Here is a 70,720-nt window from a genome sequence, read left to right as displayed (position 1 = left end):
TATTTAACGGAAACTAGTCCCTTTTATTAGGTTTGGAGTGGTGCACAAGAATGTTGAATACAATTTTATTTTTTAAACATAATTACAATTATAATTACTGTTTTTGCTTTCATAACATTGTCAATAATAATAATAATAATAATAAATGTGTCCGTCTTCTAATTTTTGTATATTTGTACAGCAAAAAAATGAATTTAAAAGAACTGAAGACATACTTGCGTCAGTTGCTCTTGAATATTGTTATATTATAATGTGTACAAGCACATGTAAAAGGTGCGTGTGTGTGTGTGTGTGTGTGTGTGTGTGTGTGTGTGTGTGTGTGTGTGTGCATCTTATTTGTATATTTTTATATTATTTATATATATTTATATTCATTACAAGTAACCCTGAAATATTAAAAATAGCATTATTTTAATAATTAAAATAACATTCATATTCAAATGAATATCATGAATTATAAAATTAAAATACTTGTTTTTAAATATATTCTAATGAAAAGGTGTGTGCAGTAATTGCATAACATAATGGTAAATTAATAACAGAAAAACAAATAATTTAGGCAATTTATTTAGAGATGTAGGTTTTCTGGCATAGAATGAGTTGGTAACAGAAAATACAGAAAATAGTGAAAGGTCGATGTTTCAGACGGAAGATTAAAATAAATAAATAAATAAATACATTCAGAATAGAAATAAATCTTTCTCCTGTAGCCAGGTTGCATATTTAAAATTATATCATATTGTGTTCACCAAATGACATTATATTTATGTATTTCCACACCATTTAGAGAGGTATTATATTACTTCATTTGGGTTCTTTTATGGTGTTGAAATCCCCTGTTGATGCTCTAGTGCTCTTACACACCAGCAGTCTGTGGTGTTCAACAGTTCCTGCAGTTATTTAGTGTTCAGCATTCTCCTTGACTTTATTACCTCAGAGCAGAGCTTCCCACGCATTCACTTATGTGTCACTACAGTTTTTCACTTCTACATTCAAACACACAAAGAGTAAACAGCTGTTGTATATTTGTAATGTTAATAAGGATCACTGCGGCTTGTGATATCTAACAAAAAGTTTCGCTTTCACGCTGGAGATCATTTACGCGAAGCCTCACAATGCCGACATCTGGTTGTTAGTACTGGCACTGCAGTCATAAAACATGACGAACATTATCTTTCAGTATAATTAAAATTAAATACATATTTTTTAAAGGACATGGGGAGAAATGAAATGAAATGTGTAATGAAATTATGTCTGTCCAAACTTCATATATATTTATATTCTTCCTATTGCTACATTTTTTTTCTTTACATTTTTTCAATTTTTACTCTTCTTAGCCTGTCTGAGACTAATTTGTTTCCTAGTCCAACAGTCAATGATATTTTAAGGAAGACCTCCTCCTTTTGGTTTTCTTTTTATATGACTGTGGGGATTTGTTTTGGGGGGGTTTCTTTTTTACTTTTTTGTTTGTTTTCATGCTTACCCCATCACTGTTTTGTATTGCTATTTTTAATTTTAGATTTTAATATGTTTCTAGATGTTTATCCTGTGACAAGATGTTTCCTCTAAAAGGCTTTAAATGTTTGTTAAAATGTTCATTTTAATAATAGTAGTAGTTGTTCTTCTTCTTCAAAACAAATACTAAAAGCTGCACCTTCATTGTTTTGCCACTAGATGTGGTAATTGTATAAGTTTAGCCAAATTTTAAACGTCAGGACTTTTATAAATACTTTTTGCAGCCACCAGTTGTCGTTTTCTGATGGAACTACAGTCATTATATGGCTGTTTCCATTTTTCTTATACTCAACAGAAGAACTGTGACATAAAGATGAACAGGCTCTTTATATTATTTGTCCTTCCGCTCTCTTCCACTTATTCAATTCAGGTTCGAGGTGGGTGAAGGGTGGGTGGAGCCTATTCCGGCTGCCATAGGGAGGGAGGGTGCGTCCTTGATAGCTTGCCAGTCATTCTGTTTCTCTGTGTTAACCCTGTGACAGACTGGCAACCCATCCAGGATTCACCATGGTCTGAGTTACTGGTACAAGAGCCAAGAGAGCAGCCTCTCCCTAAAATCAGCAAGCTCTTTTAACTCCAGTCCTGCTCTTTCAGACTGGATTATGGGCTAAGAACGACAAAAATGCTTCATAGGACATGAGAGCTGGAAGGCAAGTTAATTCAAGAGAAATTGTAACGCACGTTAGTGTTCATTTTTGCCCAGCGTAACACGCACATTTCAGTGCTCACAGTCCTTTTATTTATACTATAACTTATTTGTACTGTCTGCTCCAAGCTTTCAGTTCTCCTGTAGACAACATTTTAACACATAGCTTTCTATGAATTGCCATCTTATTGCAGTGGAGGAGTTTGTGTCTCCCAGTGATCCCAGGAGCTATGTTGTTCCATGGCAGATTGATCCCAGGTGAAGGGCAAGACTGCAGTCGATTTACACTAACCTCCTGATAGAGTCTCTAGGGCGAGCATCTGGTGGGCCAAAAACACGACATGGGAACGTCTTCCTGTGAGTCCACCACCCACAGAAGTGGCCGTAAGGGGTTAAGTGCTTAGTGGATTGGGTGGCACTCAGAGGTGCAGGTCCTGATCCAGTTTACAAAACAAGCTTGTAGTACACAGAATTTAACCTCACTGGTGGGGAAGGAGCCTGAGCTGGGAATGTGCAATGTTGACTTGGAGAAGGCATTCAACCAGGTTCCTCGGGGTATCTTGTGAAAAATGCATACATTTACCTTCATCCTGAGAACCAGGGATAGAAGACTAAAGAAGAACTACTTGTACCTGTAGAATGGAAAAGCTCCTGGGTTCTTTGAAGTCTCCAATATCTGGTGCACTCTGCAGGAGAAACATGTAGCTATATAAAGAGAAAGGAAACAGTCAGAGAAACTCTCCTTTTCAAATAATAACAGGAATACAGAAGGGAACGTTATTACGTTGTGTTTACTTAGTGCAAGCCAAGTGGGAACTTCTGGAGTTGAAAAATGATGCCTGCAAAGAAATACCAGAAACTGCAGTTTCTGTAAGCGAGTCAATCTCCATACACAAGTTACTGTTACTGCCATTACTACTTATGTCCTCTAGGGCTGCCACAAACGATTATTTTGATAGTCGACTAGTCACCGATTATTTTTGCGATTAGTCGACTAATCAGATCATCATCCGTTGGACGTAAAACTACAGCTTATTGCACCAGCAGCATCTGCTCTTATATAACTATCATTAGCTTACAGCTTTAAGTGTTTAAGGTCTGTGCTAACTAAAAATAAAGAAAAGATGATAGTTTATTAAATTTTAATGAAATTTGCAGATTGTTTCGGTGAAGTTTAATAAACTCCTTGCTATCTAAAATATAACAGGACACTGGAGTATATTCTGGAGCATCTCACACTTCTGATAATCAGTTGTCTGCTTGACGTTTATTCAGCTGTGTAAAAACTATAACTTTAATCTCAGACAAACTGATTTACTCACGAACAAATAAAATACTAAAAAAAAGCCAAACAGTAACATTTTAAGTTATCTAAGTGACTCATATATATATTTAACCTGAGTAGCGAAAGACGGCGGTGGGTTTGAAAACGATTTGCGGGGAGTCCGGTGTTCTCACGGTGCTAGTGAGCCTAGCCCCCGGCTCGCTAACGAGCTAGTGGGTAACAGATGTCTCCGAAAATGTCGGAGCGCTTTTGAAAATATGTGGTGTCCTGATAAACTGAGCAGATATTTGAGGTTTACACAGCTACATTCTCGCCTGAAAATATGTTAAACGTTTATTTTGTGACCCAGAAAGAATAATAAGAGTAACATTAAAACTAACTAGCTGCCGCCATTGTTGGAAACTGCGCTGGGCCGCGCTATAAATTCTGGGACACAGCTGCTTCTTCTTCTTCTTCGGGGTTTAACGGTAGCTGACATCCTTGTACATGCAATGCTGCCATCTTCTGTTTCAGTCCGGTATTACACTCTTAAATCCTGCCACTTATTCCTGCGTCTTTTGTGATCTTACAAAGCTTCAAACGACGCGTCGACTATTAAATCAGTCGTCGACGATTTTGATAGTCGACGTAATCGTGACTAGTCGACAAATCGTGGCAGCCCTAATGTCCTCTAAATCTTTTGTTTGTGCTGTTGGTACCATTTTGCATTAGATCACTTTTTTTTTCTTTTTTTGTGAAAATAGCTTTATCCATCATCCATCCATCTTCTGCTGCTTTTCCGGGTCTGGATCGTGGGGCATACCCAAGCCACAAAGGAATGTAGTCCCTCCAGCCTGTCCTAGGTCTGCCCCAGGGCCTCACACCTGAATGACCAAACTCTTCACCCAAAACTCTTTACTAAGCTGCCAGAAATCTATTTACAGGCAGCTCATTATAACCACAAGGCTGGTCACATGGGATGTATTTAAACTCTGCATCGAATTCTAACCCAATTCTATTAGCCAGGTATCCGAGGAGATATGCATCACTGATGTAACTAGGCTTACCTTTGCATCCTTTACCATTAATGGAGGTTCTATTTAAACCTCATTGGACCATTTTACCATTATGTAACATGATATCCAGAAGCACTGCTTTTGCATTTCATCTCTGCCAAGAGCATGGCCAGGGATTGTTTGTTTTAGATAATCTCCAGAGTCAGCATCCTGAAAGAAACTGGTTTTGACCAGGGTTAACATTATGTCTTTGTCTTATGGCATCTGTCTATTATACACTGAGTAGCTGTACAAAAGAATGATAAATAATCAAAGTAGTCAACAAATAATTAATAAATATGTATGACTTATCACGTATAGGTATGGTTCTTAATGGTATGGCAAATGTTTTCCTAAAGTGAGGAGTGCTAACTAAGGGTAAATGTGCCCAGAAAAGCATCCATTGTTACCTAAAACAAAGAATTCAATTACTCTCAGCAAGCAAGGAAACACCTTCATTACAACATAGAACAGGATAAAGGACATAATAAATAAAACTGAACTGAACTGAATTAATGGTGGGACACACTACAATAAAACAGAGGAAAACCCCAACAATCAGACAACCCCCCATGAGCAAGCATTTGGTGACAGTGGGAAGGGAAAACTCCCTTTTAACAGGAGGAAACCTCCAGCAGAGCCAGGCACAGGGAGAGGCGGCCATTTGCCTCGACCGGTTGGGGGTGAGAGGAGGGAGACAGAAAAAAAGACACCAGGGTCACCTGATACAGCCCTAAGCTGTAACAAAAGGAAAAGTCTTAAGCCTAATATTCAAAGTAGAGAGGGTGTCTGTCTCCCAAATCCAAACTGCAGAAGAGCTTCCTGAAAGCTGAAAGCTCTGCCTCCCTTTATACTTTTAAACACCCAAGAAACTAAAAATAAGTCTGTAATCTGAAAGAAAAGTGCTCTGTTGGGGTCATATGGTGCGCATTAGATCTTTAAGTTAGGACAGGGCCTGATTATTCAAAATCTTGCATGTAAGAACAAGGATTTTGAATTCAATTCTTGATTTATAAGGCAGTCCTACATATTTGTTTAATATGCCAACGTGTTGAATGTGCACATTGAAGGACATAACGTGGTCAAAAAGGACTCCAGGATTTCTCACAGTGTCATAGGTGAAAATTTCTCCATATTACTGTAAGCAAAAATAATACCATTCAGCATAAGTATGTATTTAGAAAGTGTCTGTTTCCTTATTTAACATCTTGCATTTATGCACCATGCATCAATAATACCTAGTGATGACCAGATGACACCACAGGAAGTCGTGAAGTTTCCTGTGTAATTGGTTCAGAAAAAGTGTAATTTCATGAGGCTTCAGACCCCCCCGGTCATAATCTTTGCTGTCATTTCAGCTGTTTATAGTGGCCTCTTGGGTGTCTTATAACAGTAACACTTGAACCACCTTCTATAACAGCGAGGCCTCAGACATGATCAGTGACATCACTCACCCTGAAAGAAACAGGCCACGATATGTGCTTTATAAAAAACTTCCTGGATTTCTTGATACATGCTCCAAAGCTTCGGCACAGTACATCCCATCACTAATGATATCTAGTGATGGGTTAGAGGACACCTCACGGAGTGTGTGACACAGTTTCCCTTAATATTTTGACATTGTAGTGACATTGTTTTGATGTGTTTCTCGTAGCTAGATTTAAGAATCATTGTAGCAACCCAGATAAAGAGTGTGGAGAGGGTCAGAACTTCGTTCATTCATTCTGGCATCTGCACACCAAATGAGTGATGAATGATCCTGTTTACATAATCAGCTGATGATGAAGTGCTAACTGAATAAAAGAGAAAAATATTTATTTCAGATAATTTGATTATAACAAAAAAATAATAGGATTAAAAAATACAGTGTCCAATGCAAAATTTACAAAAATATGTTTTGCAAGCAAGTATAAGTGAAAAATTGAGATCAAAGTCAAAGTTTTGTTCAGGAAATGGGTGCTTGTGACAGTGGGAGTGCTTGTGTACTTGTGTGTGAGGGGAGAAAGTACGGTTTACACATTTTATTAATAATGAGAATTTTTTTGTAGCGTAATTGTCACTGAGGCAATTTCAACTCTTAAAAAAAATTAAAGCCAATTTGTAGAAGTGTAGTAAGTGTGTTTTTGATTCTGTCAGTATTCTAAGGTATCCTGCCCTGTGACGGATATCACTGGATTCAATTATCGCAGTTGTATTAGAATTCATTCTGTTTTCCAAAACTTCCATATATACCTGCTGCCATAGATTAACTAAGAAAGAAGATGTCTGAAATGGGTGCTAATGGTAAATGTTGTGATGAAGGTCCAGGTTGTGCTTTTTCCAATCTTCTCCCAATAGCAATTGATGGGGTCAGCTCAGGGCTAACACATTTTATTGCTTCATTGACTTTAGATGAACTTAGAAAGAAAAGACTCTTGTATCTGGGGTCCAGCCAGGGCTGGACTGGGACAAAAAATTGGCCCGGGCATTTTGACTAGAGACCTTCCCACCAGGTATTATAGGAAAAACCATAAAGCCTTTGAATGAAAACAAACGCTGTTATCACAGTGATGTACACTGTCTTGTTGGTACATATGTATCAATCTAATAAACTTAAACCTACACCATCCTCCCTATTCTGGTATTCTAAACAGTACCCGAAAGTAGACTGCTTGGTCGAGTTAACCTCCTGAACTATCTACAACACATGGTGAAAACCTGAAATTAAGACAGAGAAGACTAGAGGTGAGACATGATAATTACTGATTACTGATGACAGATTGAGATATATTTTGATAAACCATTCATTTGCCACATCAATAAACAGCATGGCAGGGCAAAATATTTTTTCTAACATGGCAACCTTTAAAAAGTGAAAGGAGATAGAAAGACAGCTGAGAAAGAATAAAACTTAATTGACTTTTTGATGGCATTGTACACACAGTACTGGTACAGTATCTAGAAAATGTGGGAAAATACTGGCATCATATACAGTACTTACTTCTGAAGAAATTATGATGGGACCCTAAAAAAAAATTACTATGTACAATAATGGATTTCTATATATTTTCGATCAGATGAAATCGTTTGTTGTAAGATTCAGATAATTATTTATTAAAAGTGAGACATTTCAAATGAGAATAAGAAAGAAAAGTATTTTATTTGTGCCCCCCTTTCTGTGTTAATGCCCTACCTGGGCCCCTGGCAAAACTTTGCTAGACCCGCCCCTGCACAGTTACCAGCTGTCAGCTACTTAGAAAAGGATCCTGGTGTTATTTCTCAGAAACAGTTCATAACTTCTCCATCACCTGTTCAGCTCTGATGATTCAGTAAGGACATCTCCTGGTTTCATCTTCATGTTTCCTTCTCACCAGATAACCAAACCGATATCAGGACCAGCAGCTTTTACAGCTGTGGCTCCAGCAAACATCAGCTGATACTAGAAATTAATATTAAATAAATTCTAACAACAGCTGATCAAGCTTAAACGTGTTGCTGCTGTTTAGCGCGACATCAACTGGTTTCTGGGCGATAAACAAACAAGAGAGAGAAACACTGATCAGCTGATCATTGATCAGTTTCATGATTGAAGTAGAAACAGGAGGGGGGGGGGGGGGTGAGAATGAGAGGAGAAGAGGCAGCTGTGCAACAAAGACACAGAATAACTCCAGCTTTGTGTCTTTTTCATTGTAGCTGAAGTCTGGGACAAACTGTGTTCCTTTTCACCTCAATGCGAAATGCACAATATTTTCTCTGAATACGAGACGATTCCGTTTTTTACGGGACGGTTGGCAACTCTAATAACTAACCTTATAAATAAAATAAGATAAAAACAAGTTCAACATCAATAATATCATAGCACCCGCCCAGCAGTATATAAACTCCGTCATGCTAGCTAGTACGCAGTACGAGTTATTGTAACTGACTGTAAAAAGTCAGCATAACGAAAATAAACTACACCTAAACTTGGTTTATATCTGACCCAGATAGACTGCAGGTCATAACTTCTTACCTGAAGTTCAGTTCACCGCCTCGGGTCTCTGCGCCTCCTGCCATTCCGTCATCCACCTGCCAGTGTGTTGCATCTGCTGGCCTCCACCACTTGCTAATGTTACTGAATCTGTGGAAGCTCCGCCATAGCCACTACCAAACAACTGAGTTATTTTTACACATCTCCCTTCATCTGGCCAATCCACCACCTTTCAGTGTTTATACCGTTACGGAAAAAAACGAAAGAAAAAGACCATCAGCCCATAAAAATGAAAAATCAACAAATGCCCGGTGGGCCGATGGCCAGTCCAGCTATGGGTCCAGCAGTGTTTCAAGTCCCGTCAAGCTGAATGGTTCCAGACTGCACAGTGTATCTGTGACTCTTCTATGAGTTTGTCATTGAGCTGTGTTGCAGTTTGTGTGAATACAGGTGAGGCATTTCGCTGAAATGCATTGTCCAGCATTTGTAGTATGGGAATGATCCATGAATCCTAAGGGTTTTTTTTCTTAAGAGAACTCCACTGTAGCTTGATTTATAGGAGTGAGTATGCTGAGTGTTTTCCTCTAGGCAGTTCTGCAGGATTTTTTTTTTTTTTTTTTTTTTTTTACCATAGCTGCATCTCTCACAAACCTGCTCACAAACCTGCTCAACTCTAAGGATAAATTCTAGTAGACTCGCAGGTGTCAAAAGGCCCAAAAGCAATGATGAAATTATCAAATCAATTCAACTACTCGATTATTGAGAAAGAAAGGGGAACAACTAAGCTGTAGTGCCTCTTCACCTCACTGTGCAATACCTTTTGTGCAATACTTTTGTAAATAGTCAACGGTGCAATAGACTCAATACTTGAAATGTGCAATTCACTTGTATTTTTCTTTTTATTCCTATTTATTCTATTTATCCCCTTCGTATATTTTATTTATATTGTCTCTGTATTTATATATATGTGTGTGTGTATAACTCTGTAACTTCTGTCGGTGCTGTGCTTTTTTGGAAATCGAATTTCCCAGAGGAACCCACCCGAGGGATTAATAAAGTTCTATCTTATCTTATCTTATCTTATCTTATCTTATCTTATCTTATCTTATCTTATATATATAAATTAGTGATGTGCGAATCATGAACGAATCATTCAATTTGAAAATCACTTTACTGACTCGTGAATCATGATTCACAAGCCCAACTGACTCACTGACTCATCCCTGTTGCTGTTAGCAAACTAATTTCATTAGTAGAAATATATCTAGCTGCTCTGAACTGGAAGAAAAACCCTGAGTAGAAAGCTCACATCAATACAATAGCTCCTCGGTTCACAGTAGCATCGCTCTGCAAACATGCTAACAGCACATTTGAGTTACTCACCCGCTCCCTTCCTGTGCTGAATCGTAGCCAGTGTTGGGGAGTAACGGAATACATGTACCGGCGTTACGTATTTAAAATACAAAATATGAGTAACTGTATTCTGTTACAGTTATCGTTTAAAAAGGTGATATTCAGAATACATTTACTTGTCGAATTAAAAAAGGATTACATGGCGGTCTTTTCCTGCTTCATATGTTAGGCTATGCCCTCTTTATTTTTGGTAATTCCACGCCAGTGGAAACCCAAACAAAACATGCAATAACAGGCTCTAATGCCTGGGTCTCAATCTTGCGGCCCAAGTCACCCCTACTTGTGGCCTGCATAAATGATGTGAAGAAATATTTTTTTTAATTATTATTAAAAAAATTATTTTAATGTGAAGGCAATAGGCAGAGTGTTGGCCCTAAGGAATGTAGCCTCATGGGCAGTGTAGTTTGTGGGGAGAATGGACTGCCATACCCGTTTATGTGTCTGTGAGAGTGAGGGAGGGAGAAAAAGGAGAGCCAAACAGTACGAGTTGTCACCAACCAGAAACGGGAGATGGAATCATGTAGATATAATAATAACCAGTGCAGCCAAAAAGAGTGCCTGACGAGCCCATTTGTAAGTAAGCTATTGAGACTCGACTGTACGCTGTGTTCGTGTTTTCCTCCGAAACAATAAGTTCAGTTGGAGCAGCCTTTCAATGCCTCTCTCTGTCTCTCGTTAGCAAAGTTGACCAAGACAACAAAGTAAAGCTATTTTTCGGCTACAAGCCCGACACGAACCCGGCGTATTAGCCAGAGGTCCCTTTACTACGTTTTGGAGCCGCGGACCTGTTTTATATACGCGCGCAATAGTTTTCTATATGAGATGACTGCAAAAAGTTCAATCTTTACCTAATGTCCATCCTATTGTTACTCATTTTATATTAAGATTTAAAAATCTTGTTGATATTTGTATGGCGAGTAACCTTCAATAATAGTAATAAATCACACAGCAATAGTACATCCATGTACTTGTAAAAAGCATGATAACATATTAAGTAATAAAAAGTATTCAGAATATGTTACTCTCATTGAGTAACGTAACAGAATAATTTACAAAATACATTTTGGGGCATGTAATCTGTAGTGGAATACATTTCAAAAGTAACCTTCCCAACACTGATCGTAGCATTAGCATAAGCAAATCACTCACTCACTCCCCCCCTCACAGCTTCTTCTTCTTCTTGGTTGGCAACCAATGTTAAGGAGCATTACCGCCCCCCTGGCACACAGCTCAGTGGACATTTAGATGAGAAAATATATATTTGACACATTTAAGGAAAATACTAATAAAATTAAATAAAGATAAATGAAATAAATGTTCCCTTTAGAAATTTTTTTTTGCTCTTTTATGCTCTATAAAAATAGTTGTTTTTTCTTTTTCAATCACTCATCTTAGCAGTAGGATTTACATGAAAAGAGAAATAAATTAAGTTTGAGGGAAAATGTAAATTTTTTGCACTCTCTGGTCAACTGACTCAGTAACTCAAATGACTCAAAAAAACGATTCACTTTGGTGAGTGACTCATTCAAAGTCAGTAAAAATTTACCATCACTAATATATATACAGAGATGTGAAGAAGATAGATAGATAGATAGATAGATAGATAGATAGATAGATAGATAGATAGATACTTCACATCTCTGTAATAAATAACTTTACTGTGTCACCGATTACTCTGCAAAGGAAAGTTAGTCAACATCCAACGACACGTGTTATAAACGGGGAAGCTATCCATAGAAGCCAAAACATTTTTGTATGCTCTGCAAAGTCCAAGGGCATTGGCTCATTTTCGAAGCCTGTCTGAAGCGGATATGAGAGGAAATGCAGGTTTTAGCGTCACCACATTACATTCATTTTTATCTCCTTTGGGTTGCTTGGGTTGGTTATCGATAGTTTAGGCTGCATCAAAATGTTACTTAATCCACTGTGGTACTGTTCTGAACAAACGGTTTAAAAGAAGGCCAAGCTCTTATTTCAACTCCCATGCCTTGCTTGTAACGTTACCTACTGACGTAACATCCGGTGGTGCTGTTGGCGGGCAGAAGGTGGTCGTGCGGATTGTTAGCATCGAGGCAGAGGCTATTGTGTGACTCATTAAGAAAGCACGTTGCAAATATTGTTCTCGAGCACGCTGCAAAGCCAGCTCATATTCTTGTGTTGCCACTGCCGTGCATCCAGTTTCTTTACTCGTCTGTTGGATACGGCTAAATCTCCCTCGGGCCTGCCATTAAGCCATACAACCGCCGCGAAGCTTTCTTTTCAAAGGTAAGGCTCGTGTTCGTTAGCATTTTGAGGCAAAACGTGCCCGCGATCTGCCTCCTGCCCTTCGCTTGCAGGAGGCAGATCGTCTGGCTAGTCTCCGTGCTCATGTTGTGAACTTTACATTTCTGGCGAGTTCAGTTCAAGTAAACCCAACTAGTCTGGAAATTATATTAGCATTCGTCCATTCTTAAGCTAGTGCTGCGCAAGGAGCTCACGTCATGTGCATGCATAAGGGACAAACTGCGAGCCACACTCGTTGTCTTTGGCACTTGAAAATAGATTGGAAACACTGGTATTGTTGTATGTGTGATTACAAATTCATCATTGAATTTGTGTGTACAGGTTGTCGCAGTTTGCGTTTGCAGGTGGTGGCATGCTGCAAACTGCATTCATGGTGATACAGGCAACATGGAGGCGGGCGCTTTTCTTCGCTACCAAACCACCAGACTCGAGAAATTTAAACGGCGTATCATTTAGGATTTCGCGCTAGAAATTTGCTGCCGACTGAGGCTCATCTCATATCATTAGTCTTTTAAAGAGTGAATAGGAAAAACGTATTAGTTGACACGTATGTAGGCAGTGTGGTCATCGGCGTTTTACCGCCTCGGTGCATTCATCTTTGATGCTCGAAATCGCAGGGAAAGTTTAGCCTGCAGTATAGGCGAACAACCATTTGTTGCTTCAGCTGGAACCCCTGCATTCCATTAAACAGTGATTTGGTCAAGCCATTAAGCCATCAGCACCGTCCTCTCTTCCTGGCTAGTATTTACTGTATTATCCTATTTAGTATTCTCCTATTTGCCTATGTTGATTCCACAAAATTGGCCAACTAACACTCTCCAAACTTTATACCGTTTTCATAATTTGCATAATTCTTACGATCCCCCACTTTCTGTGTGCACATTGTGGAAGCAAGAATACTGGCAAAGTTCTGAGAACCCAGTTTTTAGTTTTATTTTGTTTTGGGAGTTTTTGTTTGTTTGTTTTTGCTCCAATGCATGCATTAAGAGCAGAACAATCCTTAAATGATCATGAACTAGGGTTAGGGAAGCTATACTTTAAACAGAAACATGTCAATGCACAAACAGGGCTAAGTAACATTTGAAAAGCTGGATGGAAACCTGCAGATGCAGTTAGTAGTGTTCCAGCTTATGGTACTGTCTAAGAATGCTGTCAATGTAGAAAAAACAGACTGAGTGATTGTCTGCAGTTTGGAAATGGACCAGTTCCGAAAAGTCCTGTAGCTGGTCATGTTTTAATGACCTGGGTGCTTGGAGGAATTTGTTTCTTGAGGGGGCTGGGATGAGAAGAAAAGAGAGGGGATCACATTCCTAACAAAGACTGTTTTCACCATTTGAGTTCACCTGTGACGCAAACTGGCTGAAAGAGACCTTGACTTTTTTTTTTTTTTTTTTTTTTTTTTCTTCCTTTACCGACAGTAAGGTTTAAATGAGAATGATCTAAATGTATTTTAGATAAGACATTTAGATGCAGGTAACCCCAACCTTTTAAACAGTACATTTGAATAATGAATGAAACTAGCACCACTGACCAGCAATGGGTCATATGTTTAATTTTTATGATTGTTAATGTGTAACTTGTTTAAGGTTGGAGAAACCTGCAGAATCAACTTCTTGGGATTTCCTTGCCTGGATGATTGAGCATGCATCAAGACAGTATGCAACATATAAGTGTAATCTATTGACCTGTAGAACGAGTTGTGGGGAAAAATAATTTGGTAGTGTAGAAGCATCATGCATTTTAACTGAGAATCATCTGCATGAACATTTGTTTTACCTGGAGACGGCCCTCTCACGCAAATTCTAGATGTTCAGTTTCTGCTAAACACATAGACCCACTTTTGTCATCTACAGGCTGACCAATTGCTGCTGATCAGATATGCGCTGTCAACATTTCATAGTTTTTGATCAAGGAGATAATGCAGACCACAAAGTAATATTTTGATGTCTTTTAATTGCAATGATACTTTTAACTTTCTAACCAGTTCATTATAACCTGTGCACTTTTCCTCCTGGGACCTTCAGAGGTTATCTTATCAGACGTCAAGCTGGCGACCCAAGCAGGAAAGAAGCCCAAGAAGGCAGAGGAGGAGGAGCAGCCTGCAGCAGCTCCACCACCAGCTGCAGGAGCAACAGCAGCCCCTGTAGCAGGAGCAGCTGAGGAGGAGGAAGAAGAGGAGTATGTGGTGGAAAAGGTTTTGGACCGCCGAGTGGTGAAGGGCAAAGTGGAGTTTCTGCTCAAATGGAAGGGCTTCTCAGAGTGAGTGCAAATGTATCTTTCATATTTTAGTTAGATTCTTTATTCTGACACATCTTTATCAAATGTAGTGACTAGTTTTGTTTAACTGTGTTCAATTGAAAAGTGAACTTTACAAAACTTTAACTTTTTAAAATTAAATGTCTGAGGTTTTGTTTTTTTAGCTTAACCAAATTTCAGCTTTTTTTGTAGCTTTTATATTTGTCATGGTGACGTGCTCATTGAACAAGGCAATGGACTGAAAAATGTAAAAGAACTAGGGAATACAATTAGGAATTTTAGATTAAAGATTGATTTAATTTGAGCTAGAATATCTGCAAATCACATCTTTCCATCTGCACTCATGTTATCTAGTGAGGACAATACATGGGAGCCAGAAGAAAACTTGGACTGCCCCGACCTTATTGCTGAGTACATGCAGAAACACAAAGAGAAGGAAGAGAAAAAGAAGGAGAGCAAACGGAAAGCAGCCAGTGAAACCTCGGGAGATGGAGAAGAGCGAGGAAGCAAAAGAAAGAAGGAGGAGGTGAGAACCTCAGTAAAGAATCTGAGCAGTCAAGCTCCCCCCGCAAAAGTTGTTTGTGTTGTAAATCTCCCCACAGTTGCTTTAACCCTCCTGTTATGTCTGGGTCAAACTGACCCATTTTTAAAATCTTTAAAAAAATAGTTAAAAGGGTTTTTTGAGTATGGAACTTCTTGTACTTGGCTTAATGAGGGTAATCAACAAATAAAATAAAAATGGTTCATTTACGTATGTGCACCCCGAAGGCCCATTAGGCCCTAATGTCACAGTGGATGAAAGACTAGTGGCATTTCGAGCTCGCTGCCCATTCAGGCAATATATTCCTACCAAACCAGCCAAATATGGCATAAAAATCTGGGCAGCATGTGATGCAAACACTAGCTATGCATTGAACATGCATGCTGAAAAGCTGGGTGGAGGAGTCCCAGAGAAGAATCGGGGCACAAGGTCTCAGGGAGCACAGCATAACATGTGACAGTTTTTTCACAAGCTACAACTTGGGTCAGGAGCTTCTAAAGAGAAAGACTACAGTGCCACCTAAGGGGGGGTGGACAACTTGGACAAAGTCACAGTGTCCTACAGGACCAAGCGAATGACTGCACGCTGGCCACTGGTCATCTTTTACAACATGATTGATTGTCCGCCTATGACGCATTTGTCCTTTGGACGGAGATCTTTCCTGAGTGGTACATGTCAAAGCTGTACAAGAGGCGCATCTTTCTTGAGGAGCTGGGGAAGGCACTTGTGGTACCGCATATACAATGGAGGCAGCACATGCCAAGGACCCCACCTGCTGCAGCTACAGTGAGGGAGAGGGCTTCACCCATTACACCAGTGCTTGAGGTAAGTGTGTGTCTCTGTGAGAGTATGTTGTGTGTGTCTTGAGATCAGCAAAAAACATAGTAATCATCATCCTCTTCTTTCTAGATTGCTGCTGGTGGGAAGAAGCAGAGATGCCAGTTCTGCAAGCCATCTGATGATGTCAAGACAAGCATGACCTCTGTAAAAAGTGCAAAATTCATTTGCACAAAACATTCAGTGATGACATGTCCCTCATGTGCTGTGTAGACACATGCACCTGTTTCAGTTCCACCTATTAATTTTTGTGTATTTCTAGTTCTAAACATTGCATAGTGTTGCTGTCACAACATTGATGGTCTGTCACTAGTGTACTGTGGCGACTCAGACACACACACTGTCTTCATATTGCTAATCTCGTATTTTGATCCTTTCTGGATCTAAAACAGTGCTTAAATAAAGTTTACTTTCACTACAAATCCTTTTGAGTCATTAGTTTTGATTTTAAGTCAGCGGGTCAATTTAACCCAGAAGACATGTCACATGTTACTTTTTCTGCATCACTGCATAAAAAAGAGAAAAATAGAAATTGTAAAATAACTTTAAAATAATCAATTTCATGTAAAACTATTGATATATGTTGATCTTTCCAACATACATTAAGTTTTAAAATGTTTTTTATGAAAAACGAGTGAATTATCCTAATTGAACCGTGATCTGTGAGGGGTATACACCATTACACCAAATATTGATTGAAATGGTTAGTAATGGAGTTTATAATGAGATATAATCAATGTTTATTGGGAATTTTTTGTTTTCTGAGACTTTTGGATAAGTAAACATGCCCCAAACATCATTGGTAATCCTGAGAAACAGTTGCTTTAATGTCTATGGAGTGATGTCCCCTGCCTGCTTGTTTTCCTTACCTTTTGTCAAATGCCTTCCTGTGTCTAGGGTGAGAAAGCCAGAGGTTTTGGCAGAGGACTGCAGCCTGAGAGGATTATTGGAGCGACAGACTCGAGTGGAGAGCTGATGTTCCTTATGAAGTGGTAAGTTTTCATTGTCACAAACGTATCATAATGAATCCGTTATTTCTCCGCTCTGTCATTTGGAAGTTAGAAGTTATCCAAATTCAGCGAAAGGTCTTATAAATTCATAGATGCAAGTTATTTTTTCCTCTCACTCTGGATTCCAGAGTTTTATTGTACTGTGTAACTGAGCACTTTATTAGGGAAACTGTGAGTTTTAATCAATTTAACTCAAAGAGCTTTTGGTAAAGCTCTTTTATGGGTTTTTTGTTACTCAAGGTTATTCATTTTACATTTTTGTTAATGATTAGAAAAGTGATTATTTGTTTGGAAATTCCAGGAAGTACAAATAAGCCTGCAGACTGAGAGGGAAGTGTTGTGAGGTCTAAGATATATTGGGTCCTGATCATTCAGGGCTGTTGAATGATTTTAGATTAAGAGAAGGATTTTAAGTGACAATATCCCATCTAGGTTATCTGTGTCTGGTTGGACTGGGTTGTTCCTGAGATTTTACAGCCAAATAAAATCATTTTGTTTTGCATGGATATGGACATTTACAAGAAAAGATCTGGCATTTTTGTCAATATTTAAGAAGTGTCTGTAGTGTAACCACATCTACAGAATAATATACAATGTATTTTCAGCACAGCATGCATGTACGCACCAGCTGTCAGAATATAGCTGAACAGGTGGGCCTATTAAAAAGGCCAGTGAGTCCATTGGCTATGGCTTCAAAATAAGAAGTTTGGTTCTTGACATTAATGAGATTTCTCTCTTCAATAAAACTCAACAGGAAAAACTCAGATGAGGCTGACCTTGTCCCAGCTAAGGAAGCAAACGTCAAATGTCCACAAGTGGTCATCTCTTTCTATGAGGAACGCCTCACATGGCACTCCTACCCCACAGAAGAAGAGGAGAAGAAAGAGGAAGACAAAAAAGACTAGATTTTTTGGGGGGTGCAAAGAAAAAAGGGAGGTGCAGGGCAGGAAATCAACTGTGCCCTGGTGAGGTGTCATCCAGGTTGGTCAGCTCTAGCAGCAACTTTGGCAGCAAAAGCAATGAAAAATATCTGCCAATGTGGCTGACAGAGGGGGAATAAGAATTGTTTTCCTGCCCTGCAAGGAATTCTCAAAAGATGGTCCCACCTGTATCTTGGCCGAAAAATTTTTAATTATTTATTTTTACCATCTTTTTTTTAAACAAGTATGCTGATACTTAACTTCCTCCCTTAACCCCCACTATGTTTACCAATATTCAACTGAAAACAGTGGAAATTATGAAATTTTCTCCTACACTTAGTGAAAAGTGGCAGCCAGCTGTCAGCTTACCTCTTTGCCTTGAAGCAAGCTCAAAATTTGGCTGTGATTTGTAAGTTTTTTCTCCTCCAGTCACTGTTCCTTATTTCAGATATCTGTTTGAAGAGGGGGGAGGAGGGGAAAAAGAAGAGGGGGGGAGGTTGTAAAAGAAGATCACAAATTGTGACAGACAGGACAAAGTTTACTTCCTGCTTTGTCAGGATACAAAGGTGGGAAATTCTTTTGAATGGGGATGAAGTGAGGAGTGAAAGAATGGACAAACAATGTCCTTTCAGTGTCTGTTCTTTGTGCCACCCATTTTCTCATTATTGTTGATGTGGTCATTTTAATCTCATGCATCATTGACTGTTCATAGTGATAGGTTAGACTACATGAGGGGCCTTAATCATCCTACCAGCCAGCGTGGCAGCTACGGATGTCACAGTACAAGTGGACCAGGGAATTTCCACTATTCTGAGATGTGGATTTAATACCAGTCAATGTATTTTCACCAAAAAAAATGCAGTATAGTTGGACATTTTGACACTCAACTACTATGACAGTAGCTTCATGTTATAAGCTATGTGTTGGGATAAACAGGCTCTTGTTAGCCGCTAGTTTACAGACATTTCAAGTGGTAAAGGTTGTGTTAAATGTGAAGAGTGGAGTATGTTACCTGCTGTTAGTCGCTGGTTTTGAGTCCCAAACTGCAGCCAGTATTACCATGTTATACTTGGTTGTTTGGTTACCTAGTACTGTCTGGTGTGGTTATTATTTTAAACGAGCTGCTTGTGAACATTGTATGCAGTGTTTCCTGAAAGTTACTCTCTCCACTCTGTCTGTACTCAAAACTATTTTAGTGATACTAAAGCCCCTTTCAGATACATTCTGTCAAAGTTGTTACATTGTTACTAAAACATGGGTCACTGATACATACAGTTTCCAAGAGCCTTGTGTCTTGTATGCTAAGACTTCATGTTTTTTGACAATGTGCATAGACTTGAAGTGCTGCCAGGGTTGGAACATGTAACCTCTGCTGCGCACACTTGGTGAGTCGGATCTTTCTTCTGAATTTGTAAAAGGCGAAAGAGACTGAGACATGGGGGGACATTTTGGTCCCATCTATTCATGTGATCTTCAGACCTGTGCCCTGTTAGTCTCAGTCTGGTAATAGATAGGATTTTTTTTTTTTTTTTTCAGGAAAAAAGTGCATGTCTGGAAGGGGCCTAAGTTGAAAAAACTCACATCTTGAGCTCTCCTAAGAAGCTGTTCTGATTGGGCAAAACATTTAAGTGAACTAAGTCCACTGAAGGTCAGCTGCTTCTGTAGTCTTGGAAAGAACAGGAAAACGGCCATATGAACTGCTGAACTATAAAGGCAGCTTGTTAAGTTTGCTGCCACTTTGGCTGGTAGGTGGCGGTGTCTTCTGACTCGATAACAAACAAGTGGGTTTCACTGCTGTGGCAGATGGCTGAAAGTTTGTCAGATGATCTTTATTTCCACTAATTTGTTTTTATATCTTCACACACATTTACCTGTGTTTTGTAGGCTGTATTATTTGAGCTTGCACTGCCCGGGCAACACTTAACATACAGTATTCTTTCACATTCTTTGCTTGACACTTATTTTGGTGAATAAATTAGGATGTATCTTTAAAACTTTAGCATGCTGAGCAGAATCAGTTTAAAAATACTTGTCAAGTGTTCTGTGTTGAATGTAGCCCGGTTGTGTACATGTATGTATACTGTATTAAAGTTAGAACAGTAGCTGGCATATCTGGGTAAGCTGGTTCAAAACGGTTCATACTTCAGGTGGCGTTTTGCTGTGCCTGTTTTGTTTTTCGCTCCTTTTATTAGCCTTAGCCCTGACTGTCACATATGGAAGCCGTACAAGAGTACTTCATGCATACACAGACTGGGTAAAGGTTGCAACAGTTTCTTGCCTTTTAAATCAAACACAAGAGGCTAAACTAGTCTGGTTTAAGTTTTTACTGTGAAGTCCTGACACGTCCTGCATCCTGACTACTTCACCACTGACTGGAAGGAACTGAACTATCTGCACCCAGGTCTGCTACTTAGGTTTTCTCATCTTGTGTCAAACTTTTGTTGTTGTGTTTTTGTTTGTTTTTAGTGGATTAGCTTGTGTTGTCTTGTTGCATGTTCATTTTCCTTTGCTATGTTGGCATCATGGCTGATCTACTTTTAGCTGTTTTGAAAAAAATAAAAGGTTTTTGTTTTCTAATTATTTTGGGCTTTGGACTCTCAATTACTTTTTAAAGGTGCACACAAAGATGTATTACTCTGACCAGAAAAACTGCAAAAGCAGAATCTCCATACAGTTACCAACCAAGACACTTAAAATGTGTTCTTTTCTAGTAGCCACTTTTCTCAGTATTAGCAGATGCAGAATAAGAAAAGTAGTGGAGATGCTGAAATAAATATCCTGAGTTGTTAAGTGCAGATTAAGATTCTAGATTCTGTATAATCTAAGATAGGGATGTGTCTGTCTGCCATAACAAAACAAAAAGGTTTAAAAAAAAAAAAAAAGCCTTTCAGGCAGGGTGTAGGCCAAAGCAACAGCTTATCTGCACCTAGCCTTCAACGCCTAAATACAGAGTTTAACCAACCACATTTGTTGAACTACTTCTAATGGCCGAATACTCAGGGGTTGCCACAATAGATCTTCTACCTCCATCTCACCCTAGCCGTAGCATCCTATGTCGATGTAGCATCTGCATGTCCTTCAACACATATTAAATCTTCTGTGTGGTTTTCCTCTGTCTGGCAGCTTCATATTCAACATAATTTGTTGAATATATTCACTATTCCTTTTCTACATGTGTCCAAGCCACTCAACCCTCTGACATACTCAATTCTAATCCTGTCCATCCGGGTATCTAACAATGAAAACCCTAGCATCCACTCTCCAGCTCTGCTTCCTGTCTTTTTATTTTGACCGGCACCAAACGATACCTTATAGCAAGTTTCACAACTGTCTTGTAAAGCTTCTTTTTCACGCTTGTTGTTGAAATAATTGAGATGAATGACATTAGATCATCAGAATTTTATCATCTGTTTATAATGTCTTAGAGGTCACATGCATGGAACAAAGAGCAGACAGATTAAAATTATTCCAGACATGTACTTAATGCATTGTGACGAAAGGAACAATATTTCACTTTTGGGAAAAAAGATTCTTTAAAAATTAATTCCATCCATCCATCTTCTTCCGCTTCATCCGGGGCCGGTCGTGGGGGCAGCAGCCTAAGCAGAGAAGCCCAGACCACATCCTCCCCAGCTACCTCCTCTAGCTTATCCAGGCGTTCCCAGGCCAGTCGAGAGATATAATCTCTCCAGCGTGTCCTGGGTCTGCCCCAGGGCCTCCTCCCGGTGGGACGTGCCCGGAACACCTCACCCAGGAGGCATCCTTGTGAAATGCCTGAACCACCTCAGCTGGCTCCTTTCGATGTGGAGGAGCAGCGACTCTACTCTGAGCCCCTCCCGGATGGCTGAACTTCTCACCCTATCTCTAAGGGAGAGGCCAGTCACCCTTCGGAGGAAGCTCATTTCCGCTGCTTGTATCCGCGATCTCGTTCTTTCGGTCACTACCCACAGCTCTTGGCCATAGGTAAGGGTAGGGACGTAGCTCGACCAGTAAATTGAGAGCTTCGCTTTTACACTCAGCTCTCTCTTCACCACAACGGACCCGTGCAGCGTCGGCATCACTGCAACTCCAGCACCAATCCGTCTGTCGCTCTCCAGCTCCCTTCTCCCATCACTTGCAAACAAGACCCCGAGATACTCCCCACTTGGGGCAGGAACTCATCCCCGACCCGGAGTGGGCACTCCACCCTTTTCCGGCTGAGAACCATGGCCTCAGATTTGGAGGTGCTGATCCTCATTCCCGCTGCGAACCGTTCCAGTGAGAGCTGGAGGCCATCACCCGATGAAGCCAGCAGAACCACATCATCTGCGAAAAGCAGAGATGAGATTCTGAGGCCACCAAAGTGAAATTGAAAGCCCTTCGTCACCATTAATTCCACTATGCTTAAAGATACTTTTTTTTATTTAAATCAGAAAACAGTAACAGTACATGTACACCGATTAGCTTGAAGTTCAAGTGTTCTAAAAGTCACACTGTTTCTCTGATAAACAGTTTACATTCGCCCATTCACAGTGTCTGAGTCCAGCAATGTTAGATCCACAAGTTTCACTAAGGATTGCCACTGCTTACTGATGGAAAACATCAGGATATCATGTAGTATTTAGATTTTACACTGTGTTTCTAAGTTTGAATTTGGAATAAAACCTGTTCTATACCTTTGTGCTACTAATTGTTTAGGGTCAATACACATTTCTTACAAACTCTATCCTTATTGTTACATATCATTGTGAATATACTATTAATATACCGGTACTAGAACCAAAAAGGATACATCTGGCAAAGGCTATATTTTCAGCATAACCAATAAATCAGTCCACTTCCTATATATTCATTTGGCGCAATTTGTGTAAATTTAGCAGTAGCCAGCTGTCTGCCTTTTCAAATTATGACTGCTCTAACACTCAACATTTTTAAAACATGTTTACTCCCTAGCTTTTAATTGTGACTGAGCTGTTTGGCTTTTGAGTCTTGTTTTCTATTTTTCTATATTCATTTATAGTTTTGTTTTTTTTTTGTTTTTTTTAGTTTGTACAGCACTTTAGTCAACTTGTGTTGTTGTTCAAATGTGCTCATAAATAAATTGATAAACAACTGTTTATCAGCAAGAAACTTTGGTTTGAACGGTGTGGTGATCTGGAGCCTTTCTGTGTGGAGCATTTTCTCTATCATATCAAGACTATCTCTCCACTCTATTACATATTCCATATGCACGGAGTGGAGAGATAGTCTCTCACTCAGAGAACCTTAAACTCAAAACTAGAAAAATGTAGAAGGACAAGTTATAACAGCAGATGATGCCACCTCTGAGAGTGCACGGACTCTTTAGTCTGCTTGGATAAAATTCAGTAGTGATAACATGACATTGCATTGTTCTGCAGAATTTAAAAGATAGTTTCCACTAAGAGCTTTCAATGAAATGGTGTTTATTAATATTGCTAGCATAATGTCAGCCATCCTCACCATTATTGCATTATCCTTCCATTTTAAGTGTTTGATTTTGGGGCGCACTAGCTGTAATGCAAGATTGCATCCTCTCAGCAATTTTTTTTCCTTAATAGTTGCCTGACATATATAACTGTAACAGCAGGGGAAAAATACAGAATGAAACGTATACAGGTTATATATTCCAAATTCAATATTTCAGCATCAATGGCCAGAAACACAACACTGCTAGGCGCAAAGTAAAACTTTTATTTTTATTTTTTCATGTTTTTTATATTACAAAAAGTTAAGTTCCCATGTCCTTGAATACCAGCAAGCACATTGGGAATTAATAGAATACAAACAAGGCTTGTATGCAGGTTGGAAATTTCACCCTTTTTTTAAAATCAATTTCAAAAACAGGATTCTGATTATGTAGTTGTCTTACTGCATTTCTTTGACTTACAGGGATCACAGACAATGATTCTTTACATTGTGTGAAGCACTGAACGCCTGCCATGATAGTTGTATTTCCCAGTGTTTTAGACAATAGTATCAGCCAGCATGTCCATCTGGTTGCGTTAACAACTGAGCAAATCTCTGTTCATTTTCCTGGTTGTTTACATAGCAGTCCATCCGAATTGACACACATTCTGAACCAACAGTCCTGAAACATCAACAATATACAGTGCTGCTACCAGAATTTGTTCTCACATATAATTCTAAATCATGACACATGATGTTGCTAATATTTAATCTTTTTTTTGTTGGATATGTCCTATGAAATGCTACAACCTACTGATATAGCTTATTTAGCCAAAAAAAAAAAGGTATATGCAATACCACAAAGCTTCCAATGTGCCTAGATCTGAAAATATACATCTGAATATTCTACCCTATGTCTTCAAGTTTTGGGAAATTAACTATGTTGTCCTGAGGGTACTGTGTGGGTACAGTGCAGTCTAGGAACTGAATATACCCAGGTTTGAGCCCCACAAATCCAAGTCTTCCCTGTGCAGGTTTCCTGTATCACTATAAACAACTCGTGTACGCTGGCTCATAGTCAGTGTAGTGTCAACGACTTTTGGGGTCTATTAGCTGATAGCAAGGATCAGGCCTTCTATCCGTTTTCTATACACTGGTTGTTGAACACAATATTTTTAAGCATAAGAAATTCTTAGGCATTAAACTAGCATTCTAGAATGCTGGTCCCGGGTTCGCTACCCACTTAAATAAAAACTCAAATTGCCCTGAAGCTTAACACAAGCCAGAATCAAGTCTTTTTCCATTTACTGCTCAACTTCCATTTTCCCAATCCATCAATCATGCCAACAAGTAAGGACCCTTAGGGAAACATGCTTGGTTCTTTGAGGTTTTGGACACTCAGGACTATTTGTTTAAAAATGACCCTGGGTTCCTTCCTCACCAACCTACCACCTTCATTTTTGTGGTCACACTTCCTTTTAAAGAACCTCTTTACATTTTTGATATCTCTTCACTTCTTCTTGTCCCTTTGACTCTGTTTTTTACTGTTTCTTCCATTAGGTTTAAAATGAAGCATGTACTCTGTAGCATCCATGGGACTCCCTTCCTCCCTTGTCAACCTGGAAAATACTTCCTTGTATAGCCTTTCCATATGGCGTCTAATTTCCTGCAGATTCCTTAGGGTTTCCCGTTTTTCTCTTAGTAGACGTGAACGGTGCCGCCTTAAAGAGGACACATCGTCCTCCAGGCCCAACAGCACATCTTGTTTCCTCTTCCTGCAGTTCTGGGCAGCTATCTTGTTCTTACCACGACGTCGTATGTCCTTGATAAGGGTAAGTTGCTCCTCACTGAGCTGGTAATTGGACAGTAGGCTATTAAACTCCTCCACTGGCAGATTAACAATTAGCTCATTGGAGAAAGGGATCTTCAGGGTTCGTGCACGGCACTCATCCTGACTCCAAATTTTGTTCTCTGAGATGGATCTAGAAAAGGACTGTGGGTAAGGTTTGACACTATCGTGTTGTCGAGTCGATTTAGCGTGTTTGGTAGGCATCTTGCCGAGGGGGATAGAACAGGCGGAGGACGAGGGCATGTTATACGTGTGATCATGGCCAATATGCTCCAGCCAGGAAAACCCATGAAACAGACTATGATCAGAATAGTCGACAGGAACAAGCTTATTTTCATGATTCTCTCCTCCTACTGCCCCCATGTCTTCCTCTTCAAGCTCTTCCTGCTTTATCATCATTACTGCTTCCACATCTGAACCAGCTAAGTCTTCCTCAGAATCTTCATCATCATCTTTGGAGAAGGAACTTCCCGTAGCTGAGACATAAAATGAAGAGGACGTTGACGAAGAGGAACAAGAGGAGGCCTCAGAAGTACATGGAGAAGCAAGGCTGTGGCTGAAGTCCAAGGATAGACCGGAGTCTGAATCTAGCTCACCCTCACAATCTAGGAAGATTAAGATAAAAGTAAGATCAAAGTAAGTTTCACAGTTTCATTATCTGCACTTTTTTTTATTTATCATGCTCTTCAAAGAACTGTACTGAACTGTAAGTGTTACAGATTTTGTAAATAAAATAGTTATGGTATTGCCTACCTGTGGAATTGCCATGATGATGTGTTGATGGTCGACCATGATTTTCTATGACTGCAATCTTAGAGCCTAAGTGGTCATCATCACTGCCAATTTCCTGTTCTGCTAGTTCATGGTTGAAGCAGCTTTCATCTTCCAATCTGGCTGCCATCTCAGGACTGAATCCTTCCTCCAGAGCCTGGTCCAACAATCTAATTTCATCCAAAATGGCAGCATCCTCTAAAAGATCACTAAGTGGAACAGGAAGATCATCTTCATTGTCTTCATACCCCAGTAGGTGACTGGAAGGAGACCCCACAAGGTCTTGGGTCATAACATTTCCATCTAAAGGTAGGGTGGAATTGGAAGATTGAAAGTTAACATCAATGCCAGGACGATGTTCTGGTTCCATCCTACCCACATCAACTTGTGATAAAAAACTGATAATGTTATCTTCTTCCATTAGTTCCATGCTGAAGTCTTCTATAGGTTCTTCTGCAAGCAGATCTGTTTGGTCTGGAGGACTATTCAAGGGATGTCCATTAATGTTATTCATAGTGTCCCGTGTGTTTAATGCTGAGTTGTGGTCATCCAATTCTGCAGTAGGGGTTAATGGAAGCAGGACTGGCTCAGACTCAGATTGAGGCTCTAATAAACCTGGAAAGATGGTGTGGGCATGGTGGCAAAAATATACATATATTATTTACAACAGGTTGTGGGTTTGGAACAAACATTCACAGAATTGTCTGTAAACAAGAAAAGCAAATTATGCCATATATTTAGAAAATGTCCGGATCTTATATAGTTTCTCTAGAGTTTTCTTAAGGGTTTTCCAAAGTTATTAGAACTTACAAATTCCTATCTGTAATCTTGACTATGAAAGTGATCAGTGTTTTGTATTATTTTTAAAAACCCAGACAAAATTTTGTTAAGTTGGGCTCAGTGTCCTAATTATTTTTTCTAAGCATCTACTGAAAAAGGTCCCAAGATATTTTTAAAAGCTGTGGAAACATAGACATAACATAAACAGCTATGGTTTATTATGAAATTAATTACCATGTTGCAAATGAGTCTCCTGATCAGCTTCTGTAACAGGATTGTCACAGCAGTTAGACATTGTTCCAGACACATTTCCTCGAAAGGTTCCAGATGGTCCTGAACTTAGATTGTGGTCTGATGATGCCATGTCCATGTCTGTGTTCTGGAGGGCAGAAATGAGAATTGTATCTAAATTTACTGTATCTTAATTTTTTAATTTTATCCCATAATTTTATCTCACTCTATTTAGTAAATATATTTTCATTTTTTTTCTCCTAGTCACCTCAGGTTCCATGATATTTAGCAAATCCTGCCAATGGAGCTCAGAATCCATGGAGGGATTATCAGTGGGGAACAGTAGAGAGTCTCTGTCTGAGGGCTGCCTCTCCAGGTCCCCCATTCCACCAACAACATCATTTAGCTGAGGTCAAAGCAACCAAAAGAAATTCTGAGCACTGTTAAACGTAAGGAAAGGATTAAAAACAAATGAGAAGAGAACAGACTATGGTGGCAACCTACCCATTGTTCCTCTGTGGAGGGGAAGGTCTCCTCCAATAACCTGAAACACTCCTGGAGGGAAGTCTAAAAAAAAAAAAAAAAAAAAGTGAGTTTAACCTATCGTTAATCTTTGCTGGATGACTAAGAAATCAGATACATCTTTATCTATAAATCTCTTCTTGGGCTGATTCCTGCTTATTTATGTGTTTATATGCGTAAAAACCACAACCAATACAGCCTTCATTTTCACAATATCATACAATTGATTGTCCCAAAAATCAGAGCAGAATTGGGGAAAAAGGCTTTTAAATATGCTGCCCCTGCTTCCTGGAATAATCTGCAGAAGGAACTGAAATTATCAGAACTGGTTACCTTGGGGGAGTTTAAGTCCATCTTGAAGAACGAGAGAATAACTCTTTTACTCAATGTGATTGTTTTTAATATCGCTCTTAATTTGATCTGTTATTGTATATTTTTCACATGTTCGTACAGGATATTGTATTTGTTTTAATGTTATATACATATGTAGTACATGTATTTTGACATTTGTTACCATGATGCCAGGTCTCTCTTGGAAATGAGATTTTTAATCTCAATGAGATTTTACCTGGATAAATAAAGGACTAATAAAAAATAACCACATGGGTGCTTATTTTAGCTGACCTTCAGGGGTGGTCTGGATAGTGGTGTCTGTAGTTTATTAATCATGGTTAGCAAGAGATTGTGCACTTTCTGGATTGGTTACAAGATGCCCCACACCTGGATCCAGGAAAGCCTAGAACTGTACATCAGGACCTTCAGTTGTTTCATCAGGAACTCATGTGGCGAACCAACTTCAAGTCACTATCATGTGAGATCTACCAAGGAGATGCTCTGCATAGGCCTCAACCCCCTCAGTGAGATAAAGACTGGCTATGGATAATGACTGCAGAATGGAGAAATTGTCAGCAGCCTCCTCTACATGGATGACATCAATCTGTATGCCAAGATCAAACAAGACATTGATTCACTGACATACAGCCGTGACATTGGAATATCGTTCAGATGGTAACGAGGAGAGGAAAGGCTGAGGGGATATATATATAAAACAAGATTTATTTTCACAGTCAAACCAGCAGTTTAGCAAACAATGTACATTAAACCAGGGGTGGGGAACTCCAGGCCTCAAGGGCCAGAAGTCTTGCAGGTTTTAGATGTCACCCGGGGTCAACACACCTGAATCAAATGATTAGTTCATCACCAGTCCTCTGGAGAACTTCAAGACATGTTGAGGAGGTAATTTAGCCATTTAAATCCGCAGTGCTGGATCAAGGACACATCTCAAACTTGCAGGACATCGGCCCTTGAAGCCTGAAGTTCCGCATCCCTGCATTAAACGAATATTTATCTCCCTGGTTGCCCACTTAAATTCATTTCCAAAGATGGTAAACATTTTGTAAGAATTTACCACAAAAGTCAAACAGTAACATTTAATAAAAGATACATTATTTAATTACAATTACAAATCCAGCAACTACTGCTCACCAAAGGTTTCACACGTGTGCCAGTTATACTGGGTAATTTCCATACTGAAATCTGTCAGATGCATTTTCTGTTTTACCAGGCAACAAACAGACAGACTGGCTCAAAATATCTTCGACCTTCCTGACCTGGTTGGGGACTTTCGAGACAAACACAAGACCCCCAGCAGCTGGTCAGCTGAGACAAATATGTGGCTTTCAACATACAGAATATAAATCAAAGCTAGATTGCTGCTGCATGACAGGAGTTCAGCTTAGTGTCTCATTTTGCGCCCATATCATTCCATTCATCATAACTGCTAAATTGTTTTAGTTGTGACTATAGCAATGTAACTGATTTATTTACTTAGTTATATGATCAGTTTCATCACTGCTCGCTACTCCTATTTACTTCCTACCACAAGTGCAAGTTAAAACCTCATGCAATAATGTGCGTTTGTTTACAAGCATGACGGCTCATTGCTTGTGAATGTCTGAACTGCTGCTGTAAACAGGAGGGATTGCAAAACGGAGTAATGCCGATGTGTGTCAGTAAGCAATAAGTTAGTGATCAGGTTTCAAAACAAGCCAGACAGTCACAAGGCTGAAGGACACTAATAAGGCTTTCATTCTGTATGAGTGTGACTGTGTTTGTGTGTACGCTGGCTAGTTGATTCTGATAGCTGACATTATATTTGTTTTCATTTTGATGACGAGGGGATAGCTGTGTGTGTGTGTGTGTGTGTGTGTGTGTGTGTGTGTGTGTGTGTGTGTGTTTGTCCTGACTGGACATGCTGGCCAGCATGTGGGTTATTTTTATACTGTACATTCTGTTTGTTGGCATCGGTCACAGTGTTTTGTTTAGTCATAATTTAGTGTGTGTAACCCCGTCTATAGTGATGATTATTTAATCATACACTCATGGTGATCTTTCTATGTATTTTTCAAGAAACCCTTAACACTGTAAGCTGAGAGAGATGTGGTTGCCCTTTTACTGTTACAGTACTCAGATACTAAGACAGGTTATGTGAGTGTTTAATTCTGGTCAAAGCTTGACCAGGCATGTGAGAGCTGTTGCCATTATTAAATGGAACTAGCAGCAAGCAGTAACATGGAGTGAACTGTTCATCAGCACATTCGCTTACCTAAAATTAAAGTTAACATTTTGACACTACTACTATTATTTATGGCTCTGTTTCAATGTGGGATATTCATCCTTAGTTCACCTGCCTTGTTTCCCCAGTGGATTTGTAGATATGAACTGGAAGTAAACTATCAACATGGATTCAACAAGTCACACTGTGGAGCACCACACAGACCTATAGAGCCGCTTGTTTGTTTTTTCTTTTTTAAGATGTGACTATATTTGAACTACTAAATTATCCGTTAACGCTAGTAAGCTTAGTTAGCAAGCTTCATCCATAAATTGTAGGGGTGCAAAGCACAGACTCAGATCCCTCCATTTAGTCCTCAGTAACTGAGTCTATATCACACAACAAGTTATATTGTTTGCCATTAGCAAAAGGTACCAAAACAACAGAGACACTGGAGAAGTCCAATCAGCAGCTGCCTGGGTCTACACACCTGTCAATGAGGCCAGGCCCTAACTTCAAGCTTCAACAAATTCTCAAGGGGGAAATTCACTAGGAAAATATCGGAATAAATTAAGATTAAAATATAAATAAAACTCAAACTGTACAACTTGCAGTTATTCAGTATCTAGTACCATTAGTTGAACCAGTCGGTGTGCATTAAAAGAGTAGTGAGCAGTGTGCTTGACCCCAAAGACTCAAACAGTGTACTACAAGAAAAGAAGAAAAGCTACAGCTAACAGCAGGCTCTTGCTTTTATTCTTTCATGTGTTGCAACTGTACTGATTTTATTACTTCAGCTTCCTAGTGAGGTCATGTGCGGTGAGGTGAGGTTTCCTAGTGACTCATCAATCTCTGACTCATTCTCTCTCATGACATCAAGCTCAGTTTGGGTGACAGTCAACAAACAAAAACAGCTCTTTAGTCGACATCACTCGTTCATATAGTATATATGTAAATAATGGCCAGCGGTTTCTATTCATTCCAACATATCTACACTGATACTTCAGTGATAATATGGGTGGACCTACAGACTTGTAAAAATCTGTTGATATTTGACAAGAAGCAGCATTTTTATTTTCAGTGCAACCTAATGATTTGGTGGTCCCCTGTGGTTTGACATTTGTGGTTTTAAATCAAACTATTGAATGGATTGGACATATAAGCACGCTCACTCCGTTCTTCCTCCGCCTCAGTGCATATTGAGGTGTAAGACAGTGGTTATCGGGCATATGGTATCCTTTCACTTTCATGAACCAAAAATGGAACTTTCAGGGCCGTTTAACACAGCAGCTTGGCAGGTGTTATACACAGATGTTCTCTTGGTCTGCTCTCTTTCTTCACAAGAAAAAATTATTGACTCATCATCTCCACTCAGTTCACATCTATTTCTCCCTACTCCCAGCCCTATGAGTGCCAATATACCAATTAGAAAAGGCTTTAAACAGACAGAGCCAATTGTCAAGAAACAATTTCACAAACAGCTGTAAAAGCTGCATGTGAACAGGATTTTATCCTCTAGATAACACATTGTTATCTCAAGGATAAAGGTCAACCCTTGTAACTTAATTCTCTTTGGCCTAGTGTTAACTATTACAGCATAGACATCCCTGTATAAAGGCTGTGTGTTCTCTTATGGGACTGTTTATTGATGATTTTATCAGAGAACATGTAATAAACCTTTGCACACACTTGCACTTAACCTAGTTCAGACATAAGTCAAAATGGTTTTAGAGGAGCATGGCACATGAAGATGAAAATAAACAGAAGAAAAACCTATATTTGAATGTTGCAAATCACTCCATATAAAACTGCTGTACCTCTGTATCCTCTTTCTCCTCTTCATCCTCAAGTTCAGCTTGTGGCTCCGCAGGCAGAGCAGTCAACTCTCTCTCTATTTCAGCAGGAGTTCTTTCCAGCAAGGATGCCTGGTCTGGAGATCTTATGGGGAGGGGTTCTGGCTCCCGCTGGACCAGCCATGTCTCTAGTTCTGCATGTGGAACCTGTGGAGAAAGGTTCACAATTATATGAACTTTTCTCACAAGATCACAGGAGTCTTACCAAAAGCATTCATTTTGCTGTCCTACAATAAGCTGTATAGGATTAGAGTTAGGTGCACCGCTACTACTTTATGTAGAATTCTTTATATAGCATGCCCAAACAGAAATCTTACAATAGAAGATCAGATATGTGTAAAACACTCTGATTTGATCTGATCTTGTAGTTTCTGAAACTATGTTTGTTTAACGTGTGGGTAAAAATACACTTAAGCCTACTCCTGTGGTGACCTGGTGGATTTTAAGAGGTAAATGTTTCAGGTTTTTGTGCTAAGTCAGCGAAATCTGCTGCCCGCTGTAACTTGTTACTGAACAAACTCACATGACAGTTCTATCTATAATCATATCTAAGCATACTTTTAAACTGCTCCTTTAATCCTTAAAATTGCATGAACTTATAATTGGAATGCAAAGTATTGATGACTAAAGAGATAACGATTAAAAAGAAAAACTTTTTTTTACGTGTAGTCTGTCCAAAGAGCGCACCCAGCCCAGCAGCCTTTGTGCTGTGGAGAACCCATCTAGTTCTACATTTTTGGGGTGCAAGCCTTCCTCCAGATGATTGTGGAGGTTGTGGAACTGTGTTTGGGTGAGGGCTGAGGTTGGACCCAGGATCATGTCATGCAAAGAGGAAGGCAGGTAGGGCTCCAGTTCCACGTCCACCCTCACGCCACAGAGACTCAGCAGGATGGCCATCTGGATAAGGCCTTCTGTAAAGTATTTCTTGAGGTGCAGCATTGTTTTGGCAGATGACAGTAGTTTTAGAAAAGCAGACTATAAAGCTTGATGTTGGTCACCACCGCTGTGGTGTCTCTTCTTTTGCGTGGTTCTCCTGCAAGAAGCAAAAAGAAGCTCTTTTAGGTTCTATTCTATATCGTGGCTCAATGGGAAAGTAAAGAAGATAGGAAAATACACCAATTCTCCATTGATCAGGGCCTAATCCGAAAAAGGCAATCTGGCAAATTTTAGATGTTGTTTCTTATTTAATCATTGCAAATAAATATATTAAATATATTTTAGTCCCTTCCATATGAAAATGTGTTGTAATTTGAGTGCAAAGCCCTGCAAAACTGTGATGCCCAGACAGTTTCTGTCCCATTTACAACTTCACAAAGTCTGATTCATTTTAACAGCTGTAACAAAGTTAGAACTTTCTTACTGCTACGCTCTAACCACTAGAATTACCCTTCGATTAGCCTATAATTGATGCTAGTACTACACCCCCCACCATTATGATGTTGATATTAACTCCAGCTATCAAATTTAATCTTCCACTGTCAGTGTAGCCTGCTTTAGAGCAGTTGAGCTCTGACAGTTAGTATGAGGAGATAAGGCAGGCACAGGGCAGGGCTGGCCTGTATCACTGCTCTCAGTAACTTTGACCTACTTCTAGAAAGTCTTTGGTAACCACCTGCCTGGCACACAACGCCTGTGTTACTCACTGCAGCCACATGATGTAACTACCAATGTTTGCCTGGAAAACCCCTCTCCATGTACTCCATCCAAGAATTGAGTTTACTTTTACTTCTGTGGTGATCTGTTTAGAGAAGGTGGTGTAGAACTCCTGACTGAGACAGTCATCTGGCATTGTACTTGGTACCTGGCAAACTAATACAGCCCTGCAAACTTCTCATTGTGGGAAGTATGATTAATAAACTCAGGGTTTCCTACGGAAAAGTTGTTAGCGCCCACAACTGTGAAAAAAGTGTGAACGCAAAGGAATTCAGTACTCTCTCTTACACACAGAAGAGCAGTAGCTAACTTTGATTTGTGGTCACAAGTGAGTGGATTTTAAATGAACAGGTAAAACAATATTAAATCATAACATTTTAGCCCCTTCTCAGTTTATCAAACAATTCTGTGTAATGTAAAAAGCAATTAGCGGAAAAAGAATGAAAAGCTAGAATTGAGGAATGTTGTTGTTATCTGATCAGTCTTCTCATCTTATGATCATAACCATAAGAATCAATTAAAGCGTATTAGGCTATTACCAAGTATCAAGTAATCATAATTCAGAAAAATGTTTCTCTGCTACTGGATTAATGTGTGTCTTTACTGGTCTGGCTGGCTCTTGTATATGTCAAATGTTAAATCTTACTTTGTAAAATACGATTGCATTTTACATGTATTATATAACATTGCCTCTTGAAATTAGGCTTGGTTATAAATATGACGGGAATCTAGTAGGAGAGCCTGAGCAGCAGGTTGCACAGTGTTTTTATCCCCGATCATCCAGAACATCCTGATAACTGTGTTATCGCGGAGAAGCCGTTTATACATACACATGCATTTTATTTGTACCCTACAAAAAGAAGCATAACACAACGAGAGCCTAACAGTGTAAGCACGTTAGTAGCGTACATTATACAGCATTACCGGGATACTGCTGTGACTCCACTGGCGACTCCCAAACACACCCTCACACAGAAGTATACAGACACAAAATAATATACAAAAGCACATCAAAGTAATTAATATATCGATAATAAGTGTGGGCATAAAAGATGCTGTCTTACCAGTCAGGTTTAGTGTGTGCTCAGGGTGTTTGTTGATCTCTCCTACACTACCGCAGCTTATGTTTCAGTTCACTAGAACTGCCCTGGAGGGTGGGACCTTTTTAAAGTAGCACCCTCGTGGTGACGTGTAATAAGCCCTCCCTAGGAAAAAAAACCCCCACTGGCGTGTGTGTTAGCATTTCCCTACTTAAGCTGGGGACTTCTTTTAAAAGAAATAAACAAAATATTGCTCACCAAGTAATGCCTGCGACAACAATAATACAGGCCGTGAAGTTTCCTCTCCGTTCACGCAAAGCTGACGGCAGATTTTGAAGACGTGTTACTTCGGTCTGTCGCAAACAGTTTACTATAATTTATTAGTGAATGTGAAATATAAGAACAGGCTGCTGGTCTCGTGATTTGTGTCTTTCTCCCAGCAATCAAAATAAGAATACAGGGACTAATAAGTAATTTTACTAACATATTTCTAAATATGATATTTTGAATATCACCAGCAGAGCATATCATATGGCTACATCCCTAACACCGAAAAATTTCCACTGTGTTTGTCTAGAATTAACACTGTAAAGTTAACAAGCGCAAAGAAACAGACCTGAAACTGAGCATTCAGGTTGTGCTCACTCTCTCGAGAAGGGTCACCAGAAATGCACAAAGAAATAAGAATTACATAAGTAAGAAAATATATAGATCATAAATCTCTGTCTGTTCTAAGGTGAATCACATTGTTTTCCATCATCTTGCAGCAAACAAGGAGTTTCCCCTGACCTATACAATGTCAAAGTGCCTCATAGTAGATGCTCCCTACCTTCAGATGCTGCTCACAGGCCAAAAACACACAACTGCTACAGCGATTTCCCTGGGTGTCATGTCAGCTCTATAACCACAGCCGAGCACATTAAAGCCACAGATACAATGTAAGGACAGACCTAGGTTAAAATCTGCCTCTTTTTATAACATTTGGTGAAGTAAGATAGATTGATATAATTTCTTCTGTATTCTAACCTGCCAACTAGTTGACTGTGACCTCTGTCTGGCGTTCGCTGTCATACTTTTACTGTAAGATATTTACTTGGTACATCATTCTGACAAACCAAAGGTTCTTTGAAAATCTCTATATCATGTTTTTTTGCACATTAATTTAGTTGAATTTATTCCATTTTTGGCATTGCTTACTAGAAAATCAGCACAAACTGCAGTTTGACATTCTTTTTTATTTATAAAAAAATGCTATAAACATTCCAGGACATTGTTCAAGAAACACAATTCAAACATTAAGCTGATTTGAAGGCAACACTTCAGGATTTGTTACATTTTTATCGTCATTCAACAAACTTCTTTCAATTTACATTCTTGCAGCTCGGATTTAAGTGTCCAAAGTTATGTTGTGAAGCAGGGTCAGACCAACCATTAAGAGGTTTGGCTGATGGTTAAAAAAAAGATTAGCAGAAGCATGACTTGTTCAGGATCTATAAGAATCACGATTGCTGTGTTTACCTGTACTAACAGAGATTTTCAAATCTGTAATGGCACATATACAACAGGGTAACAAGTTCTTTAAACATTAAAAAGTGCACACATAAACAAAATCTTATATTGTTTACTTCATAATGACTGGTTTAAAGAGAACAGTACTGGAGGAACCTTTTTGAAGCATTATTTGCAAACTTGCATTGAAATGAACAGAAGAAAAGTCACAAATAGGATTAAAATAATATATTCAGTCACAAGCGAGATCACTAAAGTCTATCAACATTTTCTCTACAGTCCAGAAAAATAGTGAAGAAGATTTTCAGACAGTCTGTGCTGAGACACATCAGTGTGGCTAGGAGAAAAGTGTACTGTTACCACAAATGCTCTTAAAGCAGGCAATGCATTTTATTTATGGTAACAAAACTTTATTAAGAAATTCTAAGAAAATTTTACTTTACTGATCTCCTCCTGAAATGGTTTAATCAGCTGTCAGCACTGAGAGACTGGGCAATCCCAGTGATAAGAAGATGTGGAATGTAATGGGGAGCTATGTGAGTAAAGCTTATTCTTCTTGAGAAAATAGATATAATAATTATTTTTAAATATTAATTTGTTTCTTTCATACACCTATTCTGCACTTATTGGTCCTCAAAGATTTCTACAATCAATCAGATTTATCCTGACCTCATTCTTCATATCACACCAAGATTTTCTTGTAGCACAACCCCATTTTTAGCACCAAAAACAGGAAACTGACTTATAAAAAATTTGGTTAATACAGGTTGGGTTACTACAATACCAAGGGTGTTTCAAGATTTTGGCTCTGCTTGTTGTATTAATACAAAATATCCATCTTATAAAGTCAATTTCTGTTGCTGCTTCCACAAAACCATATTAGCTTAAATGCTATAATGTTTATAGGTTACACTACATTTATTGCCTTGTTACAAATGGATTGATAGATAGTTTGTAATTTTGACTTCTAATGTCCCGTATTGGCAGGACAGTCAGATTTATTTGGACGTTACACTTCAGCTCTACCAAAGAATTGACATAAAATATGGAAGTAGCCACTCTAAAGTCGCTGATTGAATACACAAGTTCCACTGCGAAGCCTTAAGTTGAGGTTTTTGCCTGTGCAACCTAGATGTTTTAGTTTTTAGTACTAATAATACTATTATGTCAACGGGGAAAAGAAATAACTGAAAACAGTAGAGTACTAAAAATCAGGGAAAAATATATTTGAAGACATTTTTGAAGTTAACATTATACAATTGATTTGTAATTGTATGAGGAAAACATGGTTGGATTGATACTTGGGCGGTTAGATTCATTATTCAAAGTAAACAGGCTGGGCTGGTTTAACATGAATTCTGCTAATAATCTCATATGACAGCTTTTAGGAATAAGCTTTGTCATACTTTAGGATATGGAAATAAAAAGGATTACTTGGTATTCAGTGTGAGACAGGATGCAGCACAGTTTTTGTTCTGGTTCAGACGGTTGATTTGAAGAGTGCAGAGGACAAAATTAAATTGTGGCATCAGATCTCACAACAGAATAAAACCCACAAATCATGGTTTTGTTTCTTTCTTTTTTTTCTTTTCAAAATACATATTTTGATGTAAAAATAAATTTTCTAGATATTACACACTGGACGGATATAAATAAGCCACTTTGAGAGTGTATGTGTTTTTCTTTTTAAGTAATTTCCAGAAATATTTAGAGTTTATCAAGCTCTATGGAAATATCATCCACAGAAAGCTAAATACATGGTTACATCACTTCACATGTAGTGAATTGACAGACTTTGCAAAACAATGTGCTTAAAGTGCAAAGACAGACCAGAAATGACTTCATATCTGTTGACTTCTGAGACTGTCACCTGTCAGTCATGCTGTTACTTCTGATTTTGATCAGTTAACAAACCAAATCACAACTTGACATTTTTTGGCTGACTCCCCCTCTCTCGCTATGGTAATGTTGTGATGCTCTGTTTTCTCTCCCTGCTATCGCCCACCTACATCTTCACCTTCATCTCTCCCCCCAATTGTCCACCATCATCTTCTTCATTCTGTTTAGGATCCTGCCTCCTGCTCCTGTCCCAAGGCCTCTAAAAGAATTCCCATTGGAGTCCTCTTCAAACCAATGCTTTCGAGTTTGTTTTCCAGCTTGTTCTTCAGACTACGGAGCCTCACTGATGCATGGATGAGAACCACTGGAAAGAAGAGAGACAAGACTTTCTGTCCAACAGAACTTTTCTGCTTCTTGTTTGAATAAGACCCACACACACTGCATTCAGACACACAATAAGTCCTCAACAAGTTCTGCAAACTATTTGCTTTCCTCCTTCTAGCTTCTGCTCAAATTCAGCAGCTGTCCATATTGACACCAAAAAACAATCATGTTATCTTTGGATGACCAGGCAGCTATTTTCTTATCTGTAACACATTACCTAATAATAAAGGCCTTTATTTTATAATAATATTTATAATTTTTCATGCTTCGATTTATGTTTGAACCTTATCTGTGTTTTCCCCAAACAAGCTGCTTTTTTGCAAATTTGTGCAAAAAAAGTTGATAACTTTGTGGTTCTGGCTAGAATTTTAAGTCTTTTTCTAGAGCGACAACCCAAAAATATGATGGCTCTACCCACAGCATAATTTCATAAGTTTGATTTTAGAACTTAAACTAACTTCCTAACAAACAAACCTATGGCCTGAGTTATAATTGCTATGAAAACCCAAGGACAAAGCAATAAGTGGTTCAGGAGAATCCAACAGAAACGTGAGGCTGTCATCTGCAAGAAGCCTTTACACGTCATACTATTTCCCTTTAATGCAATGAGAGAATTGTACAACCCAATAATGAATAACCATTAATTTACAACGTGTCCTTTTAATGTCTCATCTCTCTTTTTTTTTTAATCCAGAATGCTCACCTGCAACTCCTCATTTATCCTATTTTGTATCAAAGCACAGGTACAAAAACTCAGTATATGTATAACTTCTCTCAATTTAAATATGAGCAAGAGACAGAGTCAAAACATCAACGTTTTTTACATTGCAACACCAAGACTGATCGGCAAACACCATATACAGAAGTAAAGATGGGGCTGTTATGCAGGCTATGATGCTATCTGCTCTACCACCTAGCTGTGGCTCAGTAGGTAGAGCTGGTCATCATGCATCAGGACTTTAATGCCTGGCTACTCCAGAAATGTCTTTTAAAAAGCAACTTGATAAACAACAATGAAGACAAATTTACTGATCGGTCAGACTAACTCACAAGTGTTGACTCCAGTGCTAATAAAGCAAACCAATGTATCACATGGCAGTGGTTTGGAAAGTCTTTAGAGATGTTGATTTATCAAAACCAAGCCCATGCACTTGTGAAAAGAATGCCTGCTTCACAGGTTCCCAAAACAGCCAAACTTTGTTTTCATAATCTGGTCAAATTTGCAGCATACGATTTAGTGTGTATTTTTCTGTCTTACTGAATATAGGGAAGGCTATCCCAAACAGAAATACGGCCACTCCTCCCAGCACTGATATGAAGAGGTAGCTAGCCACAAGAATGGCCAACATAGAGACTGTTGGGTGGTTTCTACGGAAACGGCGAATAGGAGCTTGGTTCTCTGCAGCCCAGACAAAGCCAGTGAACAACAAGGTGACCACCGTCATGCCAGTGAAAAGCTGGAAGGGCTCGAAATACCTGAGAGGAGACAGGAATAACTGTAAGTAATGGATATACATAATGAGACTAGCATCTTGACCTCCAAAGACCCGAACTCTTTCATGTCATGCATTTTCAATTTCTCTTTGCTATTTGGGCTGATTGGGACCTGATGACTGTAAAAATAAAGAATTACGTGATTTTTTTTTTTACCTGATTTTTGGTTCTGAAAAAAATGACATCCACATATGAAGAAATTAGTTTTAAATTTCGATAGAACAGTGGCAGTATAATATCCTCGTAAGTGGATATCAGGTCCTTGTAGAGCAAAATTTAGTATTTTGGTCCAGACAACCCAAAATGTGATGTCCACATATGTGGACGCCAGGTCCTAGGAGCTTAATGCTTAATAAGGAAAAAACAAGTATTACTGAGAGATTCTCTGTTGGTTCTGCCAGTCACTGAGAAATCAGCTGCTTAAACCCCGTTCACTCAGACCAAGAAACTGGTCAGTGATCCTGCTTTCTGGTACAGACCCCTGATCTGTCGTCTGCCTTTGTTATTTGGACTAACTGTAATGAACGTTGTCCTGATTCACTCTCTATGTTATTGTCATATACAGACTTTGGATATTACTAAGTGTACTATATAAAGTAACTCTACATGAATTCATTGAATATGTTAGCAGTCCTGTTGGAAACTAAATTCAAAGTTCAACAAAAACGTGGGTCTGAAAAACTGTCTACAGCAGATGAACAGTGTGTGCATTCAATGTCCTAAAGAAAGTAATTTGAGTTTCTTGAGGAAAAAAAAACAAAAACACAAACAGTGCTTTTCTTACATTCAGTGTAAATAATCTAAATTGTGGTGCATACCAGCAAGCCATATTGTGCCAGAAGAGAAACTACTACAAACTTCTTTCATCACCTTATGTACTTGTCACATAAGAAGATGATCTTGATTAGTCAAATTGAAACTGGATGATATGCCTCCAAGTCATCTGCTCCACTCCTTAAAGTTACAACTTGCATTTGAATCTTTTGGTTCAGTGTGGTCCAGAAGATTCTCCTAGTGCACGTTTATGGAGGCAGGAGGTCTGTCCACAATTAAAGTAATTAAACTTGAACCAATGTGGAGGTTGTTTGGTTTGATGTTTATTTCTAATACGCTTTTCATCCTTCCTATGAGCTCACTGTCCGGTCTCTAAAACTTGTTTGTTCCCAATTTGCTACTCTATAAAAACAAACAAAACAAACAAAACAACACACACTCTTGGTGCACAACCTCAAATTTTGGGTTTAAGGATAGAACTGGAAGGAAATATGTTAGTCCTCGGACTGTGTGGCATTTCCTTTAACGTAACAGATCGTTGAGATCAGCTGCCTTCTTCCATTCCCACGAGAAATGGAGGTTAGCAGATCTGACTAAGATGTTCATTACTCCAAATCTGTGTCTCGCTCTCGTGTGTGAAACTGTATGGCCAAGAGACGATGTCATGGTCATGGAGCCTGTTCGTTTTGGCTGTTGCTGAAATGCAAGTCACTAAAAGGAGTTCAGCACAACCCTGCAAATTCATAAACTTTGCTGCTTACTAGAATGAGAGAGAGAATGGTCAGTGTGAGAGGGGGGTGCTGACCACGTCAGAACAACGAAACCTACCCCACTATGAGCAGGAAGCCAAGCACGCACAGGAAATAATTGCTCTGGTAGTAAAGCAGGTTGTTAATGATGCGGTTATTCCAGCGGTCCAAGTTACGCACATCTGGCGTGGCGAACCGGGTCGAACACAGGAGGAAATCATCCAGACTCCGGAGGGGTGGCGGCTGCACGCCTGCCATCTTTTCTAAGCGATAAATACACGAGCTTTCCCAGAGTGCAACGGGGGACGAAGAAATGGGGAAGAACGCTCCAGAGCCGAACTGGCTCGAGCGCGCAATCCCTAATAGCGAGAATGCGCGCTCGTCCACGCAGTAGTTTGGGAACACTGAAGTATCCTTACTAATACCTCTTGTTACCACTCACTTGTAGCCCGTTGTGTTTTGTACTCAGTCAATAAGTGGAGCATATTTTAGGATGTTAAAATGTTTTACATTAGTTAAACTGCCACGTTTGCCATTTTTATCAATTAGCACCTAGTTTCGACTGTATTCAGTAAAATCGATTATATTACACAGAGTCCACGCGTGGCACAGGAAAAAAAGTTTTTTTTTTTTTTTGAAAGGCACCCATAGTTGCTTTGTGATTTAATCTATTTAATATTTTTATTTTGTTTTCTCAATTTTATATAGTTACTGAAACTATAAAAATAAATTTGAGTATTCAGAAGAAGGGAATGGTTTTGGGGTTACCTATTCATGTTTTCAATCTTAATTTGTAAAACTAAACTTATGAAATAGATGTACCGTAAAATAAAATGTTTCTGTCCCTCCAGGTGTTGTCTTCAAAAATACTAACAAGTGATAATTATTTGACTTCAAGGTACAAACCTCTGGATACGTCCTATGATTTCTTTGAATGATACCTTTTGGACAGAGGATTTAGATAGTTCCACATATCAACAATAATATGGTAAATGGTAAATGGACTGGTTCTTATACAGCGCTTTTCTATATCTGAGCCCTCAAAGCGCTTTATGGTTCTGCCTCATCATTAATCTGAAAACACAATTTTCTCTCTTTCATTAATGCCGTTACAATTAATTTTATACTAGTGTTTCATCTCTCAACCAGCATCTAATTCTTTCAAACCTTTCCAAATAAATAGTCCCACTGGATCAAACCAAATTTGATCCAGTACAAATTAACCACAACAATTTTACAGATATTCTATTCTTTGTTGTTTTAAATTTCCAGGAGAGACCTTTGTCAGACCTTTGTCATTGATAGTGAGATTTGCTGGCTGAGGCAGCTGAAAAACTGACCACAAGCTATGACATTTTACAAAGTGAGACCTCTGTGGGAGGTGGATATGAAACAGTATACTTACATACCTTGCTCATACATACTGATCACTCTAGACCAGAAATGAATTTGAGATATGGTTGGAGTAATTCATATCTTTGCATTTATCACTCTTTACAAAGCGTGATAAATGCAGAGGAGGAGAGCATAATCTTTATTCTTTTCATGGCATTCTGAAGGAAGCATTGTGCTGCAAGCCATCACGAAAAAAGCTCGTAATTCTTCAAAGCCAGTCATAACAGACAAAGTGCTGTGCCAGTAATCGCCTTTTATTTAAAACATTCATGTATCAATGTGCAAAAACTAAGACATAACTGTTGAAATGGCTCTTTGGGTTGTTCTTCCTTTGTTTTGTATGTTCATCAAATGTGATTGTTTTTGTGTCAAATTTGGACTTTTTTTATATATCTATTTATTTATTTTAGTGTGTTGTGCGGTGCCGTTAATTGTACAGCTTGCTTAACCTCTTCACATCTACCAGGTCACCAGTGACCGATTTAGGTCTAAGATTACATCCTGCTGTGAGTATTCTGCGACCCTCTTATGGTCCTCCGGCCATCCTGCTTAGCTCCTTCCAGCTGTCTCAGGATCTCCTTAGGGTTGCAGTGGAGGGCTACAGAATGTGTGACCACTACTTCAAATGATGGGTCTGCCTTCATCACCTCAGGGTTGCTGCTTCACCATCTTCAGTTAGATACAGTCACATTCCCCACCATGTTCTCTACCAGTGAAAATTTCCTTTACTGGACAGCACCCAGACCTTGTCCACAGTGACATTGCCACCCCCACTACCCAATGCAGTTGAATGAGAACATGGATAGGACTAGTGGTAGTAACTTTTCCAAAAAGTACTTTATTGAAGTACAGTTTCAGTGTGCTTTTTCTATATATTTTTTCTGTATCTTACTCTACTTCTGCATCACTATATTCTTGATTCAAATGCTATACTTTGTGCTCCATACCATTATTTCTTTTAGTTAGTAATTTTTTATTTTGCTTGGTTATGAAGAATAATGCACAGATTAATTGAATCTTAAACAAATAAATAAATAAAACAACAAAACTTTCCTGCAGCAGACTGGAAGCCAGTCCAGAGTGAACAACGTCAGCTGGGATAGATTTGGGAAGTTAAAGTTGCATAAAATGTCATGTACAGGACATTTGTCTTCTACAGAACATAAAATAGATATTTGGGGCAAGCACAGAAGCAGCCAATATCAGGTCAACTGACAATCTGTGTGGCTATTCATTCTTCACGCTCTGTATTTATTTTTATTCTAATGTGCAGATAAGTGTCAGGAATGAAAATCATGCATATTTTGAGCATTTAGAGGTTGAATCCTCGAATCTCTGCAATACAGGTATTGATAGCAACATTAGCACAGCTACTAGACATAATAGCTACTTTTATGGAGAAATACAGCAGGTTACAAAGTACCAGATTTCTGTAAAAATCAGTCCTTACATAATCCACAATAACAAACACTTGTTGCATTTTTATGTCATTGACAAAAAAAGAAATGTAGAACCTACATGGGGTTATTTGACCAAATCTGCAAAAGTATGGGGGATCAAACAAGAGACAGCAACACAGTGGTGACAACAAAGGCATGAGCTTGTGAACAGTATAGGCTGGTGGGATGCAAATGAAGTGACTATGGCTATATGCACTGCAGGATCCTAAGGTTGAGATGTCTCTGCAGGTAAGATCTGGGTACATAGCACTATATGAGAGAGGTTTGACTACCGTATAGATTTGACAGTATTTAATATAATCACCTACCCCCACTTAACATGATCAGTGCACTTCACATTTCAGCTGAATCATTCAAACAAAGAATTTGATTTCAGTAATGAATGCGTTTTTCTAATAGAACACAAAAGAATAACCAATTACCTCTATAAAAGGTTTACAGTGTTTTTATTTGTGATCTTTCTCATTTTACAGGGAGAGCGTAAAATGAAGCGTAAAATAAAGCCTTGACTGTGATTTTCTTACACTGTAAAAATACAATGTTTGCTTTTCCAAATTCACCAGTCAGCTGTCATTATATTTCTACATCATAGCAGAAATGCACAAAGAACAGTTTCCACATCTAACTTGTTAAGATCTAAAAATACTTTCCACCAATCCCCCCCGTGGAATATTCGTGACATCACCACACTAGGATTAGGAAAAGTATTGCAGTAAATAACTGGATCAAGGAATGATTTTACTGTAGATGTGGATCGAACTAGCATGTGCGGGGTGGTGTGTTTGACTTCCGCCTGCTACATGTGGCACATGAACTGCTCTTATCCAGAGTAGACTCCTTAAGAGCATCTCGACTTTTATCGTGAAAGGCTCAGACAGACAAGAAGTGGGAGGAGGGCGAAGCGTCGGGATCGCGCTTCACTCCTATGGTTCTATTCGGTTGGCTGCTGCGAGCGCGTGAGCGCGCCCGGGCGGCTCCGTAAAGAAGAGAAAGAAAAAAAATAAAAGCGCTGATCTCGGCGTGACAGCTCAGAGCTGTCCACGTCAACACACCGAGCGAGCGGAGCGACGGCAGCAGCAGCAGCAATGGATTCCACGTCTCCGGTGAGCCTCTCCGCCGTTTCACCAACTAGAACGGGAACCAGTGTGCTTTCATTTCCAGGTGGATGGGATATTAATGTGCTCGGCGGTTTATATATTTTGGTTAGCAGTGTGCGGGACATTTGTTGCACTATAGCAGTTAAGGTGTTCGGCAAGAAGGGGGGTGGTAGACAGGCGGGAGGGAGGCTGGGAGGGGGGCTTGGGTGCAGATTGTCCATAAAGCAGAAACAGCTTTTATTTTTAAGTTAATGCTAGTGGACTCGGACTGGAGCTGACTGTGGACACGCAGGCCTGGTAACTGTTTGTCACGAAGCTAAAGTCACACTTTTTCTTTCTATGTGTATGTCATATGTACAAATATTATTGCTGATGGTGCTGACAGCGCGACAACTTCTTACGTTGTGAAGTAAATTCCATTACCGTGGAGCGGCTGACCCACAGCTGTTACACACTTATCCACACAGAGTCCAGCGTGGAGCGCAACAGGATGGCGCTACACGGTAATCAAGCAAAGCTTCGGTTCCTGCACGGATCACGCGTGTAAAGCGGACACTGTAGTGTTTAATGGAACAAGCGGTATGGTTAAAGCCGGTCTGCGTATTTAAATGCCTGCGTGTGTTGAGCATATGTGGACTGACGTGTAGACCAGAGCAGGTGCCACGTCCACTGTTCTCTCTCTCGCTCGCTCGCTCCTCTTTTGCCCTGCGCACCATTTATTCACTCCCTCTCGCCCTCTCTCTCTCTCTCTGCGTGTGTGAGTGTAAGTTTCTCTTTCTCTCTCATCCGTGCTTCTCCAGAATACCTCTATCTGTCCTAATTCTTTCTTCTTGGTTTACTCTTTCTCGGCTCTTAAAAGTATGATCTTAGCCTGCTTATCATCGTTTTCCTTATAAAGGACCGTAAATTGCATCATTTTGCATACAAAACTAGTGATACTCCTACACAATGTTTTTCTTTGTTATATATTGTTGAACAATATGCAGCAAAGGCAAAAAGTAGCTTTCTTATGTAATTTTACTAAAGTATTTTAAAGAAACTTTGCATTTTACTGCATGTTACTGTAGAACTTTGGCATTTTTTACATACAAAATCCTTTATTGTCCCAACAGCCCCAACTCGAATATCTATAACAGGAGAAATCTACTTGATAATGAATGAATATCATATAATATAAGGGCTGTTACTTTCAATATACTTATCTATTTACACTTTTCTAGTCAGTAGTTTCTGTGTAAGTAGTCTGTGAGTGTTGAGTATTTTTACATTGTGGCTTTGCTACTCACGTAATCACCATGTGTACTACAACAAAGTAACTTAATCTAAGTGAAAGATTCACATTTTCCATTCCTTTCTTTCAGCTCTAAATTGGCTGGAACAGCCACAGCACCAAATTGCTGCTTACATGTTTATAAGAGGAATACATTCATATATAGGACAGAAAGCAGGGATAATGTGTTTATTGATATCAGTGTACTATTTTTAGTTGTGTTACAACCATTTTCCACTGGCTAAATGTTCAGAGATCGTGGTTTATATTGATATTGATGTTTAAAGTAAGAATCTTCTACAATTAACTGGCTGATTTACAACTAAAAGTGAGCAATGGAAAAGTAATAGCAAAAGTCAAATATAAAAACATGTATCTCGTGTATAAGGTAGGTCATGTAAAAATGCAACTCTTTAAAATACTACAGATGCCACTGGTTACTGCCCAAATGTTACTGGTATAGATGTTGGCCTACTGCATCCCCATCCATGCACTGATGGATATTTATCCAAATACTTTTGGATAAATGTAACTGTAACTACAATTCTAAATTGACATCCTAAATAAAGTAATATAAGTACATTATTCTGATAATACTCAGAACTGCATCGTCAGCGTATGATTCTTACAATGCCAGCTGTATAATTTGATTTACGTCTAGCTAATGTAAATTATCTGAGTAATTCTTTTACTTTTCTCTTACTTCTTCTCACCATCTTGCTCTTTCACTTCCGTTGAGATTTTTGATTATGCGTCTTTCTCAGACTCATTCTTTCTTTTTCCTGCCTCCCTGGTTTCATCTCTGCCCCTTCTTGCTTGTATGTGTCTTGCTCCTTTCTCATGCATTTGCATCTTAATAATAGGGTTACACCCCCTATTTACTATTGCATGTCTGTGAAATTAAAGTTACATTTACATGATCTGTTTTTAATCTGGCCTTTTCTGGTTCTTTTCTTTTGGATCACTGTTATTAAGTGGAGTCATTTAAAACAACTGATCCTTCAGAAAAAAAACCCCACTATAAGTTGCACATTTAAAACACTGGGGGACATGGTTAACTCTCAATATCTACACAGGGGATTAAAAATATTAATTAAAAAAAAGGTCAAGTGAAATATTCAGCCAACAAATTCATTTCACATAGATGCTAAACCAGCTAAGTCTGTACTTGGTTAGCTAGCCCAATTTACTGGCCCAGACATGGTGAGAGCTGCTGTTGCTTCTCCATCTCCATCATCATTAGAGCTTTGCTTGTCAATGTACTAAAGGAGTTATTAATAACTCATGTTATCTTCTCAACATGTTGGCCAAGGTGGTTAGCAAGAGGAGACTAATCTATTACAATGATAAATCACTAAACCCCGTTTATTTGTTCATGCTAACTGTGCTTCCACACAAAGTGCAAGTTTTGCAGCTCAAAACTGATCTCAGAGATTTGAGACTGACATTGTAGTCCAAAAGGTGTAGATGAGCCACAAAATATTTTCAAAAGTTTAACATTATAACAGTGTACCAGAACAATTAAATTAAGAGGACAATAAAAGTATCAGCCACAGGGGTAAAATTTATAATCAGTATTGAACATCCGACAACCCTTCAGCAAAAAAGAAACATAATAGATCACCAAACTACGGAGCCCCTCTGATGACATGGTCCAAAAAATAAATAAATTGTGGCCACAAAATACTATTTCGTGGGCACAAAATGGGTATAACGTGCGCACGAAATGCTAATTTGTGGGCACAAAACACTTGACCGATAACCGTGATCCTTCCCAGGCCCTTGCAGTTGGTTGGCAATAAAATCTATCCCGGCGTCCAGGTCGTACTTACGTCTGTAAAGCAACTGGGCTCTCAATAATAATAATTGCTATATAACTTTTGCACTGTCCACTTCCTGCTGTGACAAAACAAATTTCCCACGTGTGGGACTAATAAAGGTTATCTTATCTTAATATCCTGTTTAAATGTCTCTCCGTAATAATGGTTCCTTGCAATGCCAGGATTTTCAAAATGCATTTGTAGCTCATTCCCAGCCTAAAATAAAACTCAATCATACTGTCTCTGTCCATGGTGTATAGGTTTAGCCTACTCTTATGCTTATGTCTCTACACAGCTGTCCAGGAATTGTATCAATATGATGTGCCTATTTCGTGCCCTCGAAATAGTATTTTGTGGCCACAAATAAGTATTTCGTGGGCACGTTATACTATTTCAAGGGCACGAAGTAGTATTTTGTGGCCACAATTTATTTATATTTTGGACCATGTCATCAGAGGGGCTCCGTACCAAACAGCAAAGAGGTCATTGATAAAGTACAGTTCATTTTTTTTATTAAAATCAATGTTTGACTTTAAAATGAGCCACATTTAGCATTTCCTTTATTACAGCATCAGCTAAAATATCCTTTATTTTGCAAATTGTGTTCCTACCATGCAATCGCATGGCAAGATGCTGTAAATGGACCAAACTTCAGTCAGGAGAACTGAGATAACCCATCCACAATACGAGGTTAGTCATTAATTTACTGTTGCATGGGCTGGGCTGTAGTTACATCATAAGGTTTTAAAAACTGAGCTTTAAAATGTATAGTAGTAATAAAAACAGAGGCTGACAGTGATCACTGCCTTTTTTTAGGGGCTTGTTCAGATTAAATAGAACAAGATACAAAACATTAAAACATGTTAAAAACACAACAGCCTTAATAAACGCAGAGTAGTTTGGACCCAGAAGCAGGGTTGATACGTCATCACTTAAAGACCGGATACTTAGGGAGACAGTATTTGTCAAAGTAACATCCACATGAATGGCAGAACCCAATAGAACATTGAACAAAGCATCACACTGCCTTTGCCAGCTTGTCTTCTTCCCATAGTGCATCTTGGTTCCAGGTGTTCTTCAGGTAAGTGACATACATGCCATCCACTTGATGTGAAAAAAATTCAAAGATTTGGCAGACCAAGCTACCTTCATCCATCGCTCAAAGGTCCAATTCTGATATTCACATTCCAATTGTTGCCACATTCCACGGTGAATAGGGGTCAGCATGGCATCCTGAGTGTTCTGCGGCCATGATGCTCCAACTGTGTATTCTGAAACCTTTCTATCGGAATCTGCATTACATTTTTCAGCAGTTTGAGCTACAACAGCTTGTCTCTTGAATCCGACCACACAGACCAGCCTTCATTCCCCATGTGCATCAATGAGCCTTGGCCACCCATGACGTTGGTTCACCACTGTTCCTTCCTTGGACCACTTTTGATTAGGGATGGGTATTGATAAGATTTTCACGATTCCGATTCCATTTTCGATTCTGTTTAACGATTCGATTCTTTATCAATTCTCTTATTGATTCTTTTTAAAAAAAAAGGAGAACACTAAAGTCAATTAGCTTAGAACTTTGTTTTATATCTTCCCTTTGAACAAGATAGAAATTTAGGAGTAGCATGGCCTTACAAACCCAACAGTGAGATCTTAAGAGATCCAGCCTATGGCTCTTCAATGGGGTGTCACAGGGTCCCCGGGGAAAAAAAACTGTAAAATAATAAAATAAATATTCTTCTGTAGGAATAACAAAGTATAACATAAATTATTCTGTAGCAATTACACAAGAATATCCAGTAATGTCCCTGCCTACAATTAAATACATTCACTTACCGAAAATCGGGGCATCTGCTGTGGCAAATGGGTGCAAGCCTTTTACCACAAACTTAGTCACTGCTCAAACTTAGTCACATTCGTCTATCCTGGCCTGAAAGGAGACGCTACCGGTAGACTGCAGCGAGAACTGCCAGCATCTGAGCCAGCCAGACTCTGTCTCATCATGGTCACTAAATGCACAGTAATAGCAGGTTTTGTAATAAGGCGGATCGCGCTAACATAATATGCACTGTTAGTTGATTATTTACCTGCCGCATTAACAGGAGAAGACGTGCAAACGTTACCGCTGCTGCTGGGTTGAGATTCACGAGTCCGGAGCGGAATTAAAATCACGACATTCATTTAAGGTCATCGCGTGTTTTGTGAGCAAATGCTTTTGCATATTCGCAGTGTTTCCTCCCTCAAATGAAATATCTACTTTGCAAGTATTGCAAGTTGCCCTGTTGTCATCCATTCTCATAAAGTATAACCAAACTTTTGAGCGTTTAAGCCGCTTAGGCGCCGTTTCCTGCCAGGTAAATGACGCTCCGCAACGTGGTGACGTCATTCGGGGCGACTGGAATCGATAAGGGAATCGTTTGCAAAAATGGCAAACAATTCCAAGGAATTGAAACAGTGGGAACCGGTTCTCAACAAGAACCGGTTTTCGATACCCATCCCTACTTTTGATACATATTGAAAACTATACACTGGGAACATCCAAGAAAGAGCTGCAGTATTGGAGATGCTCTGACAGTCATCTAGCCACCACAATTTGGCCCTTGCCAGACTCTCTGGTGGAACAGAGGCCATGATGAAGAGTTAATCAGTGTTATTCATATCACCAGTCAGTGATCATAATGTTATGCAATGTGGATATGAAAGACAGGGTCAGAGGCAGATTGCACCAGAAGTTTCAGTATTCAAATCTCTTTCCAAAATATGATTCTTCAGCTTGATATCTGTTAATGAGTTTAAGTTTGCTGTTTATCTAAACATAGACTGCACAATACTTAATAATGGCTGACATATTGCACCTGGACCCTTCAGCACTTAATAAAACTTACTAACTAGGTGACTGCTGAATGTACTCGTGCTTGTAGCCATTAGCAAACTAGCTAAGAACAGAGACATAAGCATATAGGATCTGTTCTCATGCCTGAAACTCATATTTGTTTAATTGGACAGTGGTACATTTGTCTCCTAGTAACTAATTCATAATTCAGTGGCATCTTTACCGGCTAAAACATGTTCTGAAGACCCAATGAAAACTATTTGATGTAACATTTTTTAATATAATATGTATTGGGCTATAGGTTGACATAACCTACACTCCATGATCAAAGATATTCTTTTTATACTTTAGAGTTTCTGGTTTCCTGGAAAAATATTGAGAACTCCTTCTGCACTTGGTAGCAAATAATAGTCTTTATTTTTATGGCCTTGCCTTGTGACTTGAGCTAGCTGCTAGCTTTCCTTCAGTCAGTTGTCAGCATACACCTCACGTGCACTTTGCTAATCAGAATGTTATTAAGAGTAGGTATTTCTGCTGCATCTTCACCTGCTTCCAGGGTGTATGGAGAAAGGAAAAGAAAGGAGTAAAAAATAGTATTAAGAATGACCTCGTTGCATGACAAATTAAAGTAAAAGACTTGCAGTACTTGTCATTGCTTATGTAGTGTTTACCTACAAATGCTATATGCTATAACTACAGTATGTTGGAGTATGTCCGTGTATGTTTACTCATCACTTAAAGTTCAGTCAGCATCAACATAACAAGAAACACGTTTGATCAAATGAAGGATAGACTGAGCCATCTACAGCTTTAGGACTCTGGTTATGTGAGCCTGGAATACTGGACTTTGGATGAGCTAAGTGTCTGGTCTAAGTTCTGTGATACACTCTGACTGTGAATCTGTGCTAGTCAGTGCATAACAGAACTTTGTCCCGGGTCTGAAAAATCATCGCAGGGATGGACAGATAGCTGTCTAGATGTGGATGCAGGAGAATGGAAAATGTATTAAGTAGAAATATGTGATAATTCCCAGAACTGGAAAACTGTAAAACAAACCAGGATAAACAACAAAGATTAAAACACTGAATAAACTGCAGCATAAATTGTAGAAACTGGTTGGACTGGGCAGCTTCAGTGTGTGTAAGTAGATGAGAGAGTATTTAAAAGAGGCTGCTGCTGCAATGCTCTTTTAAGTGTTATCCAGGTATGAGAGGAACAGATGTGACTGAAGCTATGCTATTATGTTCAAGATGTTTCCCCAAGATGACTCAGCGAAGCTAAAATATTTTCAATGTTCTTTCTGTTTATCGCTGCAGGAACCGTCCCTCTACACAGTTAAAGCAGTTTTTATTCTCGACAATGATGGAAACAGACTTTTGTCAAAGGTGAGTTCAATGTGGTCTTTACACAAGGGAAAAAATGGAAGCGCTTTAATATAAACTTTGTTTTGTATGACAAAAATATGAAAGGGAGTACTTTCATGAATAAGTCACAATATGGGACATAAGTTTTATATGACTTAAACATGAAATTTACATTGCACAATAAACAATAACCATTTACTACTGAGGGTAATTTAAATTTACTTCAAAGCCCTGTATCTGAATTTTTTGTACTTTTTTCTTGTAGAAAATGTAAACAGTATTTTGAGGAACACATTAATATATTTGTTAAGATGTGCCTTGATCAGCCTTATTGTTGTCTTATACATCTGCAATGTTTATTTCAGAACTGTTCCAAATAATTATTGCTGTACAATATTAGAAAGAGACCTCTGATGATTAAGAGCAGCACTTAGTGAGAGTAGGGTAGAAGAACGTCCTTTCTTCAAAGCACCTCAATCAGGACCAGGATCAGTGAGAGACAGTCACCTGCTGTGTGTGTGTGTGTGTGTGTGTGTGTGTGTGTGGGGGGGGGTGAATGAAAAGCGAAGACAGAAAATAGGACAAGCGATGTCTGTAGAGTAAATATGAAACCAGTCAGTTAGCTTACCAACTAGCTTGGAAATTTCCAAACAAAACAAAATCTGAGTTTTCAGTGACTGATTCACAAATAACGACTGCCCTGATTATCACCAGCTGAGTCGTCTACCTACAGTCAGAAATAATAAGTGGCTATGGCCGAAGTAGATAAACCTGAGAAAAGATTTCTCAGCTTCAACTTGATTAAAGTAACTAACAGTGAGTGCAAAGGATGCCGCTGATATGTTTGTGTGGGTTAGGGGTGCATTTGATTGAGTTGATTTCATTGTTTGTAACAGTAAATACTAACTGGTAAAGTTTAACTATCAAGTTTAGAATTTATTAGCAACGCACTATGTAAGTAAACTGAGTCACTCATAAAAGTTCCTGTTTTAGTACTATGACCCAGAGCTTTACCCCTCCATGAAGGAGCAGAAAACCTTTGAAAGGAATGTTTTTAACAAGACACACAAAGCAGACAGTAAGTTCCACTCTCTTCTGTTTTATGTAGATCTGTTCTGGTGTGTGATGCATGCGCCCCCACCCCCACCCGTCGCTCCCTCCCTTTGTATTGTGCTGAATGTTCACAGACGTCTCCAGTGTCCAGACTGTTACACACTCTCTTGTCACTTGTAACCTAAATCACTTTTTACATTGACCTGGTTTCCACCCGCCAAACCATGCTAGACCATTATTTGTGGCAGAACGCTGTAGTTGGTATTACCCTTGTAAAACTTTTGGGTTTTCATTCATTTGGATGAAAAACCTGACCTACCCATAAGCTTTTTTGTAGGATTCCAAGTTTCACCCAACTGATACCTGAGTCTCTACCCCTGGCCTCTTTAACACGTTGCCATTATCTCTCCTTTTGTCCTAATCTTCATTCCTTATTTTCTCCACTTCTGCTTTGTCTTTCTTCTCCCCTTTTATGTTTTATCTATCAGTTCCACTCCTTCCCAACATTCATTTGTATCATTTGTTTCTCCGACTCATCTCCTTCCTCTCTTTATATCAAGTTTCTGTCTAATTGCTTTTCTGTCACTCGTCTCTGCCTTCTTTCCCTCTCACCCCTTTGCTTGCCTGTCACTATATATTTGGCAGTTGTGTCACTGAATAAACTTTATTTTACACTTCTATATAGAAGCAAATTAATAAAGTCATGCTTATGCTAACCCTGTCACGTCTCATTCTCTATCTAGATGAAATAGCTTTTCTGGAAGGCATGACCATCGTGTACAAGAGCAGTATAGATCTTTTCTTCTACGTTGTGGGAAGTGCTCAGGAAAATGAGGTGAATTAAATTTTGTCTGCCAATAAAGTACATCTGCAGTAATAAAATTAAAATTCATTGTGAATATGTTACGTCAAGTTTATCTGCATATGTTTTAAAAGGAGCTCAGTCATTTTTGTTCAAATGTTTACTCACATAAGCGTGCTTTTATTTTTTTATTTATTTTTTTAAATTTTATTCTGCTTTGTATTCTGAAGGCAGAATGGCATGTGTTCCATGTCACCAGACGGTTTCTTGTTTCTTCTCAGCTCTTAAACAACAAATTCATCCAATATTATTTTTCACACAAATCACATAAGTTACAGTAGTAACCTCTTAACAAGAGTTAGGCTCATATCAATATTTTTTTATGGAATTCTCAGCTGTAGGCACACAAGACAGTTTAAAGGTAATTACTTGTTGTTTCTAAATTCAGTTGCCTGCTCTGGTGTCACAGAAAGGTTGCATTTCTTATGCAGCATTCTCAGAGTCAGATTAATGTTTCACTGACATTAAGACAAACAGGCAAAGAAAGCAAAAAACAAAAAACCTTGAATAGGTCAGCATGTCCACTGGACACTGAGCCAAAGTAAGAATGAACATTTTAGGAATATAAGAAACAAAGACAGTGCTGGGGTTTTCTTTGCTCTGTTAGAACGTTGTTGGGGGTTATTTGAACTTTAATAATTCAGTGTTAGAAGTAAAATACTCCTTAAAGTTAATCAAATGAAGTCAATTGTCCAAATTTCTAGAAGACTATAAAATATTATATTATATTATACATATTATAATATTACATATATATTAATATTATATTATATATTATATTATATATTATATTATATTAATATTATATTATATTAATATTACTATATAATATAAAATAAGACTATAAAATATATTGTATTTTGTCTACAATATATTGTAGACAAAATACAATATATTTTATTGTATTATGTATTATAGAAATACATAAATATAATATTTATGTGTTTCTATAAATACTCTTTGGTGCAATGCAAAAAAAAAAAAGTAAAGACGGAAAAAAACCTGGAAAAAGTTGTGTGTTTATACACTACAATTGAAAACTTGGCGATAATTTCACATAATAATGATTTCTATTGTAAAATGCTAAAGATTATTTTCAAGGAAAAATAAGATACTCCATGAAATCTACTTAATTAGTCTAGTAATTGCTCTTCAAATTGAGGTGCTTCAGGGCAGTAACATTTACCATAAAGGTTCAGTTAGCTACAGTCTCTTTCATTTGTACAGCCTGTGGGATTTATGGATTTTTTAAAGCTATTTTCAGGGATTGTTCTATATGTTGCAGTTGTGTGGAGATTATTTTGGGTTACAACTTGGTTGGAAAGTTTTAAACCTATAATGATTAATAAAAGAGCACTTCTCATGAGCAGCATATTCACCGATATCACAGGTGTCGAAATCCAGGGCTCGAGGGCCGGTATCCTGCAGGTTAAATGGCTAAATGACCTCCTCAACATGTCTTGAAGTTCTCCAGAAGCCTGATAATGAACTAATCATTTGATTCAGGTGTGTTGACCCAGATTGAGATCTAAAACCTGCAGGACACCGGCCCTCGAGGCCTGGAGTTCGACACCTCTGACCTATATACTTTGCTAAGCTGGTATATGTTGAATGTGCAGTATTTAGCTTATTTAGGCCATGAAATCTAATTGATTCTGCTTTAACATCAATTTGCATTGATTTATATCTTTGTATCTCATATACTGACTTTTCTTTTTCTTGGTAGCTCATGCTGATGTCAGTACTTAACTGCCTGTTTGACTCCACCAGTCACATCCTCAGGTACCGTCTTCAAAAAAAAGTTTTTTGTTTTCAAGAAAAAACAAAAACTGCATAAGTGAGTGGTTTCATTGATATTTTGTAATGATGTTTAGAACAATACAGAGGTAATCAGAGCCCAAATAGAGAAATTCACAATCTTCTTTTTCAGACTTTTCTTCATGCAAATGAATTAGAGCTTTTGTCCTCCATGTAGCCTCAGTAGCATCAAAGTGTTATAATAAATAATGTGAAATATAAATAATTATATTTAATAAATAAATTAAACTAAATGACAAATAGTACTCCTTTTTCATTTTAACCTGTTAAAGCTCATATCAGAGTCCCTCACTGTTTATTGCAACATTAGTCAAACAATGATGGGTATGGTTACTATGGGAACCAATGCAATAGTAATGCAGTGTGTGAGTAACTGAGACTAAGGAGAGATTGAGCTATTGTGAGGGCAAAAAATAAAAATAAAGCAATAATGGGTTTTTAAAAAGCCAGAAATGTGAATACTTTAAGTTACTTAAGTTAGAGGAATAAAAACTTTAACTTAAAATGATGATGATCATATGAGATCCTAAGTAACGTGTCTAATGACGCGTGTAATTTTTTCATTTATCCTGCAGGAAAAATGTGGAGCGGAGGTGTTTATTGGAAAACATGGAAGGAGTGTTTCTTGTTGTGGATGAAATCATTGATGGGGGGTGAGAGAAAGAAAAGTTTATCCAACTAGAATAGTCAATATGAGTTCCTTTTGATCATTTTGCCTGATATTTATAGGCAAAATGATGATAGGTATTTCTATTATTAAAATAAAAAAATGTTTAGTATGTAAAATGCCATGATCCCATAAGCAATCCCAGTCCTGCTTATACAGAACTCTACCCTTATTGGTTGTTTTTCCTGTTGCCAGGGTGATTCTGGAGAGTGATCCACAGCAGGTCCTACAGAAAGTCAACTACAGGGTAAGATTTCTGTCAGTTATTCCCCAAAACCTATTGTATCAGTATAACCATTGGAAATTCAAACAGAAAACAAGTGTGTTAGATTGTAGAAATACAAATCAATGCAGGTGTTTGGTCTGATTAGAACGGCTACATCAAGATTTGCTGTAGCTCCCTTTAGCTTTTTTGACTTGCTTCTTGCCTTCTCTTCCCTGTTTTACTTTTCTTCCTGTCCTTCTCCCTCTCTCTCTTCTTCTGATTGGTGTCAGCTAATGTCAGAGCCAGCCTATGGCTTCGTCCTCTTTGATTACATCACCGGTAACCTAGAGGCACAAACAGACAGGAGCCAGCTGCTGTAGACAGACAGACAGACCGAGGGTGAGAGAGGAAGAAGGCCAATGTGAAAGATAGTGACGTGGAGAGAGAGAAAGAGTGAGTGAGTGAGAGAGTAAGAATGAATGGATGAGAAGGAGTAAGACTCAGTGAAGGGAGGAAGGAGGAATGGGCAAAACAGAAAAGGTAAATGCATGGTGGGAGAGCATGTGGACTAACATGTTATTTTTCTATACTTGATAACTATGACCTGCTGGTGGCGCTAGAGTAACACTGAAGACGTCATCCAAGTGAAAAGAGTTATTCTCTGGGAACTGTGTCAATCAGATAATTAAAGTGAATGATTGCATACCAGACGGTGCTTGCCCTGAAGCTACACCACAAGCATGGCTACAAGCTCCACTATGAATTGTGACTGGTTGAACTGTTAACTAGCACTGTTTGAATGTCACTGGGTTATAGTGTGCTATTCTTTGTTCCACAGATCTAATGCACTGTGTGTGTGTGTGTGTGTGTGTGTGTGTGTGTGTGTGTGTGTGTGTGTGTGTGTGTGTGTGTGTGTGTGTGTTAAGTATTTGACTTTTTTTCATGTCATTTTGATTACAGGCGGATGAGAACCCATTAACTGAACAAAGCGTGGCTCAGGTAATACACAAGCAAACAGACTCTGTGAATATCATTGCCAAAGCTATACACACAAACATGAAGGCATCACATGCATACACAAATGCAGTTCAATTCAGTTCAGTTTTATTTATATAGCACCAATTTGCAACAACAGTCTTTTCAAGGCAGTTTTAATTGTAAAGTCAATCCTTCAGTGGGTCGGAGCTGTTTTAGAGGCACTGGAAGGACATAAAGGCATTTAATAATGTCACCCCCAAAAAAGCTAATGCTCTATAACTGACACACCACAATGAAGAAAAGGAGGATAACCATTAGTGGCAGAAGAGGAGATTCTCTAGTTGACGTATCAATTGCTTACTGAGCAATTACAATTATGTTTTGAGCTATAACAGACAATGCCTGACCTCACATATTTCCAAAGTTTTAGTCACATGGTAAATGGACTGGTTCTTATATAGTGCTTTTCTACAACTTGCCTCATTCACCCATTCATACAAGCATTTTAATGCTTTTTCTGCTAAAGTGCTTTATATCTGACATTCATTCATGCGCCGATTGATGCATCGGAGAGCAACTTGCGGTTAGTTTTTTGGCCGAGAATATTTGGCATGCACATTTATTATTTATCTTGATTGATGGACAGATGGAGGAGAGCTGAATACTAAACTCAGAGATCATGTCCACTCGTGTGTTTTCCCCATTTACTCAAATTAAAAGAGTTTTTGAAAAGATTATAAGCTATGAACGTTCATACCTTGGTTGACATTCTCATCTCATTTCCATTAGTTTCTAATTATGCTGCCTGTACATGATGATAGAAATTTGACAGCTTGTAGATCTTGACCAATGCAATGCTATTGACTAAACACAACTTGCGGTATATCTTGACTCTAACGTGCATCTAACGTTTTTACGTGATCAACACAATAGACACGCTGCACATTAGGCTGCCTTTAAATGCCATACTGAATCAAGGGCCTTTAAATTTGAGCTTAGTGCGCCACCTGCTGGCCGATTTCTCACTGCTGTAATTTAACCTCTTCTAAGGACTGAAAAACAGTTAAAAGATAAACCAGTAAAGAACATACAAGAACAAGCCGTTGAAACATGTAGATTTTGAAAACATTAACCCACTGTATTTATTTAGTGGCAGTAGAACAAAGATGTGTTTTGTATTACGATTTTGTTGCGCTTTAACATGGTGGCATGACTTCACATGGTTGTGAGCATAAGCTCAGCCTGCCCTCTAGTGTTTAAACAGTCGTACTGTAGCACCATGCTTTACTGTGCAGGAGTTCTCAGTTATGTAAAGCATTAGAACCACTCTACCTTTACTAAACAGACTTGTATTCTACGGTAAGATACTTTTTGACATTATATTGTAATGTAAAGGGTAATACTGGACTGTGCTAAGGTTTCAAAAACTTCTGTAACACATATATGAGAGCAACAGAACGAGCAGTGTTATAACTAAGTTACTATAGTCTAAACCCAATCTTTTCCTAAAACGAACTATTTCTGATGCCTAAACCAAATACATATCAGAAGTTAGAATAAACACATTAAATGATATATGTGCATACTACACAAAGGTTGCATTTTCTGTTTGTTTATAAAGCAGTTGTCATTCATGTTTTGTTATTATATAATTTTCTTTCATTTTTTTTACTTTTGCAGGTTTTGCAGTCAGCCAAGGAGCAGATCAAATGGTCTATACTGAAATGACTGAAAACAAATCTGATTTTCCAAAAAGAATGTTTCCAGTCCCAAAGCTATTTTACAGGGCCAAACTGAAGGGATGGATGTTACTGAAGTGATGGCCAATAGGCTGCCTTAGGTGTGTTTTTTGTGACATTTTTTTTCTATTGTGTGTGACAAGTATTTAATTCATTTGGGAGTAAACATAGCCCATATGTGGAGGTGCCATTTAGCAAGCCAAATGACACTTCTTATTTTATTATCATAAGTAATATGCAGGCAGCTATCCAGTACCTGAATTATCAAAAGAAGTGCAAGAGATTGGTGGAACAACATTGTTTTCAGTCCCACCGAACTGATCGTGGCTTCTGGGTTTCTTTGAAGAGTTATGCTCCCCCCCCCCCCCTTTCACATTGTGTGTGTGTGTGTGTGTGTTTGACTGTGTCAACAATATTACAAAGCCAAATTAATTTCTATTACAACACTACAAGAATACAGAAGGTAATACTAAAAGTTTGTTGTATTGAGTTTCAATTGACTTGTTACACTCATGATTTCCATAATGCTTCTTTGAAGCCCAAAAGCAAATGCAGTTATGTTTTATGACACTAAGAAGGCACTGTGGTACAGATGCAGGAAATCTAATTTAAGGAAAGTCTGCACATGTGAATGAATTTTAGAACCAATGGGAGCTTAAAAAAGATAAAAATAAATAAATAAAAAAGTGCACAGGATCCTGTGGCCAGAGTTACAAAGAATATTGTCTATTCTACTGTTGTGATGATAATTAAAGATTTTAAAAGACATTACATGTTTTGTTAGTGGAGAGAAATATGGCCAAAGAGAAACTAATTATTATTTTTACATATGAATGTTGTTTTCTCTGTCTGCAAGAGAGATAATAAAACTATATTTGTCCTGGTTTCAGATGGTCTGCTTAGCCATTATATATTCTTGTACTTTTATTTTTACTTTCAATTAGTTCATCCCCGTGGATGCCGCATTTATTTGCGTTCAAAAGTGTCTAACATAATGAATATTAATAAGCACTCTAAAGGACTTCGTTTGTGTGGGCGTGGTCTGGAAAATTATTTGCAGAAATCAGGTGACGTCAGTTGGCACGTGGTTAAATTCACCGAGCCAGTGGTTCGTTATGGGTTTATTTTCCGATGATATTATTGGCTGGCTGCCGCACACGCCTGCAACTCATCGGAGGGCACAAGAAATCAGACGAAAGCCTTAAATTTAAGGTACAAAGAGAAAATTAATGTTTTTATGTTATTACCAGATTATTTATTATTTTGGCTGAAATTGAATTATTATTGATATCCTGAAATAAAACTGAATAATACTTTTGAAATGAAGGTTGTCTTTTCTTGATTTTCACCAGTGTTTAATCGTAATATTTGATCGTAGACCTATTTGATGTATTACTTCATAGTTAATTATATTTAATGGTTTAAAGAGTAACAATGTATTTAAATAAGTCATGAAAAATATATTTCCATGCATTGTATTGTTATTTTTTGATTATTTATTAATTTAGTCGAAGAAAGAGGTAAATCCTTTATAACAGCATCAGTAAGATTCAGCGTGATAGCAGCTACTCTTATTTAATTGATCCTTGGTGAAGGTGCAGCCTGAAAATAGGTGGAATAAAAGTGCATGCAATCAAAAAAAATATTAGTATGGATGAAATATTAGTAGGAATTCGACCGAAAAATGTTTTCACCATATTGAGTATCTTGGTCTGGCTGACATAGAGCGACAGAGAGCCATTGACTTTCACACCTACAGCCCATCTAGAATCGCCAAGTTACCTAATACATCTGACACGTCTGAATACTAGTTAAGAATGATTATTAATATCCATTGTACCACATGTGTAGAAACGAACATGGGGTCATAGAGATGAATTTTGGAATAGAACAGAAAAGCCCTTTATGGTTATTGTACATGTACAACAAAATTATGGGTGCTCCAGGCCAACTGTGCTTGAGTAAAAAATATGAATACTAAAGACATAAAGAATAAATAGGAAACAGAAAAATATATATACAGTCAAGAGGAATATATACAAAACAAGAGAAAGACAAAAAAATGATAGAATGACAGCTTCTGACTCAGTTTTATTAATAATTAATTGTCCTCTCTTTATTGTCAAAATTGATGCGTTTAGCATGACATTGCTCTTCTATGGTTTGTTTCTGAAATATGGCAAAAGTGGGCATTAAAGGTCTGACTGAAATAGTGTCAGTCAAACAGATGTACATTATTGGACATATCAACAGATGTACGATAATATAGTATATATTATAACACAATATGGTACTTATTCTCTTTCACGAATGAATTTGAATGAGCCCCCATCCTTCTTTCCACAGATTGTAGTTTCTATATCACCTTGTTACATTATCCCACTTTAAATATTTTCTTTTTCTTTCTTTCTTTAACTTTCAGTGGGTCTTTCAGATCACTGTGGAGGAATTCTGGTCCATTCTTCTTTTCAGAATGTTTGTAATTCAGCCACACTGAAGGGTTTTCCAGCATCGGAAGTAAACTGTTTTTCACGCACTGTACATATATGAATAAAAATACAGTTAGAGGCATGAAAACTCACTTCTTGTCTATTTAGACAAGAAGTGAGTTTTTCATGCCAAATAACCCATTAACCATTTGGTTAATGGGTTATTTGGCATGCTGATACTCTTCTAACCTCATGAAGAATAAAAGGGGATCCGTTGAGTCATCTGCAGGTGCAAGATCAAATGGACCCATGACACTTGCACTTCAGGCTAGGTAATTTATTATGATTAGGCAGATGACCCTGGCTAATAGTTCATTTTGTTCAAAAACTCTTTAACAATTTAGATTTCTGCTAATGTTCAAACCATGTTACACATGTCTGTGTCTCAAACAGATTTTCAGAAATCAGTTGTTGTATGAAATCATAATTCATATTTTGGAAACAGATACGTATCTCTTAACTTTGAAGCTTCAAGGATTTAAGATAGTGAAGGTAGCTAATTTTAAATACCTGAGGTCAAACATCCAAAGCAAAAGATTTTTCACAAGAGCGGTGAAGAAGAGAGTGCAGGTAGGCAGGAATGGGTGGAGACAAATGCCGGGTGAGATTGGAAATAGGCAGAGGGGAACAGGATGACATGACAATGAGCTAAGAACAACTGAGGGAGTAAATATAAATTGGGATGTGGCCAAAGTGGAAACACCTGTAAAAAACACAGAGCTGAACTAAATCTAATAATGAGACATAGGAAGTAAGTATAAACAAAGCACAAGCACAGATGACTAACAAAATAACTCATGAAGAACTAAACAAGGGGACATCACTGACAGATACTAAAGCATAGACGGGGAACACTTGGCGAGACGGTTTAAACTGAAAGAAGAAATATAATAAGCTCAATAAGTGGAACAAAAGCACAAAGCACAATTAATAAGAACGAGGACTATAACCACTTCACCAAATTCAAAAAGAAAAAGGAAATGACAAAACTCAAAACAGCAGGTCAACAACCCAGGGACCATCACGCACCATTTCCCATTCTCATACAGTTCCTGCAGCAGCTTAAGTTTGCCTGTTTGACAGAAGTGGGAAGTAACAAAGTACAAATACTCTACAATATTACTGTACTTTAGTAGAATTTTCAGGTATTTTACTTGAGTATTTCTTTTTCTGACAACTTTTTACTTTTACTCCCTACATTTTTAAACAAATATCTGTACTTTCTACTCTTTGCATTTTCAAAACAGACTCATTAGTTTAGGTTCAGCAGTATCATCTATAGCGTTTATACACAGGAGTTAAAGTGACCGGAAGGAGTACTTCAAAACTCTAGCTAGTGCAAAAGAATAGGAGGAAGCATGAAAAGAATGACGATTTTTAAGTGTCAGGTAATTTCAAATTCAATGTCAGCTCAACAAACATCAGCAAACACACAAACTGTTTGTGTGCAGTTTGTCTCACAGTGTGTTGCAGCTAAAGATCCAGCTGTTGTATTTCACATCGAGAGAAAAGAGAGAGAGCTAACTTCACTCAGAGATGGAGAAAGATAAGAAAAACAGGAAGACGAGAGGTTAGATTTAAAGGTAAGGGCTGCTCAGGGGTGTTTGATGAACTGCAAATTTAAAGCCTACTTGTAATGTCTTAATTTTGATCACATATTGCATGTGTATATGATATGTGTCGAGGAATTATATATTTTCATGTTGTGAAGTATTCTGCAAAGCAAAGCTATACAAACTTTGTGTTATTCAGATGTTGCCTGAAAATACTGGGTAGTTTTGTTCAGGATAAACAGGTTAGTTTGCAGTACTGTGGTGAATTCACAGTAAAGTTCTGTGTTGGACTTGTGCACAGTGGCTTTGGTGCTCATGGTAAGATTTAGGTTATATTAAATGCAGAAATAAATTTGCATTTACAATGATGAATTCAGACTCAATCACTGAATTCCAGCTTTATACCAACCGCATACTGTATAGTATAAAGACTTTCAGTGCAGAGGATGGACATGAACCATCAAAGCTAGTGAAACTGCAGACATCTTGTTAAGTTTAGCTGTGTAAATCCACAAAGAGCAGCAGGTCAGTTGATCATAACGTGTACACTAAGAAAACCCACTGAAGCTCACATTAGAAATTATTGTAAGTTGTGATTCTTTTCTCCATGCTGAACCACTACACTGACCTTCGGGTTTCCCAACCTGCTGAATTCCACTTCAACGCCTGACTGATCTTATTTTACTGTTTATGTGTGGAGGTAAAGTCACCCTCTACAAATCAGGGGAAGATAAATATATATATATATAAAATATTTTTCACTGCATGTGTCCTAGACAACACACTTCAAGCTAAGTAAATTCATTAGAATTAGACTTTAAATTTGAACAATTTTTGTATTATCATGTACTAATATTATTTTATTATCATATTAACATATCCCAAGGTTCAGCTACCTTTGCACAAAAGCTGTTAGTAGAATTATCCATTAAGGAGCTACCTTTTACTTTCTTAATCTAAGTACATTTGAAAGCCTGTACTTTTTCCCTTTTACTTAAATAAAAACGTTGCTGCAGTACTTCAGCTTTTTATTGTTGAAGTACTGCAGCTATCTGTACATCTAGGTAAGTAAAGAAAGTCTGTGCTTTTGCCACCTCAGCTGCTGACAACACAAAATGAAGATGTGTTTTTCCAGAACCGAAAGCACTTTTGCATATAGGATCTGGCGACCCCTAAAGGCAGCAGTCACAAAAAAAAAAGATAGTGAAGTCTTCAAACTATTTACGCAGATGTGTTTTACAGATTGAAAAATATACTCAGAATACAGACAAATACACATATTTACAATACAAATATATGAGTATCTATAGTGTCTATACACAGAGACTGGAACTCTTAGACTTTACACAAGTGTGCTCCTTTTATCTCATGTGATTCCTAACACAGGTGGCTGCAGGAGGGGTGATTACTTACAAGGGGTCTACAAAAGGTTTTTGCTAAGTTTTTACTAAGCTGTAAAAACACTATTACTATATACATTACTATATACAGTTTCATAGATAGATTGATTGATCTATGGGGGAACAGATTGATGATAAGAGCGGTCTGTGTGGGGTGTCTGTAGCTCAGGTAGGAGAGCAGGTCGCCTACTAACCGGAAGGTTGGTGGTTTGATCCCAGTCTCCTCCAGTCTGCATACCAAGATACTAACCCCATTAATGTTGAATGTTAGATAGATGCAGGTTGGTGAATGTACAATTTGTGTGAAGTTCAGATAGAGCAGAAAAGCTATATAAAAACTGGTCTATTTATTAAAAAAAAAAAAAGACAATGGAGAAGACTGTGAAAGAGTAGGTAGGGTGTTAAGGAGAGAAATGCAGAAGTATGGATGCTAACAGATTTTGCACAACACCGGGCATAAACCGGTCCGTGGCGCAAAAAAGGTTGGGGACCGCTAGATTACATCTTCTGCAGAAGGTGCAATCTGAAAGAGACAGAAGACTTCAAAGTTGCATCAGGGGAAAATATAGCTGTCTAACGTTGGATGGTAGTCTGTAATAGGACTTTAGAAATCAGAGAAAGCAAGTGAAGGCAGAGGCAAGAATTAAATACTGAGAGTTCAACAAAGAAGAATGTTGCACAACATACAGATGCCGAAGCATGCTCTGGGAGTAGGGGGGGACTGGAACAGTACAGATGTAGAAGGTGTTTGGTGTGTCCTCTGCACAGAGCAAAAATTCAGATGAAACTAACATTACTTTACTTGACCTTAAAAATCTTAGAAACTAGTTGTCTAACCAGATACTTACCCTGGATGGCATTACTTTTGTTCAGGATATGGCCGTCAGTGTGTATATTAAACAAATATGTATATATGTATGTAGCTGCTCTTCACACTCACATATGAGGTCTTGAATAATCAGGCCCCATCTCATCTTAAAGACCTCATAGTACCGTATCTCTACAACAGAGTGCTTTGCTCTCTTTGTTCTTTATATAGCACCAAATCAAAGCAACAGTTGCCTTAAGGTGCTTTATATGGTAATATATTTGACAAAGGATGGTGAATATGTCGCTGCCCAGCAGTTGGAAATGAGGAGCACCCCAGAGGAGATTCATGGATGTAGCGAAGGAGGACATACAGAGAGATGGTGTCACAGAACAGGATTCTAGCGATAGGATGAGATGGAGTCAAATGATATGCTGTCATGACCCCTAAAGGGAACAGTCAAAAGACAAAGAAGACTTTTATCTAAACATAGTTGCAGTTTCAGAATGTGGAGGGATTTGTCCATCTCTTACCATCTCTTACTTACCATCTATCAATGTCTTGAGCCACTCCTTATTTCTTGATATTTTGTCAGGAAGGCAGCACGGTGGCACGGTGGTTAGCACTGTTGCTGCACAGCAAGAAGGTCCTGAGTTCAATTCCACCATCAGGCCGGGGTCTTTCTGTGTGGAGTTTGCATGTTCTCCCCGTGTTTGCGTGGGTTCTCTCCGGGTACTCCGGCTTCCTCCCACCGTCCAAAGACATGCAACTTGTGGGGATAGGTTAATTGGATAATCCAAATTGCCACTAGGTGTGAATGTGAGTGTGAATGGTTGTCTGTCCCTGTGTGTTGGCCCCGCGACAGACTGGCGACCTGTCCAGGGTGTACCCTGCCTCTCGCCCTATGACAGCTGGGATAGGCTCCAGCGCCCCCCGCGACCCTGAAAAGGATAAGCGAATGGATGGATGGATGGATGGATGGATTTTGTCAGGAAACTAGGAAACAGGTTTATTGAAACATGGGCTAATATACTTAAAGGAGTAAGGCAAAACAGAGTGTGTACAATTCTGACAACCTTGAAAGTCAATATTTGGTATGATCATCTTTATTCTTTAACACAGCCTAAACAGTTTTATTTAAGCTTTCTTAGAATTTCTGTCAGTAGTTTTCTGGAATAGTTTTCCAGGGTTCTTTTCCATTTTCTCTTAGGACACACTACTTCAATAATATTGAGGTCTCTGCTGTGGGGAGGCAGATAATGATAATGTTCTATTGTGTGTTTTTCTACCCGTTAGGGATCACTGTCATACTGACAAATGAAGCTGTCGCCAATCAGATGCTTTCCTGATGATATCGCATTATTGATCAAAATCTGATGGCACTTTTCTACATTGATATTTCCATCAATTTTGGCATGATCACCAACACCATTCACTGATAATTTGAATAATAATTTGAGTAAAAAATTTCCAATTTGGATTCATCACTCCACGAGACCCATTGCCACTGATTTTCATTTCAGTTCTTGTGTAATTTGCGTAACTTTTACTTGTTTACTGTCATTTTAACTTCCACTAAGGCGATTTCTAGCAAAGCTTCAGTAACCAATAAATGAATAGTAGATGGAAGGCCCTAATGCATCTCTCAGGCCCTGTGTCAGGCTATTGCTGGAGTTTTTCCTGTTTCTTAAGGACATGTCTTTCAGATACCTTTCATTTGCTGTATATATTTTTATAGGTGTGCCACTTCTTGTTTTGCCCTCCACTTTTTAAGGACACGCTACACATCATGCTGAGATATAGTTTTTAGCTAATAGCTCTTTGGGAGTCACCTTGCTGATACAAAAACACAATTTTATGCCTGTCAAACTGTGTTAACTTTGAAACCTTTTGTAGAGTCAATTGAAGAAATTAGAACAAATTAAGTGTTTTTTGACAGGTTGCTAGTAACAAAGTGGCAAAAAATACAATTTAAAATTGGTTATCTGCTGCGTTGTCTGGTATAATATGTGTAGACACCAGATCACTTCATCCTTTAGGTTACGTTACGTTTGTTTTATGTCTGAATGATTCTATATAAGCAAAAAAAAAACATTCCTCTGAAAAAGCTGAACACAAGGATTGGACCGAAAATGAGTGGAAAAGTACCCAATGTCCAAAGAAAACCTTCTGAAAGCTGGAGAACTGTTGTTCAATATCACTTTAAAAATGATAAGAAGGTCTGGCTCCTTGGAAATAAAATGCAAAGAAATAAGGGGGTGGCTCAAGGCTTTTGCACAGCACTGTGTATCCAGTATGTAGTTTTCACTGTGACATTAAAGGTTCTTTAGCTGTTGATCAGTGTGAAAAAGGCCACATTAAAGTAAATGTGAATGACCTTTTATGTGCTTATGCATGCATAAGCACATAAAAGTCATTCACATTTGCTCTAGAGAGCCAGTTTTGTGACAGCTGACACTGAGATGAGATGCAGTGCACTTCAGCAATACAAAGAGATGGAAAATATACTCTACTGTTAAAGGGTGAGAAGGCTGTAATGTAATGAATGTGTTCTGAATTTATTCTAACTTGACAGGGGAAAAAAACATGATCAACATCATCATCCTGTCTCTCAGGATGGTCTGGCTCTTATTACAGCAGGTGTTTACATACAGAAGGGGAGCTGCCTTTTACTGACATAAAATTTTTAAAATCAGTCACTTTGTTTGATTTGGCACTGATGTGTGTGTCTAAGTGTGTGGTAGAGGAAAATATATGTATGTATATCTATACACACACATGCACAGAGAGAGAGAGACAGGGACTACTTGTCAAACATGGACCAGACTTTCCCACCTCCCCATATTGTTTGAGTACCTTCCTTTATTCATGAAAGCACATCATGCTGTCCTAATATGTGTACTGCATGTAAGCAGATTAGACTCTTTTTCCTTGTTTTACAACAAACCAACCGAGGCAGGCTCGCTGCGATTGGCTTGTGGAGAATTTGAATGTGGCAAATGATTGGCCAAGTGTGTGACATTGATGGACTGGCTTCCTGGTGATTGGTTAATTAAGCTCTGACATCACCAGTGAGGGTTGTTGACAGAAGGGGAGAGAGACATAGTGTGCATGAAGGGGAGAGAGAGAGCACGACAAAGAGAGAGAGAGAGTGGGAGGGATGAAAATTGATAAAGAGACCTAGTTTTAACATTGGTGAGAGAGGTGGGCGGTCAAAACTCTCTCTCTCTCTCTCTCTCTCTCTCTCTCTGTGTGTGTGTGTGTGTGTGTGTGTGTTTGTGTTTGTGTGTGTGTCTTCCCAGTCATCCATTTCCTTCATTTAATCATTTTCATCTTGATTAAAGCAAACTAAACAGAATAAAGTCAGCAAATAGACTTCTAGAGGAAAAGTTTACATTACATTTATTGTTAAAGTTCTGCTGCACTTCCAGTCTTATTTAGGAGCAGCGTTGGGAAGTTATTCGCTTTTTCCAAAAGAAAAAGAAAAAGCGAATACATTTCCACTAGTTCGTGCAAATGCAAAAATATCTTAATTACAAGCCATCTTTGCCTGACTGGTGAAAGGCGGGTGACAGTGGACGGTGAGAGATCTCAACAATTTCACTAATAGAACTTCTAACTAGGTCACTGTGAAGCTGGCTAATAGCTGAAGTTACAATTTGTTGTGTGATTACAAAAGTAATGACAGTTCCATTTGATCAACTCCCCAACCCTAACTGTGCTACTTGATATACAAGGAAAACCTGAATGGTAAGTCTTTGGGAGACTGTAAGGTCAAAAGAAGCTTATATCTGTATCTTTCTGTACAGTAAATAGACAAAATATATGTATGTATAGAAACCTTTCAACTTTCCATGAATTCTTTTTCTGTCTGACTTAATTTTTTGGCTGGAGGTCCAGTGAGTCAAGGTAACTTTAGACAACATTATTTTAGACTACAAGTAGGCTGCCGGGACTGATAAATTACTTTAGGAACTCTTGTGGCCAATAGTTATGTCTCTTTTTTCTTTGGCATCGTAATGTCTCGCCATGACATAACCCTGTTCCTAAAGAAACAGAGTAGATGACGTCTCAGGTTTCGATTGGGTTTGTCTGAGCATGGCCAAATGTTCTGTCTGCAAACCCTCATCTTTAGGTGATGTGGAAATGTAATTACGTTACTTTTCTACAGTGCTTTCCAGCTGGGACCCTGGCTGTAAAAATTAATTAGCACTTTCAAAACGCCAAGCCTGTGACACCATAATGAGTAAAGTGACAGGCAAAGAGTCACTGCCAACAACAGCAGGCAGGCACAGTTTCCAGAAACCTCCAGAGATCTCCAGAGCAACTAAGAGAGAACCCAGCTGAATGCCTGGAGACTGCTAGGTGTTTCCACTAAAAACTTGCCAAAAGTACCAGTGAAACATTTTAACAAACTGGCTGAGAATTTAAACAAAAAGATCAATACATTTTTCATATCTAAAAAATAAATAGATACCTGGAGGGACCCATGACTGAAAAGTTAAAGAGTAGAGGTTAAACGATCACAGAAGGTCTGGTGTCCATGCAGGTACAACAGAGATCTTTTTGGAGATCTTTGGACTGTGTTGTTTAACCTGCTTTCATAGTCTGTATCAGATGTGTCAGGACTATTTAAACATGTTAAATCAAGTTCTGTGTTTATAGTAATAGACATGGTGAGTTTTGATCAGCACCAGAAGCAGTTAAAAACATAATCTTCTCAGAGTATAGTGATCCAGACCTGTGCCCACCAAAACTGGCCCCACAACAGGACCATAAACAGCCTCATCATCGAACTTCCATCATTCCTTA

The 70,720-nt window shown here is 38.5% G+C and overlaps 4 protein-coding genes across 6 annotated transcripts; 2 read left to right on the top strand and 2 right to left on the bottom strand.

Annotated features, from left to right (window-relative positions):
* The first annotated feature begins 11,848 nt into the window (after positions 1-11,848).
* Positions 11,849-20,269, top strand: cbx1a (chromobox homolog 1a (HP1 beta homolog Drosophila)). The gene is made up of 5 exons (XM_085270250.1): positions 11,849-12,107; positions 14,150-14,384; positions 14,736-14,907; positions 16,657-16,751; positions 17,524-20,269. The coding sequence occupies exons 3-5, from the start codon at positions 14,797-14,799 to the stop codon at positions 17,672-17,674; spliced, it is 357 nt and encodes a 118-aa protein (XP_085126376.1). The 5' UTR covers positions 11,849-12,107; positions 14,150-14,384; positions 14,736-14,796; the 3' UTR covers positions 17,675-20,269.
* A 69-nt stretch (positions 20,270-20,338) lies between these two features.
* Positions 20,339-34,440, bottom strand: nfe2l1a (nfe2 like bZIP transcription factor 1a). The gene is made up of 8 exons (XM_085270249.1): positions 34,373-34,440; positions 32,319-32,688; positions 31,620-31,802; positions 27,231-27,293; positions 26,995-27,132; positions 26,730-26,874; positions 25,698-26,330; positions 20,339-25,549 (listed from the first exon to the last, which is right to left on the bottom strand). Exons 2-8 carry the CDS (start codon positions 32,592-32,594, stop codon positions 24,606-24,608), a joined length of 2,382 nt encoding a protein of 793 aa, XP_085126375.1. The 5' UTR covers positions 32,595-32,688; positions 34,373-34,440; the 3' UTR covers positions 20,339-24,605.
* A 1,123-nt stretch (positions 34,441-35,563) lies between these two features.
* Positions 35,564-41,396, bottom strand: praf2 (PRA1 domain family, member 2). The gene is made up of 3 exons (XM_085270248.1): positions 41,177-41,396; positions 39,339-39,556; positions 35,564-38,060 (listed from the first exon to the last, which is right to left on the bottom strand). The coding sequence occupies exons 1-3, from the start codon at positions 41,353-41,355 to the stop codon at positions 37,921-37,923; spliced, it is 537 nt and encodes a 178-aa protein (XP_085126374.1). The 5' UTR covers positions 41,356-41,396; the 3' UTR covers positions 35,564-37,920.
* Positions 41,397-44,902: 3,506 nt separating this feature from the next.
* On the top strand, positions 44,903-60,980 carry copz2 (COPI coat complex subunit zeta 2). 3 transcript variants are annotated; one of them, XR_014892142.1, is made up of 10 exons: positions 44,903-45,055; positions 52,289-52,357; positions 53,330-53,414; positions 54,133-54,224; positions 55,978-56,033; positions 56,645-56,722; positions 56,932-56,983; positions 57,232-57,340; positions 57,902-57,940; positions 59,600-60,980. XR_014892142.1 is itself a non-coding variant. In XM_085270247.1 (9 exons), exons 1-9 carry the CDS (start codon positions 45,038-45,040, stop codon positions 59,645-59,647), a joined length of 537 nt encoding a protein of 178 aa, XP_085126373.1. In that variant the 5' UTR covers positions 44,904-45,037; the 3' UTR covers positions 59,648-60,980. The 3 variants fall into 3 exon arrangements, 1 of the variants encoding a protein (XP_085126373.1); XR_014892143.1 differs by lacking the exon at positions 57,232-57,340 and having other exon boundaries at positions 44,904-45,055; positions 59,600-59,731; positions 59,776-60,980; XM_085270247.1 differs by lacking the exon at positions 57,232-57,340 and having other exon boundaries at positions 44,904-45,055.
* Positions 60,981-70,720: the final 9,740 nt, after the last annotated feature.

The sequence above is a fragment of the Mchenga conophoros genome, linkage group LG4 (genome assembly GCF_057382185.1).
Source record: "Mchenga conophoros isolate Kocher_MC1m ecotype Shallow Benthic linkage group LG4, M_conophoros_male_GT1.1, whole genome shotgun sequence".
In the NCBI taxonomy this organism is placed as follows: domain Eukaryota; kingdom Metazoa; phylum Chordata; class Actinopteri; order Cichliformes; family Cichlidae; genus Mchenga; species Mchenga conophoros.
This window is presented reverse-complemented; position numbering and strand designations above follow the sequence as displayed.

Coding starts and splice junctions, on each gene's coding strand:
- nfe2l1a (XM_085270249.1), bottom strand. CDS start 32,594: ATGCTGCACCTCAAGAAATACTTTACAGAAGGCCTTATCCAGATGGCC. Junction 31,803..32,318: donor GCTCTTTGGACAGACTACAC/GTAAAAAAAAGT, acceptor CTTTCTCCACAG/GTTCCACATGCAGAACTAGA. Junction 26,331..26,729: donor GGAGACTCATTTGCAACATG/GTAATTAATTTC, acceptor CCATCTTTCCAG/GTTTATTAGAGCCTCAATCT.
- praf2 (XM_085270248.1), bottom strand. CDS start 41,355: ATGGCAGGCGTGCAGCCGCCACCCCTCCGGAGTCTGGATGATTTCCTC. Junction 39,557..41,176: donor GGCTTCCTGCTCATAGTGGG/GTAGGTTTCGTT, acceptor GTCTCCTCTCAG/GTATTTCGAGCCCTTCCAGC. Junction 38,061..39,338: donor GATAGCCTTCCCTATATTCA/GTAAGACAGAAA, acceptor TCTTCTTTCCAG/TGGTTCTCATCCATGCATCA.
- cbx1a (XM_085270250.1), top strand. CDS start 14,797: ATGCAGAAACACAAAGAGAAGGAAGAGAAAAAGAAGGAGAGCAAACGG. Junction 14,908..16,656: donor GCAAAAGAAAGAAGGAGGAG/GTGAGAACCTCA, acceptor TCCTGTGTCTAG/GGTGAGAAAGCCAGAGGTTT. Junction 16,752..17,523: donor CTGATGTTCCTTATGAAGTG/GTAAGTTTTCAT, acceptor AAAACTCAACAG/GAAAAACTCAGATGAGGCTG.
- copz2 (XM_085270247.1), top strand. Junction 56,034..56,644: donor TCCACCAGTCACATCCTCAG/GTACCGTCTTCA, acceptor TTTATCCTGCAG/GAAAAATGTGGAGCGGAGGT. Junction 56,984..57,901: donor TACAGAAAGTCAACTACAGG/GTAAGATTTCTG, acceptor TTTTGATTACAG/GCGGATGAGAACCCATTAAC.